Below are 72,089 nucleotides of genomic sequence, written 5' to 3' on the forward strand. Positions count from 1 at the left end.
GGCCTTTCTGGATACAGAAAATGCTCGAGTGCTGCCCTGGCCAGCACATTCTCCAGAGCTCTCACCAATTGAAAATGTCTGGTCCATGGTGGCCGAGCAACTGGCTCGTCACAATGCGCCAGTCACTACTCTTGATGAACTGTGGTATCGTGTTGAAGCTGCGTGGGCTGCTGTACCTGTACACGCCATCCAAGCTCTGTTTGGCCCAATGTCCAGGCGTGTCAAGGCCGTTATTACGGCCAGAGGTGGTTGTTCTGCGTACTGATTTCTCAGGACCTATGCAGCTAAATTGCGTGAAAATGTAATCACATATCAGTTCTAGTATAATATAAAATTTGTCCAATGAAAACTAGTTTATCATCTGCACTTCTTCTTGGTGTAGCAAGTAGTGGCCAGTACGCTCTCCGTACGCCACCGTATGGTTCGTGGTGGAGGCTACCCAGTACCACTACTTGCCATTTCCTTTCCTGTTCCACTCGCAAACAGTGCGAGGGTAAAACGACTACCTATATTCCTCCGCATGAGCCCTAATTTCTCCTATCTTATCTTCGAGGTCAACGCGCGAAATGTACGTTGGAGGCAGTAGAAACGTTCTGCAGTCAGCTTCAAATGCTGGTTCTCTAAATCTTCTCAATATTGTTCCTCGAAAGATGTCTTCACTCCAGGAATTCCCATTTGAGTTCACGAAGCATCTCCGTAATACTTGGGTGTTGTTCGAACCTACCAGTAACAAATCTAGCAGCCCGCCTCTGAACTGCTTCGACGTCTTCCGTCAATCCGATCTAATGCGGATTTCAAGCACTAGACCACTACTGAAGAACGGATCGCACTAGTCCCCTATATGCGGTCACCATTACAGGTGAACCAGACTTTCCCAAAATTTTCCCAGTAACCCGAAGTCGACCATTCGCCTTTCCTACAACAATCCTCTCATGTTCGTTCCATCTTGTATCGCTTTGCAACGATACGCCAACATATTTAATCGGCGTGACTGAGATAAGCAGCACACTTCTAATTCTGTACTCGAACATTACGGGTTTGTTTTTCCTGCTCAGCAGCGTTAACTTACATTTTTCTAGATTCAGAGCTACCTGTCGTTCATCAGACCAATTACAAATTCTGCCTAAGTCATCTTCTATCCTCAACAACAACACCTTGCCGTATACCACAGCGTCATCAGCAAATAGCCGCAGATTGCTGCTCATCCTGTCCGCCAGATCATTTGTTTATACAGAAAATTACAACGGTCCTATCACACTTACCCGCGCCTGACGATATCCTTGTCTCTCACGAGCACTTGCTGTAGAGGACAACGCGTACTGGATTCTGTTATTAAAGCAGTCTTCCAGCCGCTCACATATCTGGTAATCTATTCCAAATGTTCTTACCTTCGTTAAGAATCTACAGTGGGGCACCATGTCAAATGCTTTTCGGAAATATAAGAATATGTAATCTAGCTGTTGCTCTTCACCCATGGTTCCCAGAATATCATGCGAGAAAAGAGGTAACCTGAGGTTCGCAGGAGCCATGCTTTTAAAATAAGTGTTGATTTGTAGGCAGAACCTTTTCCGTCTCACGACAACTTATTACATTCGAACCGAGAATATTTTCAAGATTTCCGCAACAAACCAATGTTAAGAATATTGGTCTGTAATTTTGCGGGTGCGTTCTTTTACTCTTCTTACACACTGGAGTCACATGCGCTTTTTTCCAGCCGCCTGAGACTTCGAGCTGGGCGAGAGATTCGCGATAAATGCAAGCTAAGTATGGGGCCAATGTTGTGTCAGGCCACTAAGAGGTGGGACGGGCGCGGGGGACAGGAGAAGGCAAAACTTAATAGCCCAAAGAAACAGCATGTGTGTGTCCTGCGCACACGAAATCATGTCTTATGGGAATGTCACCTAGTTGAAGATATAGCAAGGAGTGCTAGGCTGGTTTTAAGAGATAAGCCTGTTTATACGACATAATCAAAGTAAAAGAGAAACTTGATACCTTAAATCTTCTGGTTGATGCTTTCTCAGAGAAAGCAAGGTGCAATTGTAGCCTGCAGACACAACAGCAGAGACGAGTAAGGCCTGTAGATGACACTAGGGAACGAGACCGAAGCCAGACAGGTCTGCGATCGCTTGGCTCAGCAACGGTAGAGTTAAGGGACATGACCACAAGCGTACGTAAGAAAACCGAGAAGAATCTCTGAAATATAAGTGAAGCGCCCTCATAAGTCAATATGCTGTCTGGGACAGAACGTAGAGATACCAGAGACATTCTGATAGTGGAAAATGTGCGCGCGCGCGTGTGTGTGTGTGTGTGTGTGTCCACCTCAGACTACAGTAAAAAAAACGTAGTAGAAGTATAATTAATATATTTTTCATTAGTTGTAATAGTTGCTGACAAAAAATCTTGGTGATAGTAATAATAGGGACTTTCATTAATTTCAATACTTGTTTGTTATAGTGGTAATAGTAAATGCTGTTGTTACAGAACTAATATCAGTAGACGTAAGAATAACTGTATAATTAATCAATAAAATTTGAAATAACGAGAACCTATGGTATTTTTTCCAACGTAGTACACGAACACCAGATCGAGCATGAAGAAAGATGCCATATGAAAAGTACATGCGGAGTAGCGTATGGCTAGCCATCTAAATGTTAGAGCGATAGTAACAGAAAGAAAAGAAGGCAAGGAGAAATAATATTACAGACACTGTAAACTTAATTCAATTTTCAGAAATTATAAATAATAAAGGGATGAAAAATTAATTAATTCTCTTCAAAATTCACATATGTGTAATTATAGAGCGTGTTTGGGGTATAAGTGCAGATATTGTCATCACTGGTACCTTACTTCAGTGCGTTTGTTGTTTTTTCTCTGAATTCAACGGTTTTCCCACAATTACGTCACGTAATTTACTATCTGATATTTTCTGCATGTTCATAGGTGTACTATTACGTGGACTACGCCTGTCAGTATAGACTAACCGTTTTGTGTCCACGCGTCCACACTTCAACACTTGACCAGCAGTCCAGGATAAAATAAGCATTAATGCCTTGCTCTTGTCACATGAACTTGCAGGTACTAACCAACCTAAAAACATATTATTCTTAATATGGTTCAAATGGCTCTGAGCACTATGGGACTCAACATCTGAGGTCATCAGTCACCTAGAACTTAGAACTATTTAAACCTAACTAACCTAAGGGACATCACACAAATCCATCCCCGAGGCAGGATTCGAACCTGAGACCGTCGCGGTCGCACGGTTCCAGATTGTAGCGCCTAGAACCGCTCGGCCACAGCGGCCGGCTATTATTCCTGACAGCAATAATTATTAGTTAGCAAATGAAGTAAATACTGATGTAATGGTAGTGCACTGTCATCAGTCACCAATAAAAATATCTAACACACATTATTTGTAACGGTCCACTATTGTCTTCAGGAAAAAAAAATGGTTCAAATGGCTCTGAGCACTATGGGACTTAACATCTATGGTCATCAGTCCCCTAGAACTTAGAACTACTTAAACCTAACTAACCTAAGGACAGCACACAACACCCAGCCATCACGAGGCAGAGAAAATCCCTGACCCCGTCGGGAATCGAACCCGGGCGTGGAAAGCGAGAACGCTACCGCACGACCACGAGATGCGGGCTGTCTTCAGGAAACTAGATCATTATTTTTTAATAGATGTCAGCAGTCTGGAACCCATCGGGCGATGGCATTTGCCATATTCGTAATATAGTGTAAGATGCTGGAAACTGATCGCGACTGTTTTTCACATTTTCCACTGTCGCGTCGATTGTGATAACGCCGGACTTCAGGCACCACTTCTTTTACGATTTCCTGTTCGAACAGACTGAGAACAATTTATTGTCTATTTAACCAAAACAGGACGAGCATACATTATGAAAACAGCGAAGCACAACGGATTTTTGCATAACCTTTGATAATGTCGATGGGAATCTGACGTAATAAGGACATATACGTATAATAGGACAATATCCAAGTCATGAGTCCCATTTTCGACAAGTTCTTTTTGACAGCACTTGATCGGCGTGATTTTTTTAGTCAATAATGGCAACACAGAAAGTCACAAGGTGTAGACAAAAATATGGAAGCACTACAGACATAGCACATTAGCAAACCTAAAACAGTGTAGGAAAACCGTTGGCATGCACAACAGCTTCCAGTCGTCTCGGAATAGACAATACAAATCCTGTACGGTTTTCAGCAGAATCTTGTACCATTTTTTTGCAAAATAATGGCAAATTCAGGAAACGATGATAGAGGTGAATAGCGATCTCGCACCCTTTCCTCCAAAGTAGACAACAAAAGCCCAGTAATACTGAGATCTGGTGACTGATAGCCAGGGCAGACGCGATAATCTTTCTTCGTGCTTCACAAAACCGGTTCTGGACGATGCGAGCTGTGTGAAGAGAAGCCCTGCTGTCTTGGAACAGAGCAACACCATTCGAGAACAAACATTGTACCATGGGATGGACACGATCAGCCAACATGTTCACACAATCCTTGGCAATAATGTAATTTTGGGGAGTAAACATGGGGCCAATTTACACTGAAGTGACAAGTCATGGGACAGCGATTTGCACAAAAACAGATGGAGGTAGTACCGCATACACAATGCATAAAAGGGCAGTGCATCGGTGGAACAGACATTTGTACCCAGATGATTCATGTGAAAGCTTTCCGACGTGATTATGGCCGGACGACGAAAATTAACAGACTTTGAACGTGGAATCGTAGTTGGAGCTAGACGCATGGGACATACAATTTCAGAAATCGTTACGCAATTCAGTATTCCGAGATCCACAGTGTCAAGAGTGTGCTAGGAATACCAAACGTCAGACATTACCTCTCGTGACGGACAATGCAGTGGTCGACAGCCTTCACTTAACGACCGAGAGCAGCTGCGCAGGGATGTCAGTGCTAACAGACAACCAAAAATGCGTGAATTAACCGCAGATAGGAATGTGGGACACTGCGGCGAATTTTGGCGTTAGTGACGACGCGAGCGCCTTTGCCAAGAGCACATCGCTTGCAGCGCTGCTCCTGGACTCGTGGCCATTTCCTTCAGACCCTAGGCGATTGGAAAACCGTGGCCTGGACAGATGAGTCCGGATTTCTATTGGTAAGAGCTGATGGAAGGGTTCGAGTGTGTCGCAGATCTCACGAAGCGATGGACCAAGTTTTCAACAAGGCACTGTGCAAGCTGTTGGTGGCTCCACAATGGTGTAGGCTATCTTTACATAGAATGGACTTGATCCTCTGGTCCAAATGAACCGAACGTTCACTGGAAATAGTTACGTTCGGCTATTTGGAGATCATTTACAGACACTTATGGACTTCATGTCCCAAACAACGATAGAATTTTTGTGGATGACAATGCAGCATGTCACCGGACCACAATTGTTCGCGACTAGTTTGAAGATCATTATGTTCAATTCTTGCAAATGATTTGGCCACCCATCGAACATTTACGAGGCGTATTCAAGAGATTAATTCGTGCATAAAATCCTGTACCGGCAAAACTTTCGCAATTATGGACGGCTATAAAGGCAGCAAGGCTCGATACTCCTGCAGGGAACTTCCAACGACTTGTTGAATCCAAGGCACGTAGAGCTGCTGCATTAAGCGAGCAAAAAGGGTCCTACATGATATTAGGAGATATCCCCCTGACTTTTGTCGCCTCGGTGTAATACCATGATATGGTTGCCCACACCACGCCGTATTTCATACTTGTGGTGCAAACTCGGACCGAAGTTGGAAACAGTTGAAACAAGAATCATGCGATGGTTTCAGAACCACCTTTTCCTGTGAGGTGGGTGGTTCACGCTGTGAGCTGGAGTGAATTGCTTGCTCTGCTGTGAAATTGTGCCATATCAATTGTTGTTGGTCCTGGACCGTGCTGTTGACACATGTCTGAGTTCAGTTAAGAATTCACAGTGCCCTACGACTATGCAATGAATGTCAACATTTGAAGGCTAATCTACTATGCTGCTTAAAGCCACCTACAGTTTCATCCAGAACAAAATGTCTCACTTGCGGAGATGATGCTCGACAAACGCAGCTTAAAGACGTAACGACTGTCGCAACTGCAGCTAGCGAGGGACTGATTGGCGGCCCAGTTAACTTCCTGAGAAGCGGAATGCCTCGGCAGTGACGAAGTCCGCCGCCGGGACAGGCGGCGCAAAAAGCGGACGACTGGGAGGAGGAAGCCCCGGCTGCTGCCCTATGCTGCCTGAGGCAGCCGTTTCAAGTCGCCGCCACTGGAGTCCATCGACAGTACCGTGGGCCATCGCCCGAAGCAACTGGCGCGTTACCGTCCTTCTTTTGGAAACAAAATCGTCCCTAGTCCAAGGGCTATCCAAAACACCAGAGCCTGGCTTTTGTAATGCCAATAGAACCCGAGGTATGAGCACTGGAAAAATCCCGTTTTTATGTGCGGCGTAGTGGAATGTATTAGGTAGCATATGCTGTCGCACGGGTACCGATTACTAGAAGCATTATTGCACGTCCCTGGTGTCATTCCGACAAGGATAGAAAGAAACTTCACGAATCAATGTACGTCTTGAAATTAAACCGAAATCAAACATCGTATCAAAGACGTTTAAAATTACTTGATGGTTGACGTCTGCCACTTGCAGTGACAGTGTTGCCACATTGGCTGCCGTCTGCGTCTGTTAACAGACGACACATCGCGCGTCACTTCACAAGTGCTGTTAACGGGCCCGCACACATCAATATTTATTGACAGTACTAGTTTTTCATACCTTCAAAATATTAATGCGACACTCACAGCATCAATGATATTGTCGGTATTGTCAGTGGACAACGTGATTTTACAATGTTATATATGCTTGACATTATTCCATTCTGAGGACGACCTATATTGATATGAATATAGAAGTAACAAACTTCAAACTGGCACGATCCCTTTAGTAAAGCCTTCGTTCAGATTACCTGTTTCGGCAAACTATGTTGCCATAATCCGAATAAATCCTCTGCTAGAGTGATGGTGACATTTTGAAGTTTGTTGCTTCTATTTTCATCATCGTACAAGGCTAACATGTCGAACATCCAAAAGAATGCGTGTGCAGCAACTATTTTGGCTACAGCTGGTATGCAACAGTAAACAACAAAAATGGATCAATACGTCCGAGAATGGTTGAAAATGAAGCTACTTGTCATATGTTAATTTACTGAGTAAAATCTCAACCACGGAAACAAAAGATGGTAATCCATTTCCATATGATTCCTTCATCTTAAAACAAACTATTAATTTTGATACATCGTAATATAGAAAAGCAAACTTCGTCAATCGGAGAGGCAATCGCTGTCGACGAGATTACGTGCAACTGAGATTTCTGGCAACAGACAAGTCAATTGAATGATTGAAATTTAGTGCTGTAATATCATCAAACACAATTCACAAAAATGTTATTGAAATCTGCGAAGTAATTATATCTGTACTGCAATAATGTATTCAGGTAATTATTAATGTAAATAATATGACGAGCCTGACACGTATTTCGTAGCCACTGCATATATCGTACATGGCGAGGCCCACTATGTTTCCAAATTAAAGAAGAAAGCAACGCCGCAGAGAATGCTCGATTGATCACTGTAAAGTGTTAAATACGGCTACTGTATAGTTTTTTTAAAACTGTTTTCTGTTAAAAGAAAGAAAATTGAATCTGAGAGATGTTATGTTCAGAGACGAACTGATAACACGAAGAGTGCACATTACCGCTGCATGGTATGGTCCATGAAGCTCTGCCAACACCTGAATGGCCAATAATGTCAAACCGCCGCGCGGTGTAGCCGTGCGGTCTGTGGCGCATTGCCACGGTTCGCGCGGCTCCCCTCGTCGGAGGTTCGAGTCCTCCCTCGGGCATGGCTGTGTGTGTTGTCCTTAGCATACATTAGGTTATGTTAGATTAAGTAGTGTGTAAGGCTAGGGACCGATACCCTCAGCAGTTTGGTCCCATAGAACTTACCACAAATTTCCAACTTCTAATGTCAAACCGTCAATGCTCGACCCCACAAGCTCAGTATGCACTGAGAATATTATTGGGGCCATCAATACTGCTCGTCAATACTTCTGGTATTGACAATACGTCAATACGCGCCCTCACGCGGTCGATTAATTATGGATTGATAATATTACTGAACGTGTGAGGCCCATTTTTTAACGTGTAATGCGAAGCAATGTTGGCAGTGGCCATTTTGAGGTATGTTGGGAAACCAAGTTCTGTCGACAGCTTACTTCAAGGGACTGAACTGCTAACGTAACCACAGCCTCGTGATGTGCAATGTTTTTGAGGAGACGACGGTCAATAGCGTGGGGCAGAACTATTCATCACGCTCGCTTTGTTCACAGCGATTAAAGGTAACCTCTGCGAGCAAACTCGGAAGAGAGAATTCAGAGCCAAAAGCAAAATGTAATTTCTCGCTTTCTTTGGTTACGTAGATCTGTCCTTATACTGCCTTTAGGAGACCACACAGACACGATACATAGAATTAACGTACACTGCTAAAAGTACACCTTATTGTTGTGCATACTTCCACCGATTGCTAGCTGCAGGCAGCTGCGCTCTCCGAAAGAGGGTAGATATCGCATGTCAGAGTCACTGGAACATACCGAAGTGGATGAGCGCCTGGAGGTGATAATAAATTCTGTAACACCAACTTCGAGAAAACCTTCATTATTCCAAGCTTCGTCAACTACTCGCTTCGTATTCATCACAACAGCCTTCCAGTCCATTTCGGTGACATCTTCCAGGCCCCTCAGTTTTTGAACTTCACTCACAGTAAATTTTGTCTTTTGGCGAGCGACATACCCTTTCACTTGCGCCCAAATAATTTCAATAGCGTTAAGGTGGCAGTGATAAGGTTGCAGTCTTACGACTATGTCCATGTTTATAGGCAACCTCTCCGTAACATAGTTGGAAACCGTGGCTTGTGAAGTGATAGGAATTCTAATAATTTTACTGTTTTCAATGAAACATCAGCAGTAACTCTGTGTTGTCGTAACCACTGAATAATATCTTCCTTTAGACATAACAAGGTTGGAGTCTTATCCTTTAAAACTGAATGGTATAGGACATTGTCGACAATAATTACAGACGGATTTTCTAAACTTGGTAACTACGTATTTTGGAGCCAATTTAAAAAATGTTTCATCACTCATTTCCTCATGGTACTCTTATGTTTCCTTTCGATCTGAAAAGCAGTTGACAGCCGCGAATAAAGCAGTGCTAGGTACCAGCATGCAAAAGAGTAATTCTACATTATCCAGTGAGGAGTGCCACACTTTCTCCATTGTCTTCAATCCAACATTTGGTAACGGTATGACCTGCATTCACCCCTGCCTCATCGATCCAAACAACGTCCTCAAAATCAATACCATTCATTTCGCGCAAAAATCTGCACATCGCCATGCGGCTATTTCTTCTTGTTCCATCGACATTTTACGGCTTGAAATATTTTTGTATTTAAAGCCGAGACTGCTGCCTTCAAAAAATTCGGCCTCATGCAGTGTTGCACGAAGCTTATGTAATGCACGCCACTCTCTTTTATGATAATTATTGTATATGTGATGCCGGATCGCGTCTTGTGCGTAAGTATCCAGACTTGTTACGCGTTTCTGCATACTTCTTTTCTTGCCCGGCTTATGAAGCCAATACGGTTCTGCTTCGCTTCATTCATTCTCGTATTTCTCTCTGCTAACACGAAGTACGGTCGATTCACTAGGATTAACGGCGGCTGGTGTCCGCGCGACTACTTTGGAAACCGGTGAGAGTGGGCCCCCATTTCCCTCTCAAATTATTCCCGCACATTGCACAAGAGTTGTCGCGATTCTCCTTAGAACGCAATTTCTTGCCCAGCTTTCTTCTCTGATGTGTTTGCATCCTGGGTCCTGGGCCTTCCCCTTTTCTTACGGATGTCGATAGACATTATAAACCACACGAAAAACACACGCACTACGATGGTAACGGAATACGCACGTTTGATACACAGCACTGGCCAAACAATGGAAGTCAGCTGAGCATTTGTTGTGGCAGTTTGGCAACGGCGAACGGCTCGGGCGTGATGTTGAGCGCCCTCATTGGGGAAACCAGCTCCAACCCGTGAAGTGTCAACTATCAAGTAATTTAAAACGGACTGTAGTGTACGTCGCCTACGATACGGATTATTGTGAGAAAGCATGGCACAATACACGTATAGCTTGTGCGCATACGCAGATGCAGCCTCTGGGGTGTGCTGTAATCCGACATTGTGTACTTCGCGAGTATCAATGGTTACGTCAGTAAACTGGGAGCCATGTGGCGCTGTGGGCTGGAGCTAAGTCGTGACAAACGACGCAGCCCGAGGGGAAAATGTGTCGCCATATGTAAAGCATCTGCACCCGCGCCGCGCCGAATCGCCGAGGGGGCACGTGCGGCGCATATGTAGCGTTTCTGGCAACGCGAGTAGGCTTTTTCCGTGTCACGCATAAGAAAAAATAACGGAATTCCATATGTCTAAGAACTGTTTTAAATGTACCAGTCAACCCATATTAACGAAAATAATAACTTCAATTGTAACTAACAAATAGCAGTGACTGCTTTCACCGAACAAACTAACACAAACCCTTCTATTCAGCTACCATTAAACGTTAAAAATAGCCTCTTTCCCTCCCAGAATTTGAGGGAATTAATCTTCAAAATGCTTGCATGTAAGAAAACTTATAAAACTAGCGATGCGTAACAATGGTTAAAACGCTACAAACTAAAGTTGCGCTCTACTGCAACTACGGTTCGGTAGTTTTGGTAGGATTACCGGTAGTATCGCTGGCATTGTTAGGGAAAGAAACATAAACGAATGTGCGAGAGAGAAACTGGGAGCCGACAACTTCTCTTTGTCTCTGTTTGATTGTTTGTTTTGCACATGATTAGAATCGCATATCATTGAGTGTTAGTCCATTGTGTATTTAGAATGTTCATCATGTACAAAGGCAAAAGTTTCCTGTTATTATTGATGAACGCAAAAGTTACTTATGAATAGTAGAAACAGGTTTTATATTATGTTTGATATAATTTTGAACTGTTTTTTTTTATTTTACCTTTTTGTTGAGGAAGTTAGTTTTCTTGCGCTATATGATAAATGTGTACTGTTTTCTTTATTTTTACTACGATATCCCTCCATTGCACGTTAGCAATCAAGAATTTTCGAATAAAACCTAAATGAAAAATTGACAACTTCAGTTTTGCTATAAATATTGTTTACTTTTAAATAACAGAGAGGAGTATAACTACGTAGAACATAAATGTTCCATAGGTTCCTCAGCTTTTTATATATCCTTACTTAGTTTCTGCTACACGATTCTGGTTTTTAGGGGAATCTAGTAATACACTGATCACATGCGCCGTAACACCCGATATGTATGCAACACGCCTAATGTACAGCTGAAGCGGATACGACCTTAATTGACCTACTGCTACTAGGAAAATTACCGTACGCTTACTTATGATGGTGTATGGTAGCCTACGACAGTTTTACAGCTCTGCTACAGACGCGTCCTGGAGGAGCAAGGTTCATGTCCCCATTTGGCCACGCGTAACTTTTAATAGGAAAATGCCGGCACTGTTCATTTGGAAAGGACAAAGTTAGTTAACTTTCCCTTTCGTTTCCTATCTGAACTTATCCATCTTTAAGACCTCATTTATAGCGAACTCTTGACAGAAGACGAGGCATATTAACTTAACGCGTGTTCATGTACTGAAGCGTATATATTTAAATATACAAGGAGCAACAGTGAGAAAAGTATAGGGGCAGATAAAGACTATTATAGCAAAGTAGATTCTCACAAAGTATTACAAAGCTCTCCAGAATTCTTAATGATAATTGTTTATATACTTTGAAGAAGGGTTTTATCACTTTTCAGGCTACAGATACTGATCCACAAATTTTCGAAGAATTTGTTCCATGCTTCTCGCTAACTTTCGGGGGTACTGTCATCTGAAAAATGAGTGCCGATGGCTATGATTGATCCTTTCATTCTGTTGCACAGCTGTGTTGTCTAAAGTGGACAGCAATATTTTTCAGTTTACCGTGTATGGAACACCATTTCAATTCATTCTGTCTATTTATTTTGTGCTAATGCTTCTGTCTTATTATTCTACAGTGTCCGACATTTATTGCAACGACATTACGTTAACACATTTGACCTTGTAGAACTTATGCCACAATGTTAGGCGATATGAGTGCCCATAATAGGAAAACGTGGTGCCGAAGCTATAAAGGTCCGAATCTATAAAACCTAGACTATGGAGCTATGGAAGGAAGTCATTTGGTCGGATAAGGCCGGACGGAGTGGCCGAGCGGTTCTAGGCGCTTTAGTCTGGAACTGCGCGTCCGTTACGGTCGCAGGTTTGAATCCTGCCTCGGGCATGGATGTCTGTGATGTCCTTAGGTTAGTTAGGTTTAAGTAGTTCTAAGCTCTATGGGTCTGATGACCTCAGATGTTAAGTCGCATAGTGCTCAGAGCCATTTGAACCATTTTGGTCGGATAAGTCCTATTGTATAGTACCAAGAGTGAAACACGGCGGGGGGTTCGTGATGCTTTGGGCAGCCATATCGTGGTATTCGATGGGATCCATGGGTACTCTGTAAGGTCGAGTTACTGATAAGGATTATGTGCCCATTTTGGCTGATCAGATCCATCCCATGGTACAATGTTTGTTTCCCAATGGAGATTGCTAAAAGTGTCTATTTTTCCTAATTGAAAGAGAGTCCTAGTAAGAGTACACTACCTTCTGTGTTGTCCTTCCGAAAACCAAAAAATTATTCGTCACAATTTATGATTTCTTCTGCGGTTCCAAACAAAATACAATTCTGTAGATTTGGCTCCACCTAATTCCCTGGAGCCGGAGCTAAACACTGAAACGACCAACACTCGAAGAGAGCCGTTTTCTAAGTCAGAAGTCTACTTCTCGGCGTTACACTGTCGTCACCGATGGCACATCGACGAGAGCTTAATTGGGGTTTGCGAGCAGTCGGCGCATGAGTCGGCCAGCTCTCGCCTACGCGAACTGTGCGTAATGATCCCTGGCTTTTCTTAAACAGCTATTTTCCAGGAAGAGACGTGCTGCACCTAGTAACTCGTGACCGGATGTAGGCGTGGTCTTGCGATGCGGACAGCGACCTCCTGCTGTTGCCTGACGAAGTGCCTGGTGGTCCGTAGCCCTCGGTGCGTCTCCTGGCGGCCTGGGAGCATACCTGAAAATCTCCGCGTGGCTGCTAAAAAAACGCATGAGCGTTGCTTTCCGTGACTCGTGCGTTAAAACTGTTACGCGTATTGCTGCTGGTGCCCCCGGGCATCATAGCAGTCAGGCCGTGTTCGAAGACTGCAGGGACTCTTTCCATACGACTCACATCGTCGGGACTCGCTTTGTAGCACAAGGATGATGCATGATCGCCATCCACTTCCATCATCGTTACCCGATCTTGCCACTATTTTGAAGGAAGTATGGTATAAAATTCCCTTAAAAGCCATACAGGACACGTATTTATCCATTCTGAGACACTAGAGGCTGTTTTGAATACCACTGGTGTTCCTACCCATACAAGGTGTGGTAACGTGTTGTGTTCTTGATGTTTCCACATTTTTCTCCATCCTCGGTACGGCTGTGAACGCTGCCGTCAAATATCCTTATGTATATCGTCTCTTTCTGATAAAACTATTCTAATGTGAAACTTCGTGACAGGTTAAATCTGTGTGCCGCACCGCGACTCGGACTCGGAACCTTGCGTTTCGATGGCAGTTCTCTTACTGACTGAGCTATCCACATGTAGATCACGACCCGCCCTCACTGCTTTATTTCTGCCACGGCCTCTCTCCTATCTTCCAAACTTCACAGAAGTTCTCCAGCATATCCTGAGGGAATAGCAGTCCTGGAAGAAAGGATACAGCGGCGAAGTGACTTAGCCAAAGCCTAAGGGAAGGTAGAAGGCGAGGCAGTGACACAAGTAAAACTGTGAAGACAGATCGTGAATTGTATGTTGTAAGAGAGTATTATTCGTGAAAGACAAGGTCCCAAGTTCGTGTTGCGAACAAGCGAACAAATTTAGCCTGCCAGGTAGTTTCAAAACACCGCAGTACCCGGGGCACAGTGAAAATTTCAGTGTGCCGAGTATTTTATTTCAAACTGCAGATGTCATCTGAAATCTTCGTGGCACAGTATATCAATCTGTTCACGAATATTATCTTTTGAGCGGAATAGTACGTTAACGGCAAAAAGACCTAATAGGTCGATGTTGTAGTAACTGACAGAAAGAGTGACATCTGGAATATCCCTAGGAAGTGTTAAGGGGCATCGTTTACCGATATATAAAGTCATCAGAAGATCAAAATCAATCGAAGGATGATTTAAACAGGTGCATGTAGGACGTGAAAAGTGGCAGCTGACTGTACACAATAAGAAGCGTGAGATCATCACACCAGTAATAAAAGGAATCCGTTAACTTTCGGTTACACGGTAAATCACGCAAATTTAAATGTTACATTGGTAGTACAGCTACGAATCACTTGATTGGAACTATCACATAGAAAATGTTGTTGGGAAGGCGAAACAAATACTGCGCTCTATTGACAGATACGTAAAATATGAAGCAAATATACTAAAGAGACTAGTTACACTACGTTAGTCTGTCATCTTCAGCAGTACTGCTTCGCAGTTTTGGTTTTTTACCAGGTGGGACTGACGGACGACATCCAAACTGTTCAGAGTGGTGCACCTCGTTTTGTATTATCACGAAATAGGGGAGAGAGTGTCACGGATATGACACTCGACTTTACTTGGCAACCACTAAAACAAAGCTACTTTTTGTTGCGAAGAGATCTTGTTACGAAATTTCCATCATCAACTTTCTCCTACGAAAGCGAAATTACCCCTAGATAGGGAGAAATTACCTTCGCAATAAAACAGAGAAATCGGAGCTCACAAAGAAAAATTTAAGGGTTCGTTTTTCAAACATGCTATTCTGACAGTGGAACTGTACAGAAATAGTACGAAAGTGATTCTATATTCCTCTGCCAAGAATTGCGGTTGTCATATAGATATACGCTGACTGAAACATAAATCGCAGCACCAAAAAATAATTAATGTAGAATAATGAAATTTCGGGAATACATTTGTCTAAGTACCATATTTAAATAATTAACATTGCAATATCACAGGTTAATGGGAACTTGGTATAAGCTATTGCAAATGTAAAATGCTAATACATTAATAACCGATATAACTGCCACTATGTGCAAGGCAAGCATGCAAACGTGGCTGCATTGTGTGGCAAAGGTGCCGGATGTCAGTTTGTGGGATGAAAATTCAAACTTGTTGCACTTGGTCGTTGGTCGGTCGCTACAGGGACGGTTAATGCCGTTTGCGGATGACGCCTGACGGTGTCCGCTATGTATTCGCCTGGGGACAGATCTGGTGGTTGAGCATGCCAAGGCAACATGTTGATACTCCGCTGCACGTTGGCTGACAATAGCGGTATGTGGACGAGCGTTACCCTGTTGGAAAACACTCTCTGGAATGCTGTACATGAATGGCAGCACAACAGGTCGAATCAATCGACTGAGTTGCAATTTTGCAGTCAGTGTGTGTGTGGGATAACCACGAGAGAACTCCTGCTGTCATACGAAATCGCATCCCACACCATAACTGCAGGTGCAGTTCCAGTGCGTCTAGCACGCACACGGGTTCTACATCTACATCTACATGGATACTCTGCAAATCACATTTAAGTGCTTGGCAGAGGGTTCATCGAACCACCTTCCCAATTCTCTGTTATTCCAATCTTGTATAGCGCGCGGAAAGAACGAACACGTATATCTTTCCGTACGAGCTCTGATTTCCCTTATTTTATCGTGGTGATCGTTCCCCCATATGTAGGTCGGTGTCAACAGAATACTTTCTCATTCGGAGGAAAAAGTTGGTCATTGGAATTTCGTGACAAGATTGCGTCGCAAAGAAAAACGTCTTTCATTTAATGATGTCCAGCCCAAATCCTGTATCATTTCTGTGACACTCTCTCCCATATTTCGCGATAATACGAAACGTGCTGCCTTTCTTTGAACTTTTTCGATGTACTCCGTCAGTCCTATCTGGTAAGGATATCACACCGTGCAGCAGTATTCGAAAAGAGGACGGACAAGTTTAGTGTAGGCAGTCTCCTTAGTAGGTCTGTTACATTTTCTAAGTGTCCTGCCAATAAAACGAAGCCTTTGGTTAGCCTTCCCCACAACATTTTCTATGTGTTCCTTCCAATTTAAGTTGTTCGTAATTGTAATACCTAGGTATTTCCTTGAATTTGCGGCTTTTAGATTAGACTCATTTACCGTGTAACCGAAGTTTAACGACTTCCTTTTAGCACTCATGTGGATGACCTCACACTTTTCGTTACTTAGGGTCAACTGCCACTTTTCGCTCCATTCAGATATCTTTTCTAAATCGTTTTGCAGTTTGTTTTGATCTTCTGATGACTTTTTTAGTCCATAAACGAGAGCGTCATCTACAAACAACCGAAGACGGCTGGTCAAATTGTCTCCCAAATAGTTTATAAAGATAAGAAGCAGCAAAGGGCCTATAACACTACCTTGGGGAACGCCAGAAATCACTTCTGTTTTACTCGCTGACTTTCCGTCAATTACTACGAACTGTGACCTCTCTGACAGGAAATCACAAATTCAGTCACATAACTGAGACGATATTCCATAAGTACGCAATTTCACTACGAGCCGCTTGTGTGGTACAGTGTCAAAAGCCTTCCGGAAATCCAGAAATACGAAATCGATCTGAAATCCCTTGTCAACAGCACTCAGCACTTCATGTGAATAAAGAGCTAGTTGTGTTTTACAGGTTGGTTGCAGTGCCTCAACTGGCCTCTTCGTAACCAACACACGGCCATCACTGGCACCGAGGCGGAACTAGTTTTCATCAGAAAACACAACACACCTCCACCCTGTTCTCCAGTGAGCTCTCGCTTGACACCACCGAAGTTGAAAATGGCGTTGGTTCGGGGTCAGTGACTACATGGCGTCTGGCTCGGAGCTGTCCTTGAACTAACCGATTTGTGACGCTGTGGTGCGAAATGCTGCTCCAATTGCTGCTACAGGTGCAGTGCGATGCGACAGCCATACGTTGAACACGATGGTCTTCCATCTCGGTAGTACCACGTGGCCGCCGGAGGCAGGTGTTCTCGTGGCCGCAGATTCTTGCAACCACCGCTGCCAGCAATCACTCCTGCCGTATCGCACAAGGAATATCCAGCTTCTCGTAAACCTATTGCATGACCTTGCTCAAACTCAAAGTGATTTGTTGATAATGGCGCTTTGTCGCCTTAAAGGCATTCTTGACTAACATCAACACACGACGCCCAATCTCAAAAGTTAACTAAAGCTCACGACTGTTGCGTAGTGTATGCAAACCAACCCTGTTTTTCATCCTCATAATAGCGCTAGTAGAGCCACTCTTATCGAATGGAGCGAAATTTTAATACCGGGTGATCAAAAAGTCAGTATAAATTTAAAAACTTAATAAACCACAGAATAATGTAGATAGAGAGGTAAAAATTTACACACATGCTTGGAAAGACATGAGGTTTTATTAGAACAAAAAAAAAAACAAAGTTCACAAAATGTCCGACAGATGGCGCTGGACAGCAAAACGTCAGTGACTGCGCATGACAATCGTGCATAAAAGGAGCTGTAATGAGAGAGAGAATCAGATGCGCCAGCAGTCGCAGCATGTTGACGTTACCTGAAAAGGCGCTTTTAGTCAAGCTGTGTTATCAGAATGGCGAATGTGCTAGTTCAGCGTTACGATCCTATCGCTATAGGAAGGGGATTCGAACGGGTAAAGGTCCGTTGACAAATGCAGCTGTGGCGTGATTGATTTCGAAGTTCGAAGCCACGGATTGTTTAGACGATAGTCCCCGTAGTGGCCGACCTAGCACAGGCGTAATGCTGCTGAGACAGTTCAGGAAGAAGTGGAGACTGTAGCGGGTTCGTCTATGCACGGGGAAGTCAGCGCTTTGCAGTCGCACGTCGCACCGGCATTCCATACACTACTGTTTGGTTGGCACTTAGGCGTACCCTCCGATGCTATCCGTACAAAATCCATCGGCATCATGAACTGTTAACTGGCGATTTAGTGAAGCGGAGGGCATTTGCGGTGTGGGCGTTTCAAAAGATGACGGAAGATGACATGGTTGAGTAACGTGTTGTGGACCGACGAAGCTCATTTCACGCTCCGAGGGTCTGTCAACGCCCACAACTGCAGAATTTGAGCTACCGAAAATCCTAGAACTGTCGTGGAAACTCCATTTCACGACGCGAAAGTCATGGTATGGGTTGGATTTACCACATCTACCGTTCTCGGGCCTTTTTTGTTCGAGGAAAATGCGTGATTCTGGTTTTGTAACTGCTACCGTGACGGGTGAGAGGTACGCCGATATGTTACAGAATCGCATCATCCCCAGCCTGGCTAATAAACACCTGCTGGAACGTACGATGTTTATGCAGGATGGCGCTCCACCCCATATTGCTAGACGCATGAAACATCTCTTGCGCGCGTCGTTTGGTGATGATCGTGTGCTCAGCCGCCACTTTCGTCATGCTTGGCCTCCTAGGTCCCCAGACCTCAGTCCGTGCCATTATTGGATTTGGGGTTACCTGAAGTCGCAAGTGTATCGTGATCGACCGACATATCTAGGGATGCTGAAAGACAACATCCGACGCCAATGCCTCACCATAACTCCGGGCATGTTTTACAGTGCTGTTCACAACATTATTCCTCGACTACAGCTATTGTTGAGGAATGATGGTGGACATATTGAGCATTTCCTGTAAAGAACATCATCTTTGCTTTGTCTTACTTTGTTATGCTAATTATTGCTATTCTGATCAGATGAAGCGCCATCTGTCGGAAATTTTAACTTTTGTATTTTTTTGGTTCTAATAAAACCCCATGTCATTCCAAGCATGTGTGTCAATTTGTACCTCTCTATTAACATTATTCTGTGATTTATTCAGTTTTCAAATTTATACTGACTTTTTGCATCACCCGGTACATATCATTTCTCAGATGAACAAACACGCCTACCAGCTTTCGTTTATGTCGCGTAACTCCTTGGCATTACGATTTTTTCCCGTCATTGTAAATGCAAATATAACACGTAGCAACAAATTGCCCTAGAAAAAGTAACAACTTTACTGTTGCAGGGTATGAAGCCTGGTTCCTGTATCACGGAAGGACACATCGCTAAAGCAGCCATAAATATGCCTGGGCATGGGCATGGTGACAGCAGGAACCGGAACAATCCGGCCAAACCAGTGGTATGAGAGTAACCGACGAGCTGGCCGGCTTTAGCGGGTATGCTGGGAACCGCGGAGCTGTGCTGTGCTTGGGGCAGGGGAGGGGGAGGGGGAGGCGCCAAAGTGGGAAACGCGAGACCAGGCGGTCAGGCCAGGGCGCCAATTAGCGCCGCTTTTTGTCGCCGCTTGCGACACATGACGACGTCATATACTTGATTAATGACAGCTGCCAGACGGAGCCACGCTCCGGGCTCTCACACGCAGTTAATCAAACGACGAGCCGGCTCTGTCAGTTATACGTGTACTGGATGGCCTTAATTACCGTACTGAACACAAAAATACTGGAACAAATTTAAGCAAACGTCCAGTCGTATCACTTCATCGGTACCAAAGTCGAATATATTGCGGTGTTTTTTAGCTGTTTGTGAAGCCACTCTTAGCTGCACCAATCTCTCATTGCCAGTCTTTTACACCGTGCAAACATGTAGATGGATTGCAAAAACTTGCATTTCTGGAGCCTCCGTTGGATAACAATGTGAAAGTACCACAACATTTCTTCGAAGCAACTGCTCGATATCTTCCGCTGGTTCTACATCTACATCTACATTCATACTCCGCAAGCCACCCAACGGTGTGTGGCGGAGGGCACTTTACGTGCCACTGTCATTACCTCCCTTTCCTGTTCCAGTCGCGTATGGTTCGCGGGAAGAACGACTGTCTGAAAGCCTCCGTGCGCGCACTAATCTCTCTAATTTTACATTCGTGATCTCCTCTGGAGGTATAAGTAGGGGGAAGCAATATACTCGATACCTCATCCAGAAACGCACCCTCTCGAAACCTGGCGAGCAAGCTACACCGCGATGCAGAGCGCCTCTCTTGCAGAGTCTGCCACTTGAGTTTATTAAACATCTCCGTAACGCTATCACGGTTACCAAATAACCCTGTGACGAAACGCGCCGCTCTTCTTTGGATCTTCTCTATCTCCTCCGTCAACCCGATCTGGTACGGATCCCACACTGATGAGCAATACTCAAGTATAGGTCGAACGAGTGTTTTGTAAGCCACCTCCTTTGTTGCTGGACTACATTTTCTAAGCACTCTCCCAATGAATCTCAACCTGGTACCCGCCTTACCAACAATTGATTTTATATGATCATTCCACTTCAAATCGTTCCGCACGCATACTCCGAGATATTTTACAGAAGTAACTGCTACCAGTGTTTGTTCCGCTATCATATAATCATACAATAAAGGATCCTTCTTTCTATGTATTCGCAATACATAGTTGCGGTAGTTACTGCCGCAAGATGCGACTGGTGAGGAGCTTGTGACGGCGTACAAAGTTCTCTGGGCAGAGAGCAGGGAGCACTTCTGAGCAGGATACCTCTTGCAGCTGACCGAAAAAGCGCTCATACTGCCGCCGCCCCCCCCCCCCCCCCCCCCCCGGGAATCTAAAAAGAGTCCTTTCGCGCTTGCGCCGCGGGCAATGCTGCGCAGCCTGGCGTTGCCGTGGTTAAAAGCTGAATTAAATCTCGGCAATGCCCCGCGACGGGTTTGTAATCGGAAGTTCTCGTTTCTCCCGTTTTAAATTAATAAGCGCTTTTTTGTTCAGTTGTATGAGGTTTACTGCACAAGCGTGTTTTCCCTTCGTGACCCCTATAAATTTCGACGTCACTGCGTGACGCCTTGAGGAAGAAGCACCGAACCACCTGCCAAACAGTTACTTCTAATAAATATCGTGGGATTTACAAACTGTTGCACGGCGGCAAACTTGAAAAATTTACGTATTTGGAGCAGATCCACCAGGAATGCCTCAAAAATCATATGTAAGTCGGATATTGCCGACACTCGTGACGATGAAAAGCGTGGTTCCGTGATGGTATCTAGAAAAAATAAAAATAGTTATGCAAGGTGTCCCGTATAAAACCAGTACGCCTCATATACCGATTAATCATCTGTAGTCGAATAGCTTGTGAAGTGGCAACACTGTCTCGAATGCCCACGGCCACCACTATCAGCATCTCTTAAAAACACGTAAATACAAGTTTTTTAACGTTACTATTATCTATTCTTTTTTAGACAGTTCATTGTTACTTGAATCTCCGTGAATTGTATACGAAGGTTCATGCGGACGTAGAAGTTTGCGAGCACTTCACGAAGAGTGTCCTTTGTATGGAAGCTTGACTTTACAAAAACCTTCCAGTAAGAACATCTGTATATAAGGGGGTGCCAAAAAAAAGAGGAATAACATTGCCGTGGGCGGGGCTCCTGAAGTATGCATTTCTGCCGCTAAGCGTGTATAGCGCAAATCATTACCAGTTCGACTGTGTTGTTGACCTGGCTTGTTCTGTTCATCTGCAGTGATTGTTATTGCTCGCGCTCTTTTTTTTCTTTTTCGTTTTTTGTTATACAAGTTTAAGTGAACAACGTGCAGCTGTGAAAGTTTGTTTTCTACTTGGTAAAAATGCTGCTGAAACTGTTTTAATGTTGAAACAGCTCCCCAAGATGACGCTATGGGAAAAACTCAAGTGTAGAGTGGTCTGCTCGATTTAAATATGGCAACATGACAACTGACGACAAACCTCGTTCTGGACGTCCATCAACTGCCCGAATCGACGAAAACGTTGAAAAAAAATCTAGAGCTTTTGCTCACAGACAGCCGACAGACAATTCGTCAACTCTCAGAGATTAGTGGGTTACCTTGGAGCTCAGTTCAGCGAATTTTAACAGAATATTTGGGAATGAAATGGATTGCTGCCAAGTTTGTTCCTTGGGTTCTAACTGACAATCAAAAGGAACGTCGAGTTGAAACACGTGCTTTCAAACAACAGCTTGAAACTGTTACAAATTTTCTACCAAAGGTCATTATTAGTGATGTGTCATAGTGCTATGGTTATGACCCAGGAACAAAGCAACTGTCAAGCCAATGGAAGAGGTTATCGTCATCCAGTCCAAAAAAATGTCGTCAAGTCAAATCAAACATCAAAACAATACTGATTTGTTTTTTTTAATGCCAACGGCGCTGTTCATTCAGACTTTGTTCCCCCATATCAGGCCCGCATCTCGTGGTCGTGCGGTAGCGTTCTCGCTTCCCACGCCCGGGTTCCCGGGTTCGATTCCCGGCGGGGTCAGGGATTTTCTCTGCCTCGTGATGGCTGGGTCTTGTGTGATGTCCTTAGGTTAGTTAGGTTTAAGTAGTTCTACGTTCTAGGGGACTGATGACCATAGATGTTAAGTCCCATAGTGCTCAGAGCCATTTGAACCCCCATATCAGACCGTCAATCAAACCTTTTATTTGGAAGTTTTAAGAAGATTGCGCAACAGTGTTCGTGAAAAAAGAGCGATTTGTGGCAGACAGCAGACTGGTTCTTCACCACGACAACGCACCTGCACACACAGCCATCTCTGTCAGACAGTTTTTGGCTAAAAATGGCGCGCTTCCTCTGCCCCACGGGCCTAACTCGCCTGACGTGGCTCCCTGCGACTTTTTCTTATTCCCACGCATAAAATGGGGCATGAAAGGACACCGATATGACGACACCGAGGAAGTCAAAAAAACGAGGCGGAAGCTGTCTGCCATTTATAAGGATGACTACAAAAAATGTTTCGAGCAGTGGAAGCACCAATGGGACAAATGTATTAACTGTGATGGAGAGTATTTTGAAGGGGATAAGGTTCTTTTGAAAATATATAGCTTTTAAAAATAATTCCGGTTTTTTTAATACCACCTCATACGAGAGAGAGAGAGATTTTGTCACTCAGTTTTACTATAGTGCATAATTTCACTGCTTTGTAGCTACGTGGGCTTGTGCTTGCTACTTCGTTGGCACTCAACATGGCTTTCGCCAATAGTGGTGCTCTACACACACGAAAAAAACGAAGTTCATGTTCGAGGTCTATCCTTTCCAGCCTGTCGGAAGTTAAGCCATACCACCTCTTAATAGCTTCACTCCTAGTTCAGTTTATAAAGCATCATAATGGCATGTCTGATCATCATCATCATCATCATGATCTTGATCTTGAACAGTTTCCAATCCCACGCTGAGTCTGTTTAGAACATAAGCCTCGCCATCGAGTTCCGTTTTACTAGCGTCTTCCTGTGTCCACTGTGGTCCAGTCTTAATCTGTTTCTCAGCACACGCCTCCGCACCTTTCAGCCATTTCTCAGTCTGCCTCTTGGTAGTTCCCTTCGCATTTCCATTTCACGTATCTTCTTGGGAAGCCTGTTGTTTTCCATTCTCTTTAAGTACCAATACAATTTTAGCCTTGATGTTTGCAAGGGTTCCTTTTTCACGAAATCTCTTACTCTTCCTTTACTCATCCTATTTCCTCTTGTTACTCCTATCCTACTTCCGAGGAACTTCCTTTCAGATGCCTGTAATGTAATCTGCTACATCTCATTTCTCCATTACCAATGTTTCAGATGCTTAGGTCAGTATATATATATATATATCACTTTTCAGCATTTTTTGTGTGGGGAGTCTCTCTTCCAATCCAGGCTCCTAGCACCTCGCAGGAATGCTTCAGCCAGTCTTCCACGTTTACTGATCTCTTTCTCGTTTCTTCCATTTTCCTCTATCACGTTTCCCAGGTACATGACACTTTCCACCTTCTTCAATTGTTCAGGTCGAACCCTTATTCCGCTAGCTGGTCCTTCTTTCTTTCTAGTTGTAACCCAGACCCCACAACTGCTCACATTAAATTTGGTTCTACACTGTCTCACAGTTTCTTCTCAATCATCCAACTGTTCCTGAATCTCCTCCTCGTTGTTTCCCCAGATCAAGTCATCTGCGAACACCATTGCTTTCTTGTTGCCTTCTCCAACTTTTTCTGGCACCTTACTGATACTTGCCACTATGTCTCACGAAGCGCATGACTGCTGTAAATCCACGGGACAGAATCGCAGCATCTGCTCATATGAATTAACTGGTATCGTGATGCGGATTTTGAGGATAATTGGGAAGATAAACAGCAGTCGCTTTTCAAATGGTTCAAATGTCTCTGATCACTATGGGACTTAACATCTGAGGTCATCACTCCCCTAGAACTTAGAACTGCTTAAACCTAACTAACCTAAGGACATCACACACATCCATGCCCGAGGCAGGATTCGAACCTGCGACCGTAGCGGTCGCGCGGTTCCAGACTGAAGCGCCTAGAACAGCTCGGCCACACCGGCCGGCAGTCGCTTTTCTGTGAATCACAATGCATCCAGTACGTGAATCACACTGCATTTATTATTGTGGGCATTTTTGGAAGTATACACAAACTCAATGTCAGCATTTCTAGTACACTCTTTTTAGGCGGAGCAACGGAGTCGTAACAATATCTGCGTTACTTGGAGAAACGATCGTGTTCTCGCTGGAGCCGGGGCACGACGCCCTGACATGTAATGTGCACGCACGCTCACACGCACAGCGGTGCGTGCCCTGGTTTTCGTGGAAGCACGCCAGTCTCCGACACACGCACTCAGGGGGAATTCAACTACACGCGTGGCTGCTGAAGGCTGAAAATGTGAGAAGGACGGAATCAAGGCCACGCTTCAAATTTTGACCTTGCAACTCCACTGTATTGATTGATGATAAATGAAAACGTTACTTGTTAAACGTAACGAAACGCAATTGAAGTATACAACATATACCACGGCATAAAATAATTATTAAAACACAATTCCAGATAAAGAACTTACGCACCAAATTAAAAAATGTTTGAGACACACAAATTCAATACATATCTTGAGGCAGCACAAGAAAAATGAATACCAAATACAATTATCCGAATAACAACACAGCAAATATTGTGATAGGTGATGCTGTTGATGATGGAATTTATAAGCTTCACATCAAGTGAAAGCTATTTACCAGCACGGGAAGAATCAAGGAAAGAAGACTTCGAGCAGCAAGACGACTGCCACGAGCGTCACAAAGAATCTTAATAGGGATGAGGTCAGTAAGTAGAGATGGCCGATTATACTGAACTTTTGGATCAGTTGCATTGTTTTCCAGAATTATTGGTGCTTCTCTTATTTTTCTAATTTATGGAAAGCAGTTTACACACTAGGTAGCGACATTTGTATTGATGGATCATAGCTATGGTTTTAAAATAATACTTATCAATAGTTGTAGAGGTACCTCAACTTTTTATCAAGCTTTATTTGTCAACGTCTTATCAAGCTTTATTTGTGTACGGAAGAAACTTAGTTTTGTACATGTGCATGTTTTGCAGAATGACTGGATACAAACTGCAACGACTGTGATGGGTGATGCTGTTGATGATGGAATTTATAAGCTTCAAATCAAGTGAAAGCTACTTATCAGCACGGGAAAAATCCAGAAAAGAAGACTTCGTGCAGCAAGACGACTCCCACGGGCATCACAAAGAATTTTAATAGGGATGAGGTCAGCAAATAGAGATGGCCGATCATACTGAACTTTTGGATCAGTCGTATTGTTTTCCAGAATTATTGGTGTTCCTGTTATTTTTCTAATTTATGGAAAGCACTTTATACACCAGGTAGCGACATCCATGTTGATGGATCATAGCTATGGTTTTAAAACACTACTCATCAATAGCTGTAGAGGTACCTCAACTTTTTATCAAGCTTTATTTTTCAACGCTTCAAGCATTATTTGTATACGGAAGAAACTTAATTTTGTACATGTGGATGTTTTGCAGAATGACTGGATGCAAACTACAACGACTGTGTGGCGGCGAACAGATATTTTCACGAAATAGAAAACGTAGTTTTGTGAACAACTGAAATCGGGACTACTATTTGAACAGAGACCAAAGCATTCAGAGATGCGCTGCTAGGATCGTAGCTAATTAGTACGGCCCACAAGAAACCAACATAGGCGCTTAGGAAAATTCTTAAGAAAGGGATGGAGCTCTCGCGAAATTCTATTAAGTGAATTTACACAACCAGTAGTTGTAATTCTACTGCTTCCATCGCACCGTGTATCTCGGCCAGGAATACTGAGAATACAATAACAGAGAGAGGGTACTGGTTGAACACGCGAATTGTATAGGACAGAAATTCACCGTCTCTAGGACGTGTGCTCCGCAATGCACAATACAGTCACTTGCGGAATACACAGAACGTGTAAATAAAAACAGTTCACTGCGTCAGTAGAGTATTTATTTTTGCACTACGTGCTTCGATGGTTCACACCGTCATCATCAGGTGGAAAATTGTGTAATTACATAGTTGGTATTAGTGACGAGCACAGCCACGTTTCCGCAGCAGCAGACCACGTGAACGGTTGGTTACGATGCATCCGTTGCTGGAGATAGAATTGTTTCTTTTTTTTTCAGAAAAGACACTGTTAAAGTTACAAAAACGCGACTCTTACAAAAAATGCAACAAAAGAAGTCTTCCACTTAGTATACTGCTTTGGAAAAGTGTACTCTTCACCAACACCAGCAATGTAGCTGCACCCGAAGATGATGATGTGAACCATCGATAAACGTACTGGAAAAATAAGTTACTGACGCAGTACTGTTGTATTTGTATTTGCTCAGCAGTCACAGCCCTCATGGACGAAATATTCACATTTATACATGCAAATGGGATCGTTTCTTAATCATGTCTGAGGCTTCTTCCATGCGCAGCACTTGAAGAATCGCAATTGAATGCTGCATCAGGAGTTGTTCTCAGTGCCGGCGGGAAGTACAGCTGTGATTTACGTAAAACTGAAAGCGCTATTATCGTCCCGTCGGTGTTTTCACTTGTTACAATGTGCATCATGCCAAGATATTCCTCCATCACAGGACGAGGAACAAAGAAAAAATATAAACAAGGAAATAAAAGTGAATACATGTGAAACCACTACGCTGAAGAAAATTTAATCCCTACACAACAGCTCGTGGAAGTGTTTTTGTCTGTTACCCCGGGAACACTGAAACACCTGCTGTAGGAGCTACCGGATACCGTATTGTTGCTTGTGAACAATATAGCTGGCCGCGGTGGTCTCGCGGTTCTAGGCGCGCAGTCCGGAATCGTGCGACTGCTACGGTCGCAGGTTCGAATCCTGCCTCGGGCATGGATGTGTGTGATGTCCTTAGGTTAGTTAGGTTTACGTAGTTCTAAGTTCTAGGGGACTGATAACCACAGCAGTTGAGTCCCATAGTGCTCAGAGCCATTTGAACCATTTTTTTGTGAACAATAGCGTACAGTTCTTAGTCTAGCGTAAGGACAAGAAAAGAAGAAAATACGACAGTGATTGTGAAGAAGGTACAAATACAAGTATTCCAAAGTATAAACGCAAAGCTGAAGACTGATGCAGTGCCACGGCTATAAACAGTGAAAAGGAAAGGTACCGAGTCCAGACGACTTTGCTGCTCTACCCTTTAACGCGCCGGCCGTTAATATACAAAATATTGCGCATATCTCAAGATAATTCCGCTTCATGTCCATACACAAGGTGACGCTTCGCTCCAACCACGCACCGAATTTACATAACACAAGCAATACATTTCCGATAAAGAAGGCCTACATCCCTGCTCTCCTTTCTCCTTGCTACTCTTCCAGCCTTCTTGTATAACTAAGCAGTTGGCCTCAATAATTTCTTCCAATACGTTATTTTTCCTCGTCCTCGGTAACAGTGACAGACATACATACATTCATTTTGTAAAATGAAGAAACCGCACAACAGTTGCTTTATCCAAAATCTTTTATTCTGCACATGACCGGCTTCAGAACACTTAAAAGTTGCATCATCTGGTGCAAACAGTAATAATAAAAATATTGAGTGACAAATGGGTGGGCATTCTCAAGTCTGAAATATCAGCTAAAGAAGTATGTGGATAAAACTTTCCTATCTCGGAGTGTATCGTACTGAGTGCGATAAAAGCCAGTTGTGTAACAGCACATACATTGGTCAGACAGGCAAGAATCTTTACACGATGTTTAAAGAACGTAAAGACCTGGCCAGTTCCAAGTCATCTTTGACAATGCCTTTGACTGACAACCAGCATCAGCTGCTACAGCTTAGCGATAACTTAGCTGTCTTACACACTGCAGAGAAAGGTCGTATACTCAATGTCCTGGAAGAAATTGAAATCTTAAAAACTCTTCATTCCTATCTTCTCAATACAATCAAAAAACGCACTGACCTATATCACAAAAAATATTTTGCTTAATTTTTACATTATCCAGCACGTTAAGGTGTCCATACAACGTAACATTTTCCCCTTTTTTATGTACGGGTCTGTTCTCTCTCAATCTTGTGGTGGTTCAGTCTCCTTTCTGCTATTATTTCTCGCTTTTCAAGTCTAAAAGGGTCACCAATCTCTTGTCTGTTTCACATCACGCCTGCGCTATGGGTCATGTGGGCCTCAGTACTCACGGCTAGTATTCACTAATACATAGCTTTCCTGTTTGTGTTCCCTGTCAGGTAGCACGGGGGGGGGGGGGGGGACGGTTTTTATGGAAATAATTCCAGGCAATACGTGATTTCCCCCGCAATCTTTATTGTATTTTCCTTATGCCTGTTTTTTCGGATTTTTTTAGATACCTTTTATCCTTGTCACGAAACGCTTGGTTCCATGACAACATTGGGCTGAGGATGACTTCAGTCAGTTAAGTGATTTTACTTGTGAGTTACGTCCTGTGCCCTCATTTAATTTATTTTATTTTAATTTAGAAATTTTAGCCCTATAGCTCTTTAGCTGATATTTCACACTTGAGGAGTCCCTAACAGTCTCGTGTGACACAATGTTTGCATTATTATAGTTTACACCAGATGTTGGAGCTTTATGTGTTCCGAAAGCGGTCTTGTGCACAATAAAAGACTGTGCACGAAGCAACTGTTTAGCGGTTTCATCACTTTGCAAAAGGGACTTGTAGAGCTGCTGCTGCCGCTCAGTAAGAAGAACTGTTTGCAGACTTACATTTAATTCTTTCATAACTGCTCTACTTACGAGAACTTCTCAGTTGTTACACTTACACTCCTTTAACCCTGAGACAACTTTTGACTTCGAAAAATGTGAAAACTTTTGTTCCTTTTTCTTATCATTCACTTTTTACCCGCAACATTACTCAAGGCTTCCGTAAGTAGTACAGATGCACACGAATACTGCAACAGCAACAACCAAGGAATTTGTATCAAAAAGATCCAATTCTGTGTTACACACGCCGAACTACGACATCATTTTGTTTTTTTTCTTTTTCCAACGATGCATGCACTGCAGAAATCAGTACAGCTTCAGGCAAAGGTTTTAGTGCCGTTACTACCTAAGGTTAAATATCTGGAGCCATAGTAACTCTACAACTGGGAACAGTTTCTCGTGCGGATAATAACAGAAATAGGCAAACCTAGAGAAGATGGTGTTTATCATTTTCTCACAATACTGTACATTAAATGAGGAGGTAGAAAACACTGTCTGACAGCCCTTCTCCCAAATCCCTACTCCTCCTCGTATAACGGTGTTTCATCTTGTGATGCCTTCCTGATGAGCTTGCATTCTTAGTATCCAGAATCTTTTATTTCACGCTTACATCTATGAAGGACAACGAAAACTATTCATTAATTATAGTTGTCATAGTTTTATCTTGTCCATGCAGGTATAGAAACGAATTATTATCATTATCTTCAGGCCCCCTTATGACCCACCGTGGTAGCCGAGCGCGTTAGCACGTCGCTTCCGGGTTTGAGGAAGGGGCGCCAAGAAGATTGACGACGTCTTCAGGGATTTGGTTTGTAGGTTGTTTCTCACATTCGACTAGGTGAATAAAGGGCTCAATTACACGAATTGCAAACATTTCGAGAACACTCTCACACTTTCACAAGGGATAACAACAGACACAGACACACAAGTAACCAAATTCCTTTCCGCAGGGGGTGGAGGGTAAGGAAAAAAGACCATCCGGTCACCTCTACCATTAACATTGCAAAATTCAGATAAACATGCGGACCCCGTGAAGATACCGGATAAATGCCGGGAAAAGATAAGAAGATCCGCAGGCATCCTTATAGCACCGGTTTTCCTAATTTCTGTAATGGTGACGTTCTTCTGTGAGGTATTTCCAGAAAATTACTACCCTTTCGTCTCTGACTGGACACACAAGTAAAAACTGTTTGGAGCCACTCGCTCAAAATCGTCAGTGGTCTTTTGGCCATCAATGTACGTCCTTCGGATGCGGGCAACCTTTACAAACGTACAACGCGATGGCAAAATTGTATTATTGCAGTCTATTATCTGTTGTATCTTACTAAGAATGACGCATTTAGGAGAAACCTTTAATGCAGTGTATCAATTAACCGCATATTTTAGTAATACGTAAGTATAAATACGAAAATCACTAATATGACACTTTAACTTACCAAACAAGTAGATCAGCATGACGCCCACCCGGTTTGCACGTAGTAGTCAACCACGCGCAAGGAAAGTGACACAAGTCAATAAACGGCAATTATTAGTTTTTGTCAGTGCCCCAATGTGCATGAAAAATGTCAGTCTCTATCTCGCAATCCGTCCACTTCGTGACACTTGTGTCAGTTTTGTTGTGAGCTACCTCATGATTCGCCACTGGCAGGAGTGCATGGGTCATTCAATAAAACAGGCACATTCTGAATTGTGAAACTTTTTAATATTTTAATATTATTATTACAATATCTGTATTTATACAGTATCTGTAGCTTACATTACATACATATCTGAATTAACAGGCACTGTTTTGATGATTACTGCCCTTGTAAATATTAGGAAATTTCGTACTTTGTAGCGTACAAGAAAAAAATGGAAAATTCTGCTACAAAGAAAGGTAATTTGAAACACATTTCTCGGAGACAGGCACTCCTACATTATATACACCCACTAAGGATTCTGTGTATTCGTATGTTTTCTTCCTTAAATTGTCCCTCAATATGTTCCTGACTAAATTTTAAATTGTATTAATTTTCATAAATAATAATTTTGCGTTTTGTATTTTTCTAATAAAACAATTTCATTTTTTTCATTCTTCATTTTAAATTGGGTACTAATTTTACATGATGAAGATTCGAATGACGTATTACATTATAGCAAGTAAAAAAGTAGTACATTATTTGGTGTGGTAAAGTAGGAAAGTATTACCTGAGGGCTCATAACAAAAACAATAATTTTTTCTAGAAAAACATGAAAAGTGACAATCTCAAAGAACTAATAATTATCTGATAACACCTCACATTCGACAAGTACAGAACTACATGAGAATATTACTATTGTATTAGCTATAATGGAATTTATTGCCAAAATTACTTACTTGAAATTTAAAAGACTCTTATACTATTTCAATATAGTTTGATAATATTCTGCAAGTCGATTTTTCTCAAGTACTCTATTTTTGAGTTGAGTCACTATTCCTACCGGGGTGCGATATAATAGATAAAACAACTGAATTCATGCTGCAGGAGTAGCGTATTAGCTTCTGATGGAAGCTCGTTTATTGGCTTCTCCAACTCAAAACTAAAATTCATAATTTATTACCTTCAAACCTAACCTATACCTCGAGCTACGCTACGTTTCAGGCTAGCACCAGACACATCCTTCTCAAAATAGTAAAAATAATATTACATATGTATTGCAATAAACACGCTGAGTGATTTGTCGTGCCTCCAGAACTAGGACAATGTTCAGTGCTGTGACTGGCAGATAGAAACAATCCGAGAAAGCGCCATATTGGTTTACGTGTTTGTGAATGTAAGTGCCGTATTTAAATGTGCACTTTTATTGACTCACCACATTAACAATATGTTCAAAACGCGATGGTTTTTCTTATGCTTTATTGTGCACAGGTATTGGGAAATTTTACCGGAAACCTAATACCTTTCGCTAGTCCAGTACCTTTCTTTGGAACTAAATAAAGCTTTAGCATATAATACGCTTTATCCATTTATTTACAGTTTAAGAAGCCCTAAAAGTATCATTTTCGTCGTTTAGAAACCGTAACTGCTTCGGACGATTGTACAGCAAGAATCCGTCCGCAGTACAGTGGAAAACACAACATATGAGACTAGTATGGAACTCACCAACTACATGTAACAAACCGTGTGTGTGTGTGGTTTAAGTGATAAACTGTCACATTCTTTACTGCCTTAATATTCACCTTTAACCTTTTACGCCAAGAGTCGCATCTGAAAGCAGCGATATGCGGATAAATATCAGTGGGACAAAAAAAAATTGTACCTTCGTGCGTGATGGCAATTATGCAGCTCTCCACAACAGGCAAGACCACAAGCCACCCAGACACATAATTCGTGTTGGCGCAGAGGCGACCTCCGACAGGAAACAAGAGAGGCGAAGGGGGCGCGATCTGAGGATTCCACCGCGTGCCCGCACTTGTCGCGCTGCCAACCTTCCGTAATTGTAATTTTCGTCGGCGCCGCCCGCCGCGGTGGCTGCATTGCTTACAGATGTGTCCATTGTAGCTACCTGCGGCTCTACGTTACACAGGTAGCCAGGAGCCGCGCCACGAATCACAATGAGCGGCGCAGCGGAAAGCAAAGCTCAAATTCCAACACCAGTCAACAGTTACCGCCAGAAACCAGAGGAGTGGTCCTGGGCATCGACATAGACGATAGGGCGAAAAGTACGTAAATAGTGCTGGTCGAGCAATTAGTTCTATTTGTCTGAAAAATGAACAGATCGCTGTTACAATTAGAATGATTTGCTAAAACAATCAACTCACGATGTTTTGACAGTATGCAGCCATCAGCAATGCTTTGTGTCCCACGTGCCACTTCATTAGATTATACCAGCAAACTGGGACTAAATTTGATACTGTATCTTTCCTGATGATAAGACTGGTGTGGCGGCGTCCGCTGCAACTTTGCAGCAAAAATATAGGTACCCGCGACCTTTGAACTCACTCGTCCAACTAGTTATAGGGTTAAAAGTCAAAGCTGGATCATGTCGGAACTTGCAATTTTTCTCATACATGAATAATTATGATAGCTGAAAGAAGCGATAAATGTCAAGAAAAAATTCGTAGAACTGAGCTCCAAACCTTTGAAACTATGGTGACAAAGAGTTACCCATGGTCGTACTTACTGCTGGGAGTGACTGCGGAATAGGAAACATAACAGAACTCTCTTGCTGTACCATAAACATAAACACCATCCATGATGCGACGTCTTCTTGTCTTGTATTTCTCCATTTCCTCGACTAAAAAACTAAACTCCGACCGAACAGGCCATGAAGACCGAACGGTACCGTGCGGCCGCCGTGTCATCCTCAGCTCATAGGCGTCACTGGATGCGGATATGGAGGGGCATGTGGTCAGCACACCGCTCTCCCGGCCGTATGTCGGTGAACGAGACCGGAGCCGCTACTTCTCAATCAAACAGCTCCCCAGTTTGCCTCACAAGAGCTGAGTGCACCCCGCTTGCCAACAGACACAGTGCGGAAATTGTCTACTTGTAATTCTTCCTGTCTACGACTAAAAGAATCGCGATTTACCCTATTCCATGTATTGGCGAGTATTTCTGGTTTCATTTTGGAAGTAAAGACGATATCAATATATTTTTTCAAGCCTAAATTATAAAGCTGCTGGTGATCCACCAGTTGATAATGCTGCCACGAGCATCGCGGAGTTTACTAGTATAACATTAAGTTTGCAATTGCTTGTAACAACAGCATTGCTGTAGGCATAAAAGGCAATCTACGGCCTGGACAGCTCGAGCAGATACTGCATGTAAAGCGCATAATAAGGGAGTTAATACAGAGCCTTGTGGGACCCCTATCAGAGCAGTCTAATTAGCTTGTCAGCTTTCGTTTAGGTTGATAGTTCAGCCACATAAATCGCAAACTGCAAGATGAGTAATTGTGACAGTTCATACCAAAGCCGAAGACACCACAATGTATCTAACACACAGTTTCGCAAAATCCTCTAGTTGGCGCCCGTCCCTCGCTTTAGTGAAACAATATCCCAGACGACGCTCTACCACAGAAGGATGCCATAATGCTCAGGAATAAAGAAGGCGTTCTCCTTTGGAATAGGTAACGGCGTGGAGTGTAAGACACTGTCGAACTTCCTCTAAAAAGTTCAGAATTGAAAATGAGTTTATAATTAGGGGCGCGAAAAGCTTTTATTGGATTCACACAGATTACTTTGCAATATAAGCAGCTTTTCGAAGATTGGGAAGGTAGATTATGTCAAGAAACAGCTAACAGAATATCGTTGGCAAGTAGTATTTCAGTTGGAAAAGAGAAAAGGGTGGTGGTGATGAAGACGACGGAGAAGAAAGCACTGATGTTGACTTTATGTAAGATAGAATGGTACACCGAAAGCCTCTCCGTACAATGACTGACACGACAGAGCTTTGAAACATGAGCTCATCCACCCTGTGTGTCGTACATTACTCGTGCGTCATATTAGACAAAACAGACACGCAGTGACGCCCGCGCTTGAGAATGCAACGTGCTGGCTGGTGGTTCCGCCCACCCACATCGGCACGCCGAGCCACGGAGGCATTCGCACTCAGTACAGGTCCCACCGTAACGTCAACATGCACAGTCCGGGACTCGTCACTGCAACGGTCAGTAATAGGAAATCCGGCGATGCATCGCGCAGGCACGAGCAGCGAGAAGGAATCCACTGTGGCAGAGTTCCAACGGCTTTGGATTAGCAGCGTCAGCAAACATTAGCGTCGACAAGCAATGCGTGTGTGGTGCAGCTGTAGCCCAAAGTTAGCACACTGGACTCGCATTCGGGAGGATGACGGTTCAAATTCCCATCCGGCCATCAACATTTAGGTCTTTCGTGATTTTCGCAAATCGCTTAAGGGAAATGCCGAGTAGGTTCCTTTCAAAAGGGACAGCCAATTTCCTTTCCCATCCTTTCGTAATCAGAGCTTGTGCTCCGTTCCTAACGACCACGCTATCGGCGGGACGTTAAGCTCTGCTCTTCATCCCTTTCTTCCTTTGTCCGTCAAATAAACTCGCCCGCGGTTTTCACCAAGCTGGCAGCTCCTGCACGTTTCCAATAGGAGTTCAAAATTCATGCTGTGCAAACTCTGGCCCACAAAACAATGATCTGATGACGCTATGTATTTTACATTATCTCAATAACTTATCACACATAAATATTTTTGCTCGCATGCGTCTTCATTTAATGTAGTCTGCAGTAACGTGAAACAGCGTACACTGTTTAAAGCAGCGCACAGTGCCAGTTTTAGCCTGAAACACTGCGTCCTTGGAGCTTCCGTGGCGTCGCGCTAAATCCCACTAGCGGCCGATGTCAATCCACGCACTCTCAATGAAGCGCGGCACGTGATCGATTGCTCCGCTGACTTACTTTGAAACGCTCCAAGGAGTAGCTCGGGCTATTTCACATGCGGCTCATTAAGGGGCCGCGAGTATTTTGAGCCTAATACGTTGATAGACTGGGAATGGTTGGTTGTTTTTGGGGGAAGAGACCAAACAGCGAGGTCGTCGGCCTCATCGAATTAGGGAAGGACGGGGGAGGAAGTCGGACGTGCCCTTTCAAGGGAACCATCCCAGCATTTGCCTGAAGAGATTTAGGGAAATCACGGAAAACCTAAATCAGGATCGCCGGACGCGGGATTGAACCGTCGTCCTCCCCAATGAGAGTCCAGTGTGACTGGGAATGGAGTAGGTGGAAATCGAATGGGGAATATCTGGTAAGGAAATTTGGAATTAGGGCATTCGCCTGACAACCATAGGAAACTCCATAAAATCTTGGTTGGCACCGGGGATTATAGCTGTTTTAATTCCCAGACAAAAATTAAAATTGTGTATGTGTGTGGTGTGTGAGAGTGTGTGTCTTGCTACACTTGTAAAATCAGTCTCCAGAATGATTTCGAAATCTGATCAAATGATTGGAAAATCTACAGCGCCAACAGTTCATACACCACTCTACATGGCTCCTAGTAACTTCTGCCGATAAATTTGACGAAGACCAGATGGAATAACAGTTCGATGTCTACAGATAAAAGTCACATAAAAACACCAAACTTGAAGTTTGCACGGAAACAAACGTAGTTATTTGACTTCAATTGGACCCTGTCCAGTTTGAACCGTTCGTTAAACGCTCCTCTCCAGTTACTGACTGGCTCTAGTGTCTGATACGAGGATTGCAATTGTTCTTTCACTAAATCGCAAAATTCGCCCGTAAAACATGAAATTTTAAATCAGAATACCACGCTGCGCACGGGAACATACCTCCACTTTCTTGTAGACTTCCCGCATTTGAAAAAAAAAGTTATGGGACACTGAGGATCACTGACAACAGATATCATAAATATACTTCGAAACACGAGTTGCGACCCAATCGGCACAAGACGGGCCTTCACACCTCGTATGGGTTGTTTCCCTTTCTGATTTTGCGAGCTTCAAGCAGCTCAAAATGGTTCAAATGGCTCTGAGCACTATGGGACTTAACTTCTGAGGTCATCAGTCCCCTAGAACTTAGAACTACTTAAACCTAACTAACCTAAGGACATCACACACATCCATGCCCGAGGCAGGATTCGAACCTGCGACCGTAGCGGTCGCGCGGTTCCAGACTGTAGCGCCTAGAACCGCTCGGCCACACCGTCCAGTGGTACCATTGGGCCTTCCGAGGCCTTTTCGGACGGAAATTTGGAAATTTGTGATAAGTTCTACGGGACCAAACTGCTAAGGTCATCGGTCCCTAGGCTTACACACTACGTACTCTAACTTAAACTAACTTACGCTAAGAACAACACACACACCCATGCCCAAGGGAGGACTCGAACGGGGGGAGCCGCGCGAACCGTGGCAAGGCGCCTAAGACCACACAGATACCCCCGCGAGGCTTTTCGGACGGAGGTTAGTGTTTTAGTGGTATATGATTTTCTTTTTCTCGGACTGGGAGTGAAAGATTCCGTCTACGTGTCTCTCCTTCCGGAAACGTTGTATGAGCTACGAAGCCGTACAGCATCGCAATATTGAACGCAGTGACTCCTTTTGTTCGCAAAATATGGGGCGAGTTTTTCTAATGCCTGGACGTTTGTAGCCATTCTGGTGGATGGTACATTGAACATTTCTGAAAGGTAAAACAGAAGTTTGATACTAAGCAGAATTGTAAAAAGTATTTAAAAGTTATATGTGCATGCATGTAAATGATATACCCACCTGCAGTCGGTTGGTACATCTGAAAATAAATCTTTATGGTCTTATCCGTAAATTATAATTTACCCGAAGTTTCAATCTCCATTCATAGAAAATGTAGTCTTGCACTACAGGACGAATCTTTCGGGAAAAACCTGTACTATGCGAGAAACTTTCGGGTGCTCTGCTCACTGAGCACGCCAGGAACCGTTAGGTACCAGAAAGCTTGGACGTGGATGCCAGGCGCGGTATGCTGACCGCTTTGAAAAGCGAACCATCGGGTCAGATATTCTTCCCCCAGGCTCTGATGCACTGTATAAAACGTTACGCCAAAGTATTATTGGTACCAGTCTGTGTTAGCATTTTTTTTTTTTTTTTGTCTCTATAGGACGAGATCTTCTGGAAAAAGGGAGATAGGACAAGTGGGAGGTGCGTGGCAATAAAAAAAAAAAAGTCTGTTATCCATGCAGTGGAAGCGAAGGAACCGTTGGATGCAAAATTTTGCGCATAAATAGGTGAAGAAACTCACCTCTGTTCGATTAAGCTAATGGCGAAAATTGGCTGGAAACAGTAAATAACCTAAGGTAACTAGGAGCAATCTGGAGCGTTGTAAAGTGGAATAATTACCACATAAAACAAATCGTAGAAAAAATAGTTGCCAGGCTGATACTCATTTGGAGAATCTCAAGGAAATGTAACTCACCCACGAAAGTCGTGGCTTACAAAACACTTGTTGGACTGATTCTTGAGTACTGCTCATCACTCTGAGATACTTACCAGTTTGAATGAATAGGAGAGAGAGAGAGAGAGAGAGAGAGAGAGAGAGAGAAGAGTCAATGAAGGGCGGCGTGTTTCTTCGTGGGATCGTTGAATCGGTAGGACAGCGTTACGAAGATGTTCAACAAAATCCAGTGGCATACGTTACAAGAGAGGTGTTTTGCATCACAGAGATGTTTACTACTGAAATTCCGAGAGAGTATTCTCCGGCAAGAGTTGACCAACAAACCACTTCCTGCCACATATGGTTCGCGGGATGACAACATCACAGACATTAGGACGCAGGCACAGGTTTACCAACTTCATTAAATGGTTTTCTTGCCTCTCAGACTAATGAGAGAAGTGGTGTGGCGGTTACACCTGGACACAGAGGTTTATTGAATTCTGCCGAGTGCCTGAACCGATCAACGCACCACATCCCATGCTTATAAAGACCTACTGTATATTTAAAGACATTTCTGGAACGATAAAAATCACTTGATGGAAATACAGTTTATTAATTCCTGAGAGGAGTAAGTGATCCCTAGTCTGTTTCACACACTGTATCACAGCACCCATTCTGTGTAGCAACAACGGAAAGTTCAAATCCATATTACGTTCCGAAGAATTATAATGACTCACTAACTCACAGTATAACGTCTCCCAGTTAATAGAACTCAAACTTTTGCTGGCATTAACGGCAGTCACCCACGAAATCTTCTGCGATCTCTCTTCCACTTATTATTCGTACTTTCGATATTTTGCAAATATACTAAGAAAACTTCTTTCGCGTTTATAGAAACACCTCCTACAACCAGTGGACTACCCAAAATCTTAACGATGTAAATACTTCTTCGACGCTTAGAACTTTCTCCAACATACGCCGACCGTCACCACCATCGGCCCCTCGACCGACTCTCAGTTGCCTCTCCCGCGTCTGCCCAAGTTCATACGATCTAATTAGGGGACTCCCAGCCTCCTGGCGCGAACTTCTGGAACGTTCTGGAAGGCTAAAGGTATCATATTCACAGGAAGTAGGTTTGCGACGAAACAGTGCTTTTAGCCAGCAGCGAAGATGAACATATTGAGCTATTAACAAAAATATTACGGATTGGACCTCAATCTCAGCTCATCCAGACTCATGATAACTGATTGAGGAGTGCATGTTCAACTGGAGGGTGGATTAATGAAAGTCGTGCACTCTTTCACCTATCTTGCGCGAACCATCTGTGACACGAGAAGCTGTGAAGATGAGATAAGAAGAGGGATCACGCTGGGGCATGTGGCTATGAAGAGTTCACCAAGAACTGGCAGAACAGAGCAGTAACGAACACCGCAATTATACGGCTTGTTGAAAAACTCGTGTTTTCCGTTTTCTTTTCTGGTTGCGACACATAGACCCTTAAAGCCAGAGACAAATGGTGCATCGATGCATTTGGACTTTGTTGCTGGCACCGTGCGTTGCGCTTTTGTCCACTATCGAGTAACTCAGTATTTCCACGCACCTTTCTTCTCTTGTCAACCGAAAAAATTCTGCAATTCCTTGGCCGTGTTATAACAAGAGATGGAGAAAACCTAGAGAAAATAACCATGAGGGGGGGGGGGGGGGGAATCGAGGCCGCGCGGGATTAGCCGAGCGGTCTTGGGCGCTGCAGTCATGGACTGTGCGGCTGGTCCCGGCGGAGGTTCGAGTGCTCCCTAGGGCATGGGTGTGTATGTTTGTCCTTAGGATAATTTAGGTTAAGTAGTGAGTAAGATTAGCAGTTAACTCCCATAAGATTTCACATACATTTGAATATTTTTGAAGAATCGCGGGCAGAAGACCGAGGGGAAGAGCAGCGAACAGGCTGATTGATCCAAGAAGATATCTGGTACACCACTTTAGTACGCTCTAAGAGAAGCTGGTAATTGTCCAGAATGGAGAAGCTTGGTTCGTGGATTCACGACCCTCGGCAATGAGCACAACGACGTGGTGATGCGGTGGCTGTATAGATGACTCGCAAGGGTACCGACGACGGTAGCCTCACAAGCTGCAGCCTCAAATGCTGATCGTGAAAAAGCATTTCACTATGTATATTCGAAGCGTCTACCATTTGCTCAGACGCTACACATGAAGCGTAAACTTGGTAGCCGTCGCCGAAGCGGAGATCTGGGTTCCACAGTGATGGCTCTGAGCACTATGGGACTTAACTTCTGAGGTCATCAGTCCCCTAGAACTTAGAACTAGTTAAACCTAACTAACCTAAGGACATCACACACATCCATGCCCGAGGCAGGATTCGAACCTGCGGCCGTAGCGGCCGCGCGGTTCCAGACTGTAGCGCCTAGAACGGCTCGGCCACTCCGGCCGGCTCCACAGTGATGCAACCGGCGACTACAGTCCATTCCAAGCGTAAGCAGAACAACGGCGAGTTTCTCGGGAGCACTTACAGATGAGCGGGCCGAGTTTTAGTGCGCGCTTTCCCCAGAAGTGCGGCGCGGAGCCGCGCTACACACTCCAGCTCGCTGGCCATAAAACAAGACGACGCGGGGGAGATTTACGGCAGCGCGGCGTGCGGCTGGCTCGCGCTTCCGCGGCTGGCCAGCGCCTCCTGTACAGTACAGGGTCACGCACCGTCGGCGGCCGGGGAGGTGCGCACCACTTTATACGTCCCTACTGTCCGCCGCGATGCTTTATGTTTCCTCTCTCTGGCTGGGCCGTGACCGGCTGCACGCGTCCCTCCGTCTCATAATTGCCATACTGCTAATAAAATTTCACGCGTTGCTGCGCCGTGTCAGTTGACGTAACCAATTTCGTCGCTGTTTCTTCCGGCCTAGTCCTGGGCGTAGCGTGTTAGTGAAAGCGGAATGGACACAGCAGATTAACGCGCCATCACAATGGCCGACTGTTTCTCCCACTCCACGTTTCATTCCCATCATATAAAACACATTGTTCGCCACTACAATTGCGAAAAAAAGTGGCTCTGAGCACTATGGTCATCAGCCCCCTAGAACTTAGAACTACTTAAACCTAACTAACCTAAGGACATCACACACATCCATGCCCGAGGCAGCATTCGAACCTGCGACCGCAGCGGTCACGCGGTTCCAGACTGAAGCGCCTAGAACCGCACGGCCACACCGGCCGGCACAATTGCGAAAAATCTGGTGGGACAACGGCGAACATAAGCGCTATGCGACACGTAGCAATGAAAAATATCCTCGAAATAACTGTTTTCTCATTAGTCCTATCATACCACGGGCAGGCAACCGGCGGCTTGCTGGCCAGATCCGGACCGTCACAGGTTTCATTCCGGACAGAGGAAGAAATTCGCGAAGTTACTGTAGTTATTTGTCCTGGGGATGGCGATTATAGTTGAAACAACCGGTTTTCGGTTATATCGCTTTTTACCACTCCAGTTTAACCTGACTCTTAAAATCGCTCAAAATACGAGGGCTATTCGGAAAGTAAGGTCCGATCGGGCGCGAAATGGAAACCACTGTGAAAACCCGACAAAGCTTTGCACAGACGTTTTAGGCAGTGCCTCTAGTATGCCCGTCGATCGCATCAAGTCGCTCTCTCCAGTTCCGAGTGCACTTGAGCGCGTAAAGGTGCCTAGAGCAACAGTGTCTCCCGGCAAGTGTGAGTGTCGGCTGAGAGGTTTCGCCTCAATGTATGCAGCCCACATAACAGAACTGCCATGCACTGCCTTCTTCATGCCAGTTCTCAACAGTACCCTGGCGGGGGCAGTGAAAACGCTTCTGCAGCCTTCTCGAATGAAATTTTTCGATCACCCACAACACAGCCCTAATTGGCTCGCCCTGAGGATCGTCTCTGTTCACATGAATCGCTGGATATGAAGACAACACTTGGGCCCAGACAGCGAAGAGAATTATCGGAAAGCACAAGCGGCTGCCTTCTATGACGAGGGTGTCGGGTGCTGGTGTCACGCTACGACAATTGTCTTAAGTTGGAGCGGCCAATATGTAAGTAGCTGGAAGGTGTAGTTAACTCTTGCAAATAAAACACATTTTATTTTTATATTGGTTTCTGTATCGTCAGCGATCGGACCTTACTTTCCGAACAGACCTCATAAGCTGTTTCTGAAATAACCGATTTTCGATTTTTCTTATTCCTATTATTTCCTGTAATAAACGTAGAAATCGAACTAAGACTGAAAAATTTTGACACTCTCAGCTTCAAGATAGATATAATCAAAATATTAAATACGCAAATAAAAGAAAACTTAGTCCGTCCGCCATTTGCTGCTTTTCTCGAAAAGTGGTACGTGATTGAATACTACAAAAAATCATCAATAGTCTTCTATTGATTCTAATCTTTTGAAACTCTGCTCAAAAACCATGTTGTAGGGATCACATCACTATTTTGGCATTACGAATAGTCAGCGCTAGAGTGGTAAAAACTGAGATCGAGGAACTCTGTTTTTCGTTTTAATTTTTCCGTTTTCAACGGCTCAAAGCAGATGAAAGCATATTATGTAGACACAAGCAACACATCAGCTACTTTCTATTTTTATTGTGTACTTTGAATGAATTGTTGATAAGTTTTTGATTTATTACTGTTGCCATAATTTGCTTCCTCTTTTATTATTTCATAGAAATGGCAGAGAAATCTTTAAAAGCAAATGTAGCATTGTACTTCATTGCTACGTCACTTCGAAAAAATATTTCGAGTCCGGGATTGGTGCCATTCCGTATTACAGCGGATGTCCGGAGACGATAGCGAGAAACCACCATGTAGACCAGGTGGGGATACGTCTTGCACAATGCACGTACCCCCGTACGTGCCACAACACACTGCAACATGGACATTAATGTCTCAGCAGTGGTGTCCAATTCTTATGCCATGCATTTGTTGCTCGTTTCTGTCAGCATTGTTATTGAAATAGCACTGATCGCTTTTCCCACTTTCTGTAGTAACGCAATATTTCAAACCAATGCAAATTTTCAGAATGAAAATAACTCATTTTTTTAAAAACAAGAAAAAGGTTAAATTAGAAACCAAAAGTATAACACTACTGTTATGACTAAACGGATACTTCGTTTTTTTTACTGTTATTGGTAAAAAAAGCTTCTGTTATAACCGACACCAAACGAAATCCGAAAAATACTTCTCTTACTGAGAACGAAAATACCGATATCGGTTTTAACCAGTCGGTCTTTCCCACCCCGAACTTTGCTTTTCTATTCTTTCTCGTATTAACATCAGTACTTGTAAATAATTCTTCTTCGTTGCGGACGTACTAGAGCGACGAAAGAGCTGAAATTTAAGATAATTTATAATGAATTAGCAGCAACCATTCGCTTTCATAGACGTTTATATTTTCATGATGACATTTCGAGCTGCCTGGCAAAAAAAATGGCTCTGAACACTATGGGACTTAACATCTGAGGTCACCAGTCCCTTAGACTTAGAACTACTTAAACCTAACTAACCTATCACACAAATCCATGCCCGAGGCAGGATTCGAACCTGCGACCGTAGCATTCGCGCGGTTCCGGACTGAAGCGCCTAGAACCGCAGATGCCTGGCAACCCACCTTCAGATGTTTACACTATTTATGTGTCATAAACAATGTTTATTTATTAGAGACGTTGCAGCAATTTTCGCAAACGGAAGTTTTTAAGGCAGCTGTTGTAAAACGTTGTAAGTGAAGGTAGAAGTCTCGCGACACGTAAATAAATGTAAAATGTGAAGATAAGATGAACATAAAATGAATGTACTGTCAGAAATGCGTGTTTTGGGGCATAATTTCTCTGCGTGGCGTGTCGGGAAAGGGATGTCATTCATATCGATGCGTTATACCAGTACCACAAAAGGAGCGCTGATATCGCGTAACGTGACGAAGCGGCCCCCGGGCTTAAGTACGTACGTATGTATGTGAATGAGGCACGTCGGCCAGCAATGGTTGTACATTGCCATATTATACTATCAAGGGAGCAGCGAAACTTAGCGATGCCTTGAGACAACACAGAGAGGTTTACGAATTAGCGTAACTAATCAGCTTACTGTCGACCAACCAGCGTGCATTCGCTATCTCAGTTTCGGAAGTTCGTTATATTTCATAAAGACCCTGGAGAGAGAATTAAAAACTGGTGATTATAGTAATCATTCCAAAAATACACTTCAACTGTCACTATCAAGCTCTACTCGATACTTCGCTGCTGTTCCTCAAATAATATTTCTTACTTTCCACACCCCCACCCCTCCCCCATCGTTTATCCAGTCCAATACGGTCTCTTCTTTTTCAGGATATGGCAAATTTTAAATTTTTTTATTTAACTTTGTAGCGATACGCCATCAGGAGACGAAAACTCGTATTGCTATAGCGAAGGAGGCATTCAATATAAAGAGGAAATTAGTATATGGCAAACTAGATCTGAGGAAAAGGCTTGGCAAGTGTTTTGTCTTGAGCGTGGCACTCAGTAGGGCAGAAACATGGACATTGGTACGAGGGGATGAGAAAAGGCTAGAAACATTTGACATGTGGCTGTGCAGAAGAATGGAGAGGATAAGGTGAGTGGAAAGAGTAACGAAAGAGTGTTGGAAAGACTTGGTGAGAGGAAAAGACAGCTGCAGGTTGCAAGAAAAAGGAAGAAGAACTGGACGGGACATTCGTTGAGATGGGGGCGCTCGCTAACAAACACTTTGGGAGGACTAGTTTGTAGAAGGATATTAAGAGGAAGAAGGACATAGAATATGATAGACGACATACAGGGAAACGTATATTACGCGGACCTGAAGAGGATGACAGAAGACAAGAGAGCATAGAGAGTTACTGTATGAAAATCTGCCTTGGGCAGAATACTGATGATTGATAATGATGATTTGTCCATATGTCCTTCCTGACGCCATAGTCGTCAAGGTAACCTGGGGCGGGGGAGTTGAGTGCGCCTTCTGTCTGTGAAGCGTGTAAGCTTCGTTCTTCGTGTAATCGTATTTTAACTGATTGTGCATCGTATTTGACCACATTTGTAGCCGAATGAGGGTGCGCTCTGCTTCGCGATGGCAAATGAGGAGCTACTTGGCCGAGTAGTAGCGGCTCCACGCTCTGGGAAGCCCGTAAAACGTCCGGGAGAGTGGTGTGCTTACCACATGGCCGCACCATTCCGCAACCGCATGACGCCGCAGAGAAGAGTATGGCACGGCGGCCGGTAGACATCCCTTGCGTCTTCACGGCCCGGCGAGAAGCTCGCAGCCGAATGATCGGCGTCACTGCCTTCAGTGCGGAAGGATACCGGCTCGATCCCCGGTACCTACACTAATTTTTCTGAGGTAGGGAGGTCAGTACCTGGGTCCACTCAGCCTGGTGAGGTCAGCTGAAAAGATGCTTGGTAAAAAAAAAAAAAAGCAGCGGCGTCTTCAGGATTCATCCACTGGCAATAACGGCAGGAGGTACTGGCGACATCTTGATCACATGTACCCAGATCATAGATAGCTCCTCCTGCTGTCTTGTAGGGAACAGTCGGCCAGTTTGTTTTTACGTGTATCATATTCTGTGAACCGGAAATTGGACACCAGCCCAGCATTTGCCTAAACGAGCATTCGAAAGCGACTTACAACCACTCTCAGGTTTGCCTGTATCAGTCCACAGTCGTCAACTCTGTGCGCGGATTCGGTCTGGGTGTGGCTCAGCTCCCAGTCTCTCAAGAAAGCACACTGTACCTTACGCTACATCAGCAGATCGCTTTCAGACGTACTACATGCTACCAAAAAATACACGACTGGGCATTAAAATTATACAGCACGAAGATGACGTGCTACAGACGCGAAATTTAACCGACAGGAAGAAGATGCTGTGATATGCAAATGATTACCTTTTCAGAGCATTCACACAAGGTTGGCGCCGGTGGCGACACCTACAATGTGCTGATATGAGGAAAGTTTCCAACTGTGCGGCTGGTCCCGGCGGAGGTTCGAGTCCTCCCTCGGGCATGGGTGTGTGTGTTTGTCCTTAGGATAATTTACGTTAAGTAGTGTGTAAGCTTAGGGACTGATGACTTTAGCACTTAAGTCCCATAAGATTTCACACACATTTCTCATACACAAACAGCAGTTGACCGGCACTGTCTGGTGAAACGTTGTTGTGATGCCTCGTGTAAGGAGGAGAAATGCGTACCATCGCGTTTCCGACTTTCATAATGATCGGATTCTAGCCCATCGCGATTGCGGTTAATTGTATCGCGACATTGCTGCTCGCGTTGGTCGAATAACTGTTAGCAGAATATGGAATCGGTGGGTTCAGGAGTGTAATATGGAACGCCGTGCTGGATTCCAACGGCCTCGTATCACTAGCAGTCGAGATGACAGGCATGTCATCCGCATGGCTGTAACGAATCGTGCAGCCACGTCTCGATCTCTGAGTCAACAGATGGGGACATTTGCAAGACAACAACCATCTGCACGAACAGTTCGACGACGTTTGCAGCAGCATGGACTATCAGCTCGGTGGCTGCGGTTACCCTTGACGCTGCATCACAGACAGGAGCGCCTGCGATGGTGTTCAAAATGGTTCAAATGGCTCTGAGCACTATGGGACTTAACATCTGAGGTCATTAGTCCCATAGAACTTAGAACTACTTAAACCTAACTAACCTGAGGACATCACACACATCCACGCCCGAGGCAGGATTCGAACCTGCGACCGTAGCGGTCGCGGAGTTCCAGACTGTAGCGCCTAGAACCGCTCGGCCACTCCGGCCGGCATGCGATGGTGTACTCAACGACGAACCTGGGTGCACGAATGGCAATGGCAAACCGTCATTTTCCGGGTGAATCCAGGTTCTGTTTACAGCATCATGATGGTCGCATCCGTGTTTGGCGACTTCGCGGTGAACGCACATTGGAAGCGTGTATTCGTCATCGCCATACTGGCGTATCGCCCGGCGTGATGGTATGGGGTGCCATTGGTTACACGCCTCGGTCACCTCTTATTCGCACTGACGGAACTTTGAACAGTGGACGTTACATTTCAGATTTGTTACGACCCATGGCTCTACCCTTCATTCGATCCCTGCGAAATCCTACATTTCAGCAGGATAATGCACGACCGCATGTTGCATGTCCTGTAAGGGGGCTTTCTGGATACAGAAAATGTTCGACTGCTGCCCTGGCCAGTACGTTCTACAGATCTCTCACCAACTGAAAACGTCTGGACAATGGAGGCCGAGCAACTGTCTCGTCACAATACGCCAATCACTACTCTTGAAGAACTGTGGTATCGTGTTGAAGCTGCATGGGCAGCTGTACCTGTACAGGCGATCCAAGCTCTGTCTCAATTCCCAGGCGTATCAAGGCCGCTATTACGGCCAGAGGTGGTTGTTCTAGGTACTGATTTCTCAGGATCTATGCACCCAAATTGCTTGAAAATGTAATCACATGTCAGTTCTATTGTAATATATTTGTCCAATGAATACCCGTTTATCATCTGCATTTCTTCTTGGCGTAGCAATTTTAAAAGCCAGTAGCGTATAAGCCTCTCTCCTTGCGATGCCAAAAAGACTTTTCACACACTGGGAACACACACTACTGTGCCAGAAAGCCCGACACGTTCAGGAAGCGACTGTTCTAGTAGATAGTGTCGGAAGTTCCATGCGGCTTTTCTTGGATGATGCTGTAGTATACAGAGAAGTTGCAGCATTAGAAAATTGTAGCGAAATGCAGGAAGATCTGCAGCGGGTAGGCACTTGGTGCAGGGAGTGGCAACTGACCCTTAACATAGACAAATGTAATGTATTGCGAATACATAGAAAGAAGGATCCTTTATTGTATGATTATATGATAGCGGAACAAACACTGGCAGCAGTTACTTCTGTAAAATATCTCGGAGTATGCGTGCGGAACGATTTGAAGTGGAATGATCATATAAAATTAATTGTTGGTAAGGCGGGTACCAGGTTGAGATTCATTGGGAGAGTCCTTAGAAAATGTAGTCCATCAACAAAGGAGGTGGCTTACAAAACACTCGTTCGACCTATACTTGAGTATTGCTCATCAGTGTGGGATCCGTACCAGATCGGGCTGACGGAGGAGATAGAGAAGATCCAAAGAAGAGCGGCGCGTTTCGTCACAGGGTTATTTGGTAACCGTGATAGCGTTACGGAGATGTTTAACAAACTCAAGTGGCAGACTCTGCAAGAGAGGCGCTCTGCATCGCGGTGTAGCTTGCTCGCCAGGTTTCGAGAGGGTGCGTTTCTGGATGAGGTATCGAATATATTGCTTCCCCCTACTTATACCTCCCGAGGAGATCACGAATGTAAAATTAGAGAGATTAGAGCGCGCACGGAGGCTTTCAGACAGTCGTTCTTCCCGCGAACCATACGCGACTGGAACAGGAAAGGGAGGTAATGACAGTGGCACGTAAAGTGCCCTCCGCCACACACCGTTGGGTGGCTTGCGGAGTATAAATGTAGATGTAGATGTAGAGGGTGCTTAATGTCCTCCTCAGTGAGTACGAGCAGGCCACCCGGTGAGCCTCACCGTCACCATCCTAAGTGCGCGCTCTGTCCGCACTCGACCACTCGCCCCTGCATTTAGACTGGGCCGAGTGGGGGGTTCCTCGCCGTGAAAGCCGGCACTCAAGTACTGCTGCGCAACGCGGAAAAACTCGACGTGGTTGCGCCGCGAGAACAGGCGCAGCGCGTTGTCTGTCTCGGTGCAATCTCAAGACGTGGAGGTGCGTAATGGAGAGCCGACGTGCCTGGGGCAGGCGGCTCCGGCGCTCGCCTGCGGCGTCGCTGTCGGCGAGAAAGGAAAGAAACAGACAGCCAAGTACAGCTGTCGTGGCTCTGCTGCTGCTGCACCTACTGACAGTTTTTTTTAACACTGAGACTGAGCAACTCCCTGAAGAAGACCAGTAGGGATTTTGGGCACAGAAGAATGAGAAAAACGATAACAGCAGCACATACGGTTTTGCAAAGAACTGAAACGAAAAAAAAAAAAACAGGACGTACATGTTTCGTACATCTAGAAATCGCTTACATTAGTGTAGTTTTGAACCGACTTCTTTTCGAAAACAAATCGAAAGTAGAATAGTGTACATTTGTTTGCAGGACCACGTATGCGGTCCTGTTACACACTGAAATACCTACGCGACAGTACCGTAGCACGTCGCTAGACAAAGCAAAACAAAATGGCGGAGCACATTGATAATGAGAAGAAATGTAGCTGCAAAATAACAGAAAACAATTAAATAACTTTATTTTTTGGAAGATGACAATTAAAACTTCAAGTCTACTTCTCGTACTAACGAAAGATGTAATATGACAATAGAAAAAAATAATCAGATTATATGAACACCAACGCCGGAACAAGCGACGTCTGACCAGAGTCGATTGCTGGAACTGATATCTTGCTATGAGGTCGACCTGACGGCACTACGTTGTTCATTGCAGTACATGCTCTATTACTAATTATTAGCGCTATTAGCAATGAGTTCATCTTGTCATACGATAAGTCACAATGTCGTTAATTCAGTAAGTTAGCAAGTGGTATTCGCAACTTTTGACCTAATTTTATTCTCAAAATAACCGAAATCTCTTTCTTCAGAGATCTTCTGGCTTGGCTCACAAAGTTAATGGCCTGCAGCGGTGCATATCCTGTGACGGCACTTGAAGAACGATGTCTTCATCCCCAGTATCGGACCACTTGCTCGCACATTCATGTAGTCCGCGTTCTGTTTGCCCCATGTACGACGAGCGAAACAAAAAAAATGTGTGTGAAATCTTATGAGTTGTAACTGCTAAGGTCATCAGTCCCTAAGCTTACATACTACTTAACCTAAATTATCCTAAGGACAAACACACACACACCCATGCCCGAGGGAGGACGAGAACCTCCGCTGGGACCAGCCGCACAGTCCATGACTGCAGACGAGCGAAACATTTCATGATTTTGCTAATACACTGGGCCAGGTTAAAGAAGAAACGCCTGTACATTTAACTTTTTCACGTCGCTTATATGAAAACAAAGTGTGAAATATAACGCTATAAATACACTATGGGTCTTCCGCATCACGAAGTGCAAATCGTGTGACCGATTTCTTACCCATAATCCTGGCAGATTTGTATTTCCTTCCCTGTTACGTCACTGATAATTCAGATTTTTTTCTACGGGCTCAGCTAGAATAACACTGTTGAAATATACGAGCCTGAACGATATTCAACTCGGGAATTCCCGCACGACGTAGGCTGCAAAATTTATTCGTGCGAAACCAACCATCAACAGATTTATGAGCGATGCACCACTACTATCTCGCTTAGCATTGGTTCGCTTCGAGATCTAGCACGCTGTCATACTAAACTAGTATGTATCACAGGGAATACTATCACAATACTAGTGGAAACTACAACATCGACATTTTTAAGGTAGCATGCCAATAGAATGATATCAACAATTATTTGAAACAAGCGGGAATTTCTGGCACTTGCATCAAAAATTCTCAAAAGTTCTACAATTTGAAAACTACGTAGCAGAAAACTACATAATAGTGGTTGGTTTAAAGAATAATGCCACTCAATGCTTCAGGATTCCACGACCTACACTGCGAGACGTATGACAACCAGTTGGTGCGCGACGGACTGATGAAACGTGCACGCCGGTCAACAGACACACACGTGTGACATATTTTCTTCACAACGTTCGTCATACAGCAGATACTACGGTGATCCTTTGTTCTGCGGTAAAGTTTAGAGGCCGGGACGGCCAGATATCGGCACGGAATAGACGCGCTGGTGCCCCTCGGCGCCACTTGGGTCGGACAGCTTCGGCTCGCCTGGTTTCGTCACGGGGTTGCTGGTCGAGGCCGGTGGAGCGATCGCTGCCACAGGGGTGGAGAGTCTTCGGCCGCGGAGGTATGCGCCGGCAGATAGCTGGGCGCGCCTCCATTTCACGCAGCCTGCCGTCGCCAGATAAGCCTGCGAGCCGACATTTCTCATCCGACGCTCGGAGATTGCGTAGCCTTTAAAAATATTTCCTCCCTGACGTAGGGATACCTTCGTCGAAAGTGTGAAATGACGCATCAGAGGGGTGATTTACTGAGCAACACACACAGACTGCTGCTGTACGGAAAACACGGCAACGGCGCTTTTTTTTCCTATAACTAACTGCCGCTCTCCTCCAACTCTCATTTCCACAAGTTCAGTGCTCCGATCGCCTAATCTACTGGCTCCACAACTGAATGATGTCGACTGGGAGCGATTAATTCGTCGATGCTGCTGACACCACCGACTCGCAATTTATTTTACGTGGGTTGATGATGGTTGCATAAAGAGGACCGGTTAGCAAATAAACTACACTCCTGGAAATGGAAAAAAGAACACATTGACACCGGTGTGTCAGACCCACCATACTTGCTCCGGACACTGCGAGAGGGCTGTACAAGCAATGATCACACGCACGGCACAGCGGACACACCAGGAACCGCGGTGTTGGCCGTCGAATGGCGCTAGCTGCGCAGCATTTGTGCACCGCCGCCGTCAGTGTCAGCCAGTTTGCCGTGGCATACGGAGCTCCATCGCAGTCTTTAACACTGGTAGCATGCCGCGACAGAGTGGACGTGAACCGTATGTGCAGTTGACGGACTTTGAGCGAGGGCGTATAGTGGGCATGCGGGAGGCCAGGTGGACGTACCGCCGAATTGCTCAACACGTGGGGCGTGAGGTCTCCACAGTACATCGATGTTGTCGCCAGTGGTCGGCGGAAGGTGCACGTGCCCGTCGACCTGGGACCGGACCGCAGCGACGCACGGATGCACGCCAAGACCGTAGGATCCTACGCAGTGCCGTAGGGGACCGCACCGCCACTTCCCAGCAAATTAGGGACACTGTTGCTCCTGGGGTATGGGCGAGGACCATTCGCAACCGTCTCCATGAAGCTGGGCTACGGTCCCACACACCGTTAGGCCGTCTTCCGCTCACGCCCCAACATCGTGCAGCCCGCCTCCAGTGGTGTCGCGACAGGCGTGAATGGAGGGACGAATGGAGACGTGTCGTCTTCAGCGATGAGAGTCGCTTCTGCCTTGGTGCCAATGATGGTCGTATGCGTGTTTGGCGCCGTGCAGGTGAGCGCCACAATCAGGACTGCATACGACCGAGGCACACAGGGCCAACACCCGGCATCATGGTGTGGGGAGCGATCTCCTACACTGGCCGTACACCACTGGTGATCGTAGAGGGGACACTGAATAGTGCACGGTACATCCAAACCGTCATCGAACCCATCGTTCTACCATTCCTAGACCGGCAAGGGAACTTGCTGTTCCAACAGGACAATGCACGTCCGCATGTATCCCGTGCCACCCAACGTGCTCTTGAAGGTGTAAGTCAACTACCCTGGCCAGCAAGATCTCCGGATCTGTCCCCCATTGAGCATGTTTGGGACTGGATGAAGCGTCGTCTCACGCGGTCTGCACGTCCAGCACGAACGCTGGTCCAACTGAGGCGCCAGGTGGAAATGGCATGGCAAGCCGTTCCACAGGACTACATCCAGCATCTCTACGATCGTCTCCATGGGAGAATAGCAGCCTGCATTGCTGCGAAAGGTGGATATACACTGTACTAGTGCCGACATTGTGCATGCTCTGTTGCCTGTGTCTATGTGCCTGTGGTTCTGTCAGTGTGATCATGTGATGTATCTGACCCCAGGAATGTGTCAATTAAGTTTCCCCTTCCTGGGACAATGAATTCACGGTGTTCTTATTTCAATTTCCAGGAATGTATTTTGCGATTTGATCGCTTTAAAAATCATTTTCAACAATCAGTCGTTATGTTCCTTGACACTACGTCCAAAATTACTAACGAACAGAGTGTTTCAAAAATTGTATCTGATTTTACGAGATTATATCGTCTACAAGAACATAGAAATTTTACGCATCTGTGTACCTTAACCCCTGTCGTCAGTTACTGTTAGAGACCAGCCTGGCGCAGCTAGTTCTCTCGGCAGTTCATTCCTCAAGGTGCGCCGTATCGAGGTAGTGATGACACAACAACAAAAAGCGTCTCGCTTTTCAAAAGGATGGAGGACCACTGCCCTTCTACCTGCTATAAAGAGTATTTCATAACAATGAAGTGCCTCAACGAAGAATCGATCGTAAGAAATGCACGGATCGCTGATTCCACCATTCGCCTCTAAGTTCACCTAATCCTTTTTTTTTTTTTCCTTTTGTGAAAGACTCGGACAATGTGCCTCTCCTTCCGACATCTTTGGTTGAACTACGACGCCGCGTGCATCTGATTTCATACATGCTCGCCAAAGTATGGGGTAAGACTGACCATTGTTGGGATGTTTGCCGTCAGTCAGAGAGGGGGGGGGGGGACATTGAACATTTACGATGGGTCAATTAAAACTTTGATCCTAAACGTAATTGTGGAATGTGCCCCAAGAGTGTTGGTGAAAGCGCGTGAAAGATACATACTTGCAAAATCGGAGAGTTACCTTTGAAACGAGAAACTTTGTAGTTAATACTATGCGTAAATTAAAATCTACCTCGAGTCTCTGTCTTCATTCATTTAGGAGGTAATGTAGGATATATAATCTCGTCAAATCGGATGAATCGTTTACCTCCACAAAGCATCGGCTCCAAACTGATTCACACTTACCCGAAATACACAAATAACACATTTCTTATGAAACGCAACTAGCTCTTTGTTCGTACGAGGTAATGGGTGGTACCGACAGGGACTCTCACATTGATTCCATATTTCTAGATTTCCACAAGGCCTTTGACACCGTTCCTCGTAAGAGATATCTAATCAAATACTATGGAGTATCGCTTCAGTTTTGTGACTGAATTCGAGATTTATTGACAAAAATGTCACCGTATGTAGCAATCGAAGGAAAAACATCGAGTAAAACAGCGATATGCGGTGTTCCGAAAGGAAGTATTACAGGCCCTCTGCTGTTCCTAACCTATATAAACGATTTAGGAGTAATCTGAGCTGCCTTCTTAGATTGTTTGCACATGATGCTGTCATTTGCGGCATAGTGAAGTCATCAAACAAATTGCAAAATGAAATATCTGTATGGGGCGAAAACTGGCAATTGACTCCAAATTATGAAAACTGTGAACTCATCCACATAAGTACTAAAAGAAATCCGTTAAATTTCGGTTACATGATAAATCACACAAATCTTAAGGCTGTCAATTCAATTACATACGTAGGAATTACAATTACGAGCAACATACTTAATATTATGGGGAACGCGAACGAAAGACTGCATTTTACTGACAGAACACATAGAGATTGAAATAGTTCTACTAAAGAGGCTACCTACTTTACGCTTGTCCGTGCTCTGCTACATTATTGCTGTGTGGAACGGATCCTTACCATATAGGTGTGACAGAGGACATCGAAAAAGTCCAAAGACGGGCAGCTCGTTTTGTATCATCGCGAAATAGAGGAGAGAGTGTTACGGACGTGATAAGCAAGTTGGAGTGGCATTTATTAAAACGAATGCGCCTTTCGTTGCGGCGAGTCTTTTTCACTAAATTTCAGTCACCTGCTTTCTCCGCTGAATGCGGGAATATTTTAATCGTCGCCATCCTGCATAGGGAGAAACGATCATCGTAATAAAATAGGACAAGTCAGAGCTCGTACGAAAAGATTTAAGTGCTTGTTTTTACCACACGCGGTTAGAGATTGAAATGGTTGAGCAATAGTGTACAAGTGGTTCGAATAACCCTCTGCTAGGCACTTAAGTGTGAATTTGCTGAGTAATCATGTAGATGCAGATAAGTGACAATAGCCAATTACGAATAAAAGCGACTGGTTATCTGAGTATTTCTACTGGCATTTATAACAAACACGGATATGTATAACCTAAATTGAAACTTCCTGGCAGATTATAACTGTGTGCCCGACCGACACTAGAACTCGGGACATTTGCCTCTCGCGGGCAATGCTCTATCATCTGAGCTACTCAAGCACGACTCACGCTTCGTCCTCACAGCTTTACTTCTGCCAGTACCTCGTCTCCTACCTTCCAAACTTTACAGAAACTCCCCTGCGAACCTTGCAGAACTAGCACTCCTGAAAGAATGGATATTGCGGAGACATGGCTTAGAGTCTCGGTCCGGCACACAGTTTTAATCTGCCAGAAAGTTTCATATCAGCGCACATTCCGCTGCAGAGTGAAAATCTCGATCTGGAAACATCCCCCAGGCTGTGGCTAAGCCATGTCACCCAATATCCTTTCTTTCAGGAGAGCTAGTTCTGCAAGGTTATCAGGAGAGCTTCTGTGAAGTTTGGAAGGTAGGAGACGAGGTACTGGCTGAAGTAAAGCTGTGCGGACAGGCCGTGAGTCGTCCTTGGGTAGCTCAGATGATAGAGCACTTGCCCGCGAAAGGCAAAGGTCCCGAGTTCGAGTCTCGGTCCGGCACACAGTTTTAATCTGCCCGGAAGTTTCATATCACCGCACACTCCGCTGCAGAGTGAAAATCTCGTTCTGATAACCTAAATTGTCTGCACTGAAAGTGAAAAACAAATATTTTTCGTACATCTACAAGTACCTAGTTATCCATAACTACGGATCCAAAGAATTAATAAGTGCTGCGTTTTATGTGACCGTGTTACTAGAATTAATACTGGTTCGCATGGAGATGGTCACTTTGGGCCAAGTAGGTAACTGAGTTTGGACTCGGGAACTGTTCTGGATTAATGGTACCAATTGTGGAGACTTTGGGAGGCAGGTGTTGAGTGAATAATTTTACTGCCTCTGTTATATATGAGAATGACTTGTCGGATTCCCCCACATGCAAGAAGCAGTTTACTTGCCGTGGCAGACGAGTAACGAGACCCCGTGAGAACCGTGCAGCTCACGCTTCGTGAGCTGGGCGGCGTCCAGAGCGGCCGATCGTGACCAGGAGGGGACTCCCAAGTCGGCTGGGCCTAAACACGCCCGCACGCGAGCAGCCAGCTAACTGCTGACAATGGCCCTGTTCCAAGACGGCGAAAGTGGCTGGACAACAGGTGGCCGCATCCAACCTCATACTCTCAGTAACACGAGCGGCACGTTAAGGGGCTCCGGAAAGGCTCAAAATCATGAAAAGTTCAATTTTTACTTTTTTGCGTTTTCTGAATCTGCCGACTATTACCTTTTAATAGATATATAATTTATTCAATTCCGAAGACTACAACTATTTTTAAATTTTTTTTGAAATGTGTTCTACATGGGCGTGACCCACTGTGGCGCTGTTAAACTGCTGTCAAATGGTGTTATTATTAACGTCCGTGTTCATCAGGTACATTTTAGTGATGTGAGATAAAGTATGTGTTGTGGCTAACCTGTGATGGTTCAATATATATCGCTGGTGTGATTGTCGATTGTTTCATGTTTATTTACTCTATCGTTATCTCGAAAATATTCGTAATTAATTCTGTTTCTTGAGTCTCTGTTTTGTTGAAGTATAATAATGAGTAAAAGTAAAGTTATTAGAAATCCTCTGAAGGCTTTTAAGAAAAGGAGAAATGTTGGAAAGCCAAAGGTATGTGTTATTACTGTAAACAATAAAGACGATGAAAATCCCCAACATAGCTTGTGTCCCAAAGAAGAAGACAGTTGGTGTAAATATAACAAAGGATTGCTAACTGGTGAAGTGTACACTCATAAGCATAGTCTGCCTCATGCAATAATGGAGGTGATAAGACCTATTTTCAGAGACTTAGCAGCACCTGAACTGTTGAAAAAGTGTATTCACGGAAAAACTCAAAACCCCAATGAAAGTGTAAATAGTGTTATATGGTCGAGAATCCCCAAGACTGTATTTGTTGGAATAGAAACACTTCACTTTGGTGTGTATGATGCTGTTGCGACTTTCAATGATGGCAACATTGTAAGGTGCAAGGTATTTAGAAATATGGGAATGAAGATAGTTTCTAACATGGTACGAGCGATGCTTGCTTTAGACAAGGAACGCCTTCGGGCTGCAGACAGGGCTGTAAAGAGTCTAGAAATACAAGCAAGAGTAAACAGGAGGAGGAACAAGAGGAAGCTGGAGGAGGAGTTTGCAGAGGATGAAGATAATCCATCCTATGGACCTGGAATGCACTAAAAAGTTAATCCAATCTTTGTCGCTCGATTCCCAAAACTTTTATTTTCTCATACTAATTACATGTTTTCTAAGGATCTTCCAAACATATTTGTTTCAAACTTTCAGTAAATCAGAATGAGATTTTCACTCTGCAGCGGAGTGTGCGCTGATATGAAACTTCCTGGCAGATTAAAACTGTGTGCCCGACCGAGACTCGAACTCGAGTTCGAGTCTCGGTCGGGCACACAGTTTTAATCTTTCAGTAAATGTTACACAGTACCTCCTGCATAATTTAACACAGCCTTTTTCCAAAAAACTGTATATTTTTGAATATATAAATAAAAAATTGCAAAAAAATGTTGTGAATTTTCATTACAATTGGAAAAATAATCATCTTTAATAACTGAACTAAAATTTTGTAAAATCCCTGTGTTAAGTTGTAGCCCATATTCCAGTAAATAATCTGTAAAAAGTTCAACTTCCTACCTCAAATACTTTGTGAAGAAAGATTTAATTTATAAGCGTTATTTTAACATTGCAAGTATAGGGCGTTCCGGAGCCCCTTAAGAGGTTAGGACGTCAAACGGGCCGACTTGGAGCAGGAGAGGCATCACAGGACATTTTAATTTCCACTGCCTATACTTTTACAAACAAAATTCATAAAACTTTGTCAGCCTCACCAGGAAGGATTCAGGATTCACACTCATTGCAGTGGAAGTTCGAAAACATAACAAAATTAATTTTTTTTACGTGTGAAATTTCATCATTTTTTCACTTCGATGAATTTTGCACATCATACATACCATACTCACAGGTGTATGAAACTCTAGAATTTATTTAATTTATGAAAAAAAGAATGAACTGCTATATTTTAAACTTCATGTTTAGGAAAAACACAAATTTTCTAGTTAATTACCTCAATTGTTACCACAGTTTTTCATAGATTTGGAAAATCTAGAGCTTCATACACCTTTAAGTTTGGTTTGTATGCTGTGCAAAATTCATCGAAGAATCTCTCTTACTTATGAAGAAAAGTGTACCTATAGCAACAAATGCTGCCATTAGTAAGTGAAAAAATTATGAAATTTCACACGTAAAAAAAATTACTTCGTTATGTTTTCGAACTTCCATTGCTATGAGTGTGAATTCTGAATCCTTCCTGGTGAGGCTGACAAAGTTTTATGAATTTATTTGTAAAAGTATAGACAGTGTAAATTAAAATGTCCTGTGGTGCTCTCTCCTGCTCCAAGTCGGCCCGTTTGACGTCCTACCCCCCCTTAATGGAGTGGCATTAGTACTGGTCGCATAATGGGATAATCCGGTAGACATGGAATATTGACGCTTATTGTTGAGTAGGATACAAATTTCCATATCTCGTATTAATGGCAGTAACGAGATAATGACGATTTCAAATACGCATCTATACGCATCACAGATACGCGAGTGCTCACTAGTGTATTTCATCTCTTCCTTCGACCCCCACCCCTTGTAATTTATTGAGGAAGAATTTGTCATTTTAATAACGACATCTTTTTTTACGTAAGGCTGCTTCGCAATTTGTTAATAATATAACATAAGAAACAAAAACGGTTCAAATAGCTCTGAGCACCATGGGACTTAACATCTGAGGTCATCAGTCCCCTAGAACTTAGAACTATTTAAACCTAAGGACATCACACACATCCATGCTCGCGGCAGGATTCGAACCTACGGCCGTAGCGATCGCGCGGTTCCAGACTGAAGAGCCTAGAACCGCGCGGTCATACCGGCCGGCCAGAAGAAACATCCCATTTTGGTTTAAAGTGATCACTTTTCGACATTATGCTGTTAAAACAAAGCTTTCTTTCGTACACGCGAATAAGCTTATCCAACAATTTGCTATTCATTTGGTGTCGCTCGTCATAAGACCACTACGAAAGCTGTCTCGCAACTGACGTTTCACTGTACAAACTTGCATATTGTCTGTACATGCACTCAAGCATATGTATTTTGGTACGCTTGCATAAGTCAGCATGACTGACAACTGATGAAGTGTTAGGCAGTTAGAATGCTGCTAGTACAGTCCTTTGTTTGCACAAAGTGCTTGATCATGCATGCTTGTCAGTTTTGCAGTTACGATCGCGGCAGCCTTAACGTTCTCGCTGCCGTGGGCGTGTATCCAAATCGTGCTGTGCAGTTCCCCAGGTGCTGTGGACGTGTATATGCGCGACGCTTTGGTTTTCCTACCGTGCTACGGACGTCTGAACGCGTCCTGAGCCGCCAACTTTCACTGCTGCGGACGAGTTACTTCCATATCTCGGTGAATAAAAAGCTTCGACTATTTATCATACAAAATATGTGCCTAATTGCGTGCTAACATTTGCAAAAAACCTCGTTTCGGTATCTTGAGTCGTTTATGAGTTACGACGATTGTTATGACCACATCGTGATTAGCGATGAGCAAGGACGCGTAAGGGCGCGTCGCGACGACCCTCCTTCGGATGTAATACCCAATAACCCGAGAACGAAATTTTAAATAAAATTCGCATATCTTATCTACATTTCATTCACTGTAAAGTGTGAGCTAAAATCAACCACACGTAAAGTTTACGAATGCATTTTTAACTCTGTGAAATCTTTAAAGTTTCGCTCAAATTTTTATTTAATTTGATGCAGCCTAGTGACCATAGCATATAATGGAAAAAATTCAGTTCTTTATTGAGTGAAGATATCAGACTGTAAAATGTCCACAAATCAATATTTTCACCACAGTTTTCGGAAAATCGGATGATAAGTATTTCTTATCGGCCGAAACGCCGTCCCTCAGCACGGGCACCAGCATTGGCAGCGGAACGTGTCCAGTTCGCCACTTGGCCCGAAGAACCAAGTGGAGCAGCAGCCTGTGCAGTATGCAGTGCTTGGTGGCTCTGGCGAATTGTGCGCTCCTGGGTTGGCAACAGTGGCCGCTCGCGGACTCCTCTCCCCAGAGAGCACCGGCGCACGGGGTCCCGGAATGCCGACCGCGTCACCGCCAGCTCAGCTCCTCAGATTTATTGCCCGCCCCTCAGAGGGCCCGAGCACATGTCTTTCGCCAAGGACCACGTGCGCTCCGGCGAACCAAACGAATCGCGTTGCCACCACTGCCGGCAAGCTCTCTCCTGAAGAGAGTCGTAAAACTACCGTTGGCTATCGTAAACTATCATACGCAAGCGCAGACAATGCTAGTTTTCCTAGTAGCTTTTGTCAGCCAAGGCCGTACCCGTGTTACCTGTACGTGAAGAGTGTTGCATACCTATGCGGCGTTGCCTTATGAAGATCGCTTTCTCTATGTATTGATTCACTATCTTGCTAGATTGTCCTAGAAACTGAAAGTGGTGAACTATCTACAAACTGAGTGAGGATATATAAAGGGCCAGACAACTTACGGTAAATTTTTGTTCTATGTAGTTATCCTCTTCTCTGTTACTTTAAAGTAAACGGTATTTATAGTAAAATTGAAACTGTCAATAGTTAATTCAAGTTTTACTTGAAAATGGTTGATTTGGAACGTCAAATAGAGGGCTGTTGTACTAAAAATAAAGAAAACAATACAGATTTAGCATACAGGGCTAGAAAAAACAATTTCCTCAACAACAACAAAATAAAAAACGTTAAACAAAAATATGTCAAATATCTGTTCAACATTTCGTCGAACTTCTATAAAACATGTTTATGTTATTCATAAACAACTTCCTCATTTAACAGTATCAACAGGAAACTCTTGCCTTTGACCATAATCAAGAACTTTCTATTGAGTATAGAACAAGAATAATAATTCTATACACATAATTTTTTTGTTTGACTGGTTGTTTGGTTTAAATGGCTCTGAGCACTATGGGACTTAACTTCTGAGGTCATCAGTCCCCTAGAACTTAGAACTACTTAAACCTAACTAACCTAAGGACATCACACACATCCATGCCCGAGGCAGGATTCGAACCTGCGACCATAGCAGCAGCGCTTCCGGACTGAAGCGCCTAGAACCGCTCGGCCACATCGGCCGGCACTGGTTGTTTGTTTAGGACATAATTAGAACCGCACATCGATCAGTGTTAGTCCATCATGTATTTTATATCCTTACAGAATATAAATTACTTTTTATAAGTAATAAAAATTAGTTGATCGTGTGACTTCTTTGCTTAAGCCCGCATTTGTGGATGTAAACTGCACTTGAATCAAAAGAAATTACTGTGGTTGCATAAAAGCGAAGAAGTTACGCAACCAACTAATTTTTATTACTTACAAAATGTAATTTATATTCTGTAAGAATATAAAATACGCAATGGACAAACGCTGAACGATGTGCGGTTCTAATTATGTGCAAAACAAATAACCAACCAAACAAAACAACATGGCGTCGTCAGCTTCCAGTTTCTCTCTTACACATAATATTTACGTGTGTTTGCCTGCTAATGCTACCAGTACTACGTCATTTACGGACTGTACCAAAACAACCGAATTACAGTTTTGGTAGAGAGCAACTCTACCTCTGGAACTTATTGCCTACTCTATCCAAGTCTCGTTTATACACCGCCTGACAAAAAAAGTGAAGCACGCGTAAGACACGGTCGGACGGCAGTTTAACTTCGAACACACACAAAGCATTTGCGGGTAAATAAATGATTAGACTTGTAATTCTCTGTGCTAGATAGAACGGAGCCTATAGTGTATTAGTGTTGTTCCTGTTCAGTGCTGTTTCGATGCTTGGTAGAGTGAAAACCATCGGATGTTGAGGTATCACTATAAAGAACATGTAGACGCTGTAGACACTGTTTAAATGGGGCCTCATCGTGTGTCTGCATGTGGCCGGCTGGTCAAATTGTGAAATATCCAGATCTGTGGGGTTTCGGATGCGACAGTGACCTGATGTTGGATTGCATGGGGACATATGGGCGGGCATACTCTTCGTCAAGGTCCCATTCAACCACGTCTAACCACCACAGGGGACGATCGCCGTATTGTGCAAAAAGCACATCGTAACACCCTGACATATGTCCCTGTCATCCGTGAACAGGTAACGGACTCCCAGCAACATTCGGTATCATCCGCTCCATTGGCTGGAGATTAGCAGGAGCCGGAATAGGGAATTACGGTCCCATACGTAGGCTGCCGTTAACACAACACAAACGACTGCATTTGGAGAGGTGCTGTGACCGGGAAGCATGAACTGCTGATCCGTGGCGTCGCACTATTTCAGCGACGGACGACAGTTCTGCATCACCCTGAAAGGCCATCACCGGCGAGTATGACGGCGACCGGGGGAGAGGCCTCATTCTTTCAGTGTTATGGACAGCACAATGGTGTTACCTCAGGCGTCATGGTGTGAGAAACCATTCAGATGTGACTTCAGATTACACAGCTGCTGATGACTGAGGGAAGCACAACGGAACGTCACGGACTTGCTGTGTCCTCATGTGTTACCTCTCATACGACAGTATCATGTAGCCATTTTTCAACAGGACAATGCTCGACCACAAGTGGCAGCAACGGGCATGAAAGATAGATCAAAAGTATTTAAGTGAGGGGAAAAGTATGTGGTGTGTCTCGCTGAGAAACGAAAGGAGGAGGAAGCGTAACTGTGAGCAAATGGGAGCATTAACTTCATTATCTGATAAGGGAAACTGGCCATATACGTTACTGCGTGTAGAGGGAGGGAGGGGGTGGCTGGGTGTAAAAACTTAGGAGGTTGACAGAAGCAAGTGCTTTCTCTTCTTTTTACAGCAACATGGCTTTCAGTTGGGCGCAGTCATAGGGCAGTTAGCCAATGGCCTTGCCGCAGTGGTAACACCGGTTTCCGCCAGATCACCGAAGTTAAGCGCTGTCGGGCTGGCCTAGCACTTGGATGGGTGACCGTTCCCGTCTACAGAGCATTGTTGGCAATCAGGGTGCACTAAGCTCCTGAGAGGCTAACTGAGGAGCTAGGAGAGTGATGTGCTGACTACATGCCCCTCTGTATCTGAATCCAGTGACGCCTATCGTCCGAGGATGACACGGCGGTCAGTCGGTACCGTTGGGCCTTCCGAGGACTGTGCGGACGGAGTAAGAGTATAGGGCACCTCGCCCAGAGGCGGACAGTAACAACAGAGAAGACGTTTGTGAATGTACTTGTTTTATGGATGGCCACAGTTAAGATACTCGGTAATTGAGACCTTGTTTAGCGATGGTGTTGTGATGGGCAGTACTTAATCTCTCATGCGAGGTACAGTGCTGCTTGCGCATTAAGCAGCCGATGAAGTGAACACAGCATACGGTTGTCACAGAACTGACTGGTCGCAGTCAACCTTAAGTGGTAGCATGAAACACAGACATGATCAAATAGACACATGTTGTGGATGCAACGCACAGTAGTATACTCTTAGGCGCCTCCTGTACAAAAGAGCACTAATCTACAGACAGTGCAAAATACGCACTAGTATAAGCACGAGACGTAGAGGCGTGTTCCAGTTGAATGGAAGTGGCACGCCAATATCGTGGACGGAGCAGTGGGCGTGCCAGCAGACGCCGCCGCGCCGCCCCCGTGACCCAGCTCGCGCCGCCCGGAATGTTAATAACGGCGCCCATTCAGTCTGCGCCGTCAGCACGCCTCCCCCATTCCTTCCTAGGGCTTCACACTGCCCGTTATTGCGGGCACCTAGGCCATCAATGGGCGGACAGGTCGATGCGAGAGTTACACCTGCGCTTACTCAATATGCTGCTAGTACTTTGGGAAAAGTATGTGGTGTGTCTCGCTGAGACCCCTCAAATAGGGGTAATACAGGAGTAGGTTTAATAATGAATAAAAAAATAGGAGCGCGGGTTAGCTACTACAAACAGCACAGTGAACGCATTATTGTGGCCAAGATAGACACAAAGCCCATGCCTACTACAGTAGTACAAGTTTATATGCCAACTAGCTCTGCAGATGATGAAGAAATAGATGAAATGTATGACGAGATAAAAGAAATTATTCAGGTAGTGAAGGGAGACGAAAATTTAATAGTCATGGGTGACTGGAATTCGTCAGTAGGAAAAGGGAGAGAAGGAAACATAGTAGGTGAATATGGATTGGGGGGAAGAAATGAAAGAGGAAGCCGCCTTTTAGAATTTTGCACAGAGCATAACTTAATCATAGCTAACACTTGGTTCAAGAATCATAAAAGAAGGTTGTATACCTGGAAGAATCCTGGAGATACTAAAAGGTATCAGATAGATTATATAATGGTAAGACAGAGATTTAGGAACCAGGTTTTAAATTGTAAGACATTTCCAGGGGCAGATGTGGACTCTGACTACAATCTATTGGTTATGAACTGCAGATTGAAACTGAAGAAACTGCAAAAAGGTGGGAATTTAAGGAGATGGGACCTGGATAAACTGAAAGAACCAGAGGTTGTACAGAGTTTAAGGGAGAGCATAAGGGAACAACTGACAGGAATGGAGGAAAGAAGTACAGTAGAAGAAGAATGGGTAGCTCTGAGGGATGAAGTAGTGAAGGAAGCAGACGATCAAGTAGGTAAAAAGACGAGGGCTAATAGAAATCCTCGGGTAACAGAAGAAATATTGAATTTAATTGATGAAAGGAGAAAATATAAAAATGCAGTAAATGAAGCAGGCAAAAAGCAATACAAACGTCTCAAAAATGAGATTGACAGGAAGTGCAAAATGGCTAAGCAGGGATGGCTAGAGGACAAATGTAAGGATGTAGAGGCTTGTCTCACTAGGGGTACGATAGATACTGCCTACAGGAAAATTAAAGAGACCTTTGGAGAGAAGAGAACCACTTGTATGAATATCAAGAGCTCAGATGGCAACCCAGTTCTAAGCAAAGAAGGGAAGGCAGAAAGGTGGAAGGAGTATATAGAGGGTTTATACAAGGGCGATGTACTTGAGGACAATATTATGGAAATGGAAGAGGATGTAGATGAAGACGAAATGGGAGATAAGATACTGCGTGAAGAGTTTGACAGAGCACTGAAAGACCTGAGTCGAAACAAGGCCCCGGGAGTAGACAACATTCCATTAGAACTACTGATGGCCTTGGGAGAGCCAGTCCTGACAAAACTCCACCATCTGGTGAACAAGATGTACGAGACAGGCGAAATACCCTCAGACTTCAAGAAGAATATAATAATTCCAATCCCAAAGTAAGCAGGTGTTGACAGATGTGAAAATTACCGAACTATCAGTTTAATAAGTCACAGCTGCAAAATACTAACACGAATTATTTACAGACGAATGGAAAAACTGGTTGAACCCGACGTCGGGGACGATCAGTTTGGATTCCGTAGAATGTAGGCACGTGAGGCAGTACTGACCTTAGGACTTATCTTAGAAGAAAGATTAAGAAAAGGCAAACCTACGTTTCTAGCATTTGCAGACTTAGAGAAAGCTTTTGACAATGTTAACTGGAATACTCTCTTTCAAATTCTGAAGGTGGCAGGGGTAAAATACAAGGAGCGAAAGGCTATTTACAATTTGTACAGAAACCAGATGGCAGTTATAAGAGTCGAGGGGCATGAAAGGGAAGCAGTGGTTGGGAAAGGAGTGAGACAGGGTTGTAGCCTCTCCCCGATGTTATTCAATCTGTATATTGGGCAAGCAGTAAAGGAAACAAAAGAAAAATTCGGAGTAGGTATTAAAATTCATGGAGAAGAAGTAGAAACTTTGAGGTTCGCCGATGACATTGTAATTCTGTCAGAGAGAGCAAAGGACTTGGAAGAGCAGTTGAACGGAATGGACAGTGTCTTGAAAGGAGGATATAAGATGAACATCAACAAAAGCAAAACGATGATAATGGAATGTAGTCAAATTAAATCGGGTGATGCTGAGGGAATTAAATTAGGAAATGAGACACTTAAAGTAGTAAAGGAGTTTTGCTATTTAGGGAGTAAAATAATTGATGGTGGTCGAAGTAGAGAGGATATAAAATGTAGACTGGCAATGGCAAGGAAATTGTTTCTGAAGAAGAGAAATTTGTTAACGTCGAGTATAGATTTAAGTGTCAGGAAGTCGTTTCTAAAAGTATTTGTATGGAGTGTAGCCATGTATGGAAGTGAAACATGGACGATAACTAGTTTGGACAAGAAGAGAATAGAAGCTTTCGAAATGTGGTGCTACAGAAGAATGCTGAAGATAAGGTGGGTAGATCACGTAACTAATGAGGAGGTATTGAATAGGATTGGGGAGAAGAGAAGTTTGTGGCACAACTTGACTAGAAGAAGGGATCGATTGGTAGGACATGTTTTGAGGCATCAAGGGATCACAAATTTAGCATTGGAGGGCAGCGTGGAGGGTAAAAATCGTAGAGGGAGACCAAGAGATGAATACACTAAGCAGATTCAGAAGGATGTAGGTTGCAGTAGGTACTGGGAGATGAAGAAGCTTGCACAGCATGGAGAGCTGCATCAAACCAGTCTCAGGACTGAAGACGACCACAACAACTTTGGGAAACAAATGAATTATAAAGGCTCGAATCGAGTAAGTATTATGTACGTGGTCGTGCGAAAAGAAATCGCGCAGGTTTGATGATCTCAACCACAGATACTGAAGCCGGCACTGAATGCAGCAATCAGCAGTTGTTGCAATAGTCGAGTTGCGCTCTACCAAAACTACGGTTCGGTAGGTTTGATACACTACATAGATGACGTAGTAAATGGTAGGATTGCCGGTAGTATTGGTAGCGTTGGTAGGGGAAAAAAAATATAAACGAATGTGTAAGAGAGAAACTAGGATCTCTCTCTCTCTCTTGTTATATTAGAACCACACATCATTCATTGTTAGGCCCTTGTGCATTTTATACCCTTAGAGAATATAAATTACATTTTATAAATAATGAGAATTACTTGATCGCGTAGCTTTTGCATTTTTATGTAGCCAAAGCAGTTGCTTTTTAATCAAGTACAGTTTAAAAGCACAAACATATATATATATACTCTTGCCTTTGATCATGATGAAGAACGTACTATTGAGTTCGACGAAGTATTGGAGCGATGTTTGATACATTTTTGCTCTCCGTCTTTTTTACTTTACCTTTTTCTTGAGGAAGCTCTCGCGTCCGTCGGACGTCGTAATTTAATATATTGTTATTGTTATTTTGATTTTTTGATTGTTGCCGACTTACGTGGTGGGCCTTAATAAAAATGATATTTCATTTAATTTTGATTTTAAGATTAACTGCTTTCCTGAAGTTCTCCTTTTTAACAATATTAATTTCAAATTATTTGTTACGTTAATGAATGTTAGACTCGCTGAATCTTAAAACATGAGCATATAAGCTGAACAATGTAATAAACTTTTCATATTAATTTCCTCGGCTAGTCAGCTCACTTTAAAGCAAAAGATCTTTAGTTATTAATTACAATTGCGGCCCTCACACGCGCGAGAGTATTTTTCTTAGCTCCGTTAACCATTGTATTGTAGTCGGAGTCCTGGCTCTGGCTCTCGGCTATGGTACTGAAAATAAGAATCTTAAAGCTACGTATTTCTGCCACTTCGTGCGGCTGTGGAGAAAAATTAATATTATGTTAATAGCGGGCGAGTATTGCACTTCCGCTAATTTTTCATAAGTTAATATCGCCACGTAATGGCGTCGTTGCCTGCATCGGCCGCTGCGATTGTTGAACTGTAAATTACTTGAATGCAGGTTAATTCAAGGAAGGCGGACATGAAATCGGGATCACCTCTTACAAATTAAAAGTGCACAATAATATTAAATTAATATATTATCTGCTTAACTCATACAAATATGCTTACATTTGCCAGCACTCGCAAGATGTCCGCCTACACACAATAAAGACAAGAGAAAAAGTGAAGACGACTAAAAAATTAACAAAAGAGCGTATCTTGTCGTCTCTTTAGATCACTTTGTTATATTTCTTTGCATTGCATTTCTTTGCATTTCTCGACAGAGAAATTATTGTTTTACGGCTACATGATAAAAATATATTATTCAATTTTTGAATGTCTCTTCTTTATAAATATTGTTTTTTAAGTCTTTTCGTAATATAGCACTGGGGACGCTATAAAGCTGTGTTTCTAGCGTTTTATTTTTACTACAACATCCCTCTGTTTCACGTTAAAAATGAAGTTTTCAAACAAAACCCGGATTAAATAATGACAAGTTCAATTTTGCTAGGAATGCTGCTTATTTTTAAGTAACGGACGGGAGGATTACTATATAGAACACAAATGTTCCGTAGGCTACGCCGCGCTTTATGTATCCTCACCCAGTTTCTTCACGGTTTACCGCTTCCAGTTTTTAGAGGAATGTATTAACACACTGATGGCATACGTGAAAAAAGGATCGTTACAGGGTAACGCCCGGTAGGTATGCGACTCACCGGACGTACATGTAACGCGGGTAGAACTCAACTGATCACAGCTATGAGGAAAACTGCCGTAGTATACACTTGTTTATGATAGTCTACGACAGCCTACGGCAGTTTTACAACAAAAGAAATGGTTCAAATGGCTCTGAGCACTATGGGACTCAACTGCTGAGGTCATTAGTCCCCTAGAACTTAGAACTAGTTAAACCTAACTAACCTAAGGACATCACAAACATCCATGCCCGAGGCAGGATTCGAACCTGCGACCGTAGCGAGTTTTACAACACTAAGCAATATTAATCATGTTCATGAAACAGCCATCATGTGCGTTTGTGGTTCTTTAACTTAGTTCAGAAAAAGTGCTTTACCCATGGGCGAAAAAATACAAATCTACATATACATCTATACGCTAAGTGTCTCTTATGGTGAGTGGTTGAAGGTACTTGGAGCACTGTCACTTTCCCCTCTTTCCTGTTCCAGTCGCGAATTGTGCGCGAGAAAAACGATTGTTGGTAAGCTTCTGTGCAAGCTTCACTCTCTCTCATCTTAAGTTCGTTGTCTTTTCGCGATATAAACGTAGGAGGAAGCAATACATTGATTGACTCATCTCGGAACTTCAACAATAAACCACAACGTGATGCAGAACGCCTCTCTTGCAACGTCTGCCACTGCAGTTAGCCAAGCATCTCGGTGGGGCTTTCGCGCTTAGAAAAAGAACCCTATAACGAAACATGCTGCTCTTCTTTGGACCTTCTCTACTCCCTCTGTCATTCCTATTTGGTACGGATTCCAGACTGGCGACTAATATTCAAGTATTGTTCGAACGTGGTTTTTTTAACCTATCTCCTTTGTGGGCGGACTACATTTACTGAAGATTCTTTCAGTGAATTCGTTTACCATCTACCTCTCCTGCAATGGCTTCATGTGATCGTTCCACTTTGAATTGCTTCGTGCACCTACTTATAGACACTTTATGGAAGTGAATACTTCCAGTGATTGTTATGCAATCGTATAACCATGCAATAATAGTTCTTTCCGCCGACATAAACGTAATGCATTACATTTCTTTATGCTGAGGTCAACTGGCACTCCCTACACCAAACGTCGGTTACTTTGCAGGTCCTCCTGCATTTCGCTATAATTTTCTAGCAGTGTAACTTCTCTGCGTACAACAGCATCATTCGCGAAAAGTTTCATGGAACTTCCGACGTTATCTACTAGGTCCTTTACATATACTGAGACAAGTAATGGTATTATAACACTCTCTTTGGGGTATGCTACACGTTATTTTTACGTCTGAAGATTTCTGTCCACTGAGAATGACATGCTGTGTTTTGTCTGCAAGAAATTCTTCAGTCCAGTGACACAGCTTGTATGATACTCCATACGCTTGCATTTTGTTCATTAGGCGGCAGCAGGGAACAGCATCGAAAGCCTTACGGAAGTCAAGGAACACGGCATCTACCTGCTTTCCGGGTCTCGTGGACGAAAAGATCGGGATAGCTTTCGCACGATCGTCGTTTCCGGAACCTATGTTCATACAGAGGAGATTTTAGGTCTCCAGAAATATCATAATACGCGAGCATCTATCAATGTGTCGGAGCATCAGTGAGTAATCTGACGTCAGCATCAACGATTTCTGTGTTAGTTGGTGCTACCGTTGGTACTTTCAAAATCAAGAAGGCGTCAAGCAATGTCAGGCGAGGAACCTGCAATTTTTGTGCGCACAAATGACCACCGAACCGGACGAATGAGTAATCCTAGACATGTTCACTTTTGGTGCGTCACATTAGCAGAAATGATATCACCGAGTAGTTCATCGTATCACATGATTTTCAGTCCATTATAACTGCGATCCACATTACATTGACTCTGCATCAGAGTGCACACGTAATTTTACAACAGTATTGCAATCCTTTTCTAGGATAGATCAGTAACACACTTTAACAGCATAACGGCACCTTGATATAGACAGTAGCCTCCAGAGCACCTGGCTCTGAAAATCCATGACCTACGTCTACATGACACTCCAGGGAATGCTACTGATTACAGAACTCCGCCGGCCGCTGTGGCCGAGCGGTTCTAGGAGCGGTTCTAGGCGCTTCAGTCCGGAACCACGCGGCTGTTACGGTCGCACGTTCGAATCCTGCCTCGGGCATGGATGTGTGTGATGTCCTTAGGTTAGTTAGGTTTAAGTAGTTCTAAGTCTAGGGGACTGATGACCTCAGATGTTGCGTCCCATAGTGCTTAGAGCCATTTGAACCATTTTTGAACAGAACTGTGTCTCTGCACCCATGCAGCTAGAGTAGCAATGGTACAAAATGCTGCTTCTCTTTGCACGGCAGTATCGAAACAGAGCCTCCACTGAGTGAGGACGACTGTCCTCTTTGTTAGACCCTTCTTGAGCTCAGTTGAAATTTTTGTGTGCTTCTCAGGCAAGGCAAACTAAACGACATACGTTACACCCACTAATTGGACGGATACGGTCTCGGCGCGACAGTTATTGTTTCTAAAACATCCTTTGGAACCAATCGCTTACATGGAGTCCGCAGCTCGTGGTCGTGCGGTAGCGTTCTCGCTTCCCGCGCCCGAGTTCCCGGGTTCGATTCCCGGCGGGGTCAGGGATTTTCTCTGCCTCGTGATGACTGGGTGTTGCGTGATGTCCTTAGGTTTGTTAGGTTTAAGTAGTTCTAAGTTCTAGGGGACTGATGACCATAGATGTTAAGTCCCATAGTGCTCAGAGCCATTTGAACCATTTTAGCTTACATGGAAGGAAGCTCTTGATCGATTTAGCAGTGAACGGAACGTAGTTACATTACGTAAACCTACAACTACTGGCACGTTTCATGTGTTGTCTAGCAAGGTACACGACGTATTACGTGGCTCTAACTGTTCGATAATTGTTGGGCAGCAATGGCTCTGAGCACCATGGGACTTAACATCTATGGTCATCAGTCTCCTAGAACTTAGAACTACTTAAACCTAACTAACCTAAGGACATCACACAACACCCAGTCATCACGAGGCAGAGAAAATCCCTGACCCCGCCGGGAATCGAACCCGGGAACCCGGGCGTGGGAAGCGAGAACGCTACCGCACGACCACGAGAGTTGGGCAGCAATATGAAGTCCTTCATCGTCCCCAGCACACTGAAATGAATGTAGCATCTATGGATCGTCCTGCAGACGTGCCCAAGCAATTATGGTCTGTACTACAGGTATCATCCTTACGGAGACTATTTCCTTTGTTGAAAGCTGGTTGTTAATCCACTGCTGGATAAGCTAGGCCTAACACTGCCTCATCAGAGCCCCGTTAACCACCACTTTCGGATTTTCTACAGCGCCTTCTACCGTATCGCTCCAGAGGCATTCGAAGTTCTCACCGTACTTCGCCCCTGAAGTCCATCCCTACTTTGCAGCGTTTCCTGCCTGCCACAACTTGGACGAGAGGCTGATCTTCATTGTGGTCTCGGATGAGATAATGACCAAGGTGGTAGAAAGAATTGGTGAAGAAAAGGTGAAAGCA

Source organism: Schistocerca nitens, chromosome 2 (assembly GCF_023898315.1).
Source record: "Schistocerca nitens isolate TAMUIC-IGC-003100 chromosome 2, iqSchNite1.1, whole genome shotgun sequence".
Taxonomy (NCBI): Eukaryota; Metazoa; Arthropoda; class Insecta; order Orthoptera; family Acrididae; genus Schistocerca; species Schistocerca nitens.